The following is a 61361-nucleotide window of genomic DNA, read 5'->3' as shown; positions in this document are numbered from 1 at the left end:
ATGGTATAGCAGACAAGCTCTTGAGTAATTCGGATTTTGCTTCTTCAGTGAAGCAAACTCTGTTCACCCTAGGCCATTGTCAGGCTGCAGAAATTTTGCAAGCAATGTTGAATCATTTTCATCCTATGTTGACAGTGCAAAAGCCTGGAGGAGATAACACCTACAGATTGCCTCTGTGAAAACAGGCTCAAGGGCAGATGCAAAGGCTCAGAATTGAAGTCTGCAACAACAAGAACTGAAACACTGACAAAAGAAAAGGAAATGACCTGTGCAGATGCAGTGGGTAACCACATTATTAAGCAAGAGTTTGCCCTCTGATGAACAGCAAAACTAATGCATCCAGTGCTCAAAATCACAACTAAGAAGGGATCTGAAACAAGATCCCCAAAAAACATGCCCTGGAGTTCAGAAATTTGGGATGTAGGCAAAGTATTACCAGATTCATGGTCTTAATTGTGGTTGCATTATTGCCCATAGATTGTCAAGTAATCTAGCAGGAAAATGCCAATAAGGAAGCAACAGAAAGTGGCAGTGCTGGCAAAGCAGGTCCCACTGTCTATGGGTTGTCATTACAGGAGTCTCATGATACCACTTTCCAAACATTTTTCCAGAAGATGTCAGTATCCACCAAAAGAAATTGAAGAACCAGGTTCATACAGGTCAGAACCTCAAAGGCAGAAGCCTGAAAATGACACATCCGGTGCTACATTAATAAAAATCTGGGGGTTAATAAACAAAAATAGAAAAAGCTTTTTTGTTTGCATGGTAGAAGGTCAGTCTGGAAATCCAGTGCTGATGAAACAAACCACAATAGTGACAAAACCACTAAGGGACATATTGACCTCTCAGATACTGAAGAATCTTGGGGTCTTACGGGGAACAAAAATCTCTCTTTTTAAACTAGTGCCTGCAGTGTGGTTGCAATATGGGCTATTACAAATCTACTATCTTGTTTCAAAATAGTAAACTAACAGGAATAAAGATGTATGGAAAAATACATACCTTTAACTCAGCACAAAGGTGGTGCAAAATTATCTTATATGCTGTATTCCCCCAAAATTCAGTTAGTCTAATCTTAAAGGTAACAAATACATTTGCTTTCAACATTTATTATATAAACTGTTTACATTCACAGATGTAAAGAAATATTTACATTATAAACATTATGTGTTGCTCACAAACATTTTTACCCATAATTCTGGATGGCTATGGATTTAACTATCAAATCATAAAATCATAGACACATAAAATCATAAAGACTGCTCCTTGAACAGTAAATCCAATCCTAGGAACAACTCTAACAGAAATACTGAAGTAATGGAGCAGATTTAGAAGACAGAAAATTGACAGAGGTCTCCAAGATGTCATTTTTTGAGTAAATAAATATATCTATGTGGGCTATAAGATTTCACGTGAATGGACATTGTCATAGGTTTACTTGTTCCAAAAATCCAAGCAGAAATTTGCCTTTCCCCTGACCCACTGTAAGAGAAGGAGGTTGAACCAGGAGGAGGAAGGGGTAATTAACCATACAAAAGAACTAACTGGCAGACCTGCATTCCCGGCTAATAGCCCTTCTAAAAAACTGCAGGGAGGGGGGAGGAGTTTTTCTCCTCCTCTCCTTAAAAACGGGGGACACTTCACTTTTTGCCTTAATGGAGGTAAGAGGAGTGTGTGTGTGTTGGAAAAGCTTTGAGGCCGTTTTGCTCTCGACCTGATCATGTGGCTGCTCTCTGACCTCTTGTCTGTGCGCTGCCCTGTCTCCAGCTCGAACCTGCTTAGAATTCATCAGAGACTCGAGGAAAGAGGGCAGTCCTGACCGCAGCCAGCTGCAGACAACGTGAGTTTCATGGGAAAGAAACCGCCCTTCTTTACCCTTCTCCCCTTCCCCTTCTTGGTGGGGGAGAAATCTCCATTTCGGCTTCTCCTGCCATCCGGGGCCGTACACTGAAGCCAGGCAAGGCCTAGAAAGCAAATGTAATATAGCAATACGAAAAGTAGAGAGTAAAATTCGGAATATAGATTTTAAGCAAAAGCACAGATAACTTGGTCTTAGAAACAGCGGAGGCAATAATTCATTAAAGTATGCAGAACACAGTGACACAGGAGAACAGAAGCATATGTACTCAGGAAAACAGAAAGAACTAAGAGGCTAAATTAAGTGTATATAGAAGGAAAACAAGGACTGATAAAGAAGGAAAGTGAGTCAAAACATAGGTACACCTTGCCAAGATATCAGGAACTTCTGCCAAATACGCTAGAAAGGTAGCCAAAGTAGGAAAGTTCACAAAGTTCATGAAGATGATGATAGGAGGGCCGGGGGCCTATGAGGCTGAAGAACAGGAATGACCCTCCTAGATTCTCCCCAAATTGAAGACCACACCTCTAACTCCGCCTAAACTCCACCTGTTATGAATATTAAAAATGTATGTTGCAATATCATGAATATTCATATTGTATTGTGCAATTACTTGCCAAAAATTGTATAAAAAGACCAGCTGTGAGTTACTGGATCAAAGCAGTTGCCCAGGGCGACCTGGCTTCCCGGTGCCGTGAATAAAACATACCTCCTGCTTAAAGGCTACAAACTTTGAGCAGTTTCTCTGTTCCTGCCTTGTTGGGGGCATAAAATTGGCATCAAATTGGCGAGCCAGGCAACCACCAGAGCCCAACAGTGTCCCCTGCCAACTGTGATTAGAATCGCTCTAGAGGACAGAGGAGTATCAGACTGTTTCCTTTTTGAAGGGGACTTTTGGGTACAGGGTTATTGCTTAGTTGTTTTTGTGTTCTGTTACTGTTTTTGCCAATATACATATATCCTTTAATAAAGGGTTGTTATTTCTTCCTTTTTCCATACTCCTTTATTGGAGCCTCTTAATTTCGGATTTACAATTGCTGAGAGAGAGGAGTTTGGTCTACCTCATAACTCATCCTCCTTAGCAAAACACTCCAGTCTCTTTAAACTGCAACAGGCATATAACATGATGGCTGCTTGGGCAAAAGATCTTTAAATATTAAAGCAAGAATAGAAGTTATTTAGAAATGTATTAGAAGGCATAGCTAAAATAATAGAGATAAAGTGAATGCCAGTGGGTGATCACTACCTTCATCAGGATTTATATCTGTGTACTTTGTAGCTGTTGCTGGCCAGTAATTTGTGTTGCTTTATGAACATTTACACAGCCCAGTAGATGTATATTAAGGTTACAAAGAATGTCAGTGAATGGAGAGTTCACACCTTTCTGTTCCTCACAGCCTATGGGATGTGTATTTACCCAGTTTGATCATGTTTATGCTAGTGTTCAACCCGGAATCACTCACCACCCTCATATGGAAGAATTTCTTCCTAATATCCAGTCTAACTCTAGTCTCTGTCAATTTGAAGCCATTCCTCCTTGTCCTGTCATCCAGGCCCTTTGAAATAGTCTCTCTCCATCTTCCTTGTGGGCTCCCTTCAGGCACTGGAAGGCCACCATTAGGTCACCCCAAAGCTTCTCTTCTCCAGGCTGAACAATCCCAATCCCAATTCTCTCAGTCTTTCCTCAGAGCAGAGCTGCTCCATCCCTCTGATCATCTTGATGAGGCCCTGGCACAGGTTGTCCAGAGAAACTGTGGCTGCCCCATCCCTGGAAGGGTTCCAGGCCAGGTTGGATGGGGCTCTGAGGAACCTGGGCTAGTGGAAGGTGTCCCTGCCCACGGTAGGGAGCTGGAACTGGATGGTCTTTAAGGTTCCTTCCAAACTAAACCATTCCATCATTCTATGACCCTGCTGAGTTCGGTAAACAATTGACCTTCTGTACCCTAAAGGGCTCCTGAGACAGACCTGAGACCACAGTGGGGATGCAGCAGGAGTCTTGAGTGGCCTGGGCTGTATCTTCCTGGATGGCTGAGCTCCCTGCATGGGCAGATTTTACCAGTCCAGTATTTTTCAGCAGGAGCAGGAGGTTGACATGGCTTTTGCCAGAGGTCGTGCTGTATTTTCCACCACCAAAGGCCCTCAGAGAGGATCGTCCACAATGAATTCAATAAATGGTTTTGTCCAACACAGCTTCTCTGTTCTTCATGTGGTGAAGCCCAACATCAAACTCTTTCAATGTTTTCTTAAGATACAGGAATAGAAAGAAAAAATATCAGATAACAAAATTCCTCTCACAGTGAACAGGAAAAGTTTCATGGAGAAAAGCACTCTGCACAGCTGGAGGACCACACAGATCACCCTCATTTGCCAGAGTATAGCAATGATCTCATTTCGGTGCATGATGTAGTTAGAACAGGGAGGTCTAATTAAAGCTTGCTTTAGATGGAGGAACAGTATCAAGAGCAGGGAGAAGGGGAAGGATTGTTTTACTCCATGGCTGTCATGTTAACAGGGCTAGGAGGCAGACTTCTCAGATTGTAGGTTAGTTCCTTTGGAAGCATTACTTTCTGTTTCCTCCCAAATGGACAGGTAAGAGCTGGGAACATCCATTTGAAGTGGTTAGAAAAGGGCACAACAAGCACAAAGTGAGTGTTGGAGGCAGAGGGAACCAAGCTTATTTTTATATCTGGTGACAGGACATCTGACTCTTGCATGTAAGCACAAACAGGTTCCCTGTGGGAGTCCATGGATCCCACATGGAGCAAACATAGACTTTCCCATTGCTGCCACCAGCTGACGTAAGGTCTTTCATGAGGGTTGAACTTGTGCTTATGGCAGGAGCTGCTGAGTGTGCCACTGACTGAATGGAAAACTGTGTGTTAAAGAAAACATCTGAAACAAAATTACTGTTCCTGGACTCTGTGGTAATAGGTCCCTGAAATGAGTGTGTTGTTTTTCTCTGTAACAAGGTAAAAAGGTGCTGCCACCCATATACCAGGCAGGGTGTAGTATTTCTGTCATCTCTGTCTAGCCACATTTTAAGGCTCCTTGCAAAGGTCTAGAGTTGGAATTGATTGCTCTTGTCGAGTGGAGATGGAATTTTCCTCAATGGCTTTGGATTTCCTTGTGAACAGAAAGGTATGGAGCAGAGTTAGTAGCCAAGGCAGGTAAAAGAGACTATGTCTAATAACTTGTGAGAACTGAAAAACTAAGAGATTGTCATAATCTGCGTTTGTGGGTTTTTTAGCAGTTCTTGGTGCTGCTTTCCATGATTTACCTGATCACCTGAATTCTTCCCCACCTGCTTGCCTAGTTTTTTTCTTCCAACAAATCTCAAAAAATTTTTAGTATCCAGTATGGGTACAATTCTGTGTCCACAGAAGCCAGCAAGAGGAATTTTAATGTTTACTAATGTCAGTGATTCAAGACTGCCTTACTAGACATAAACTGGGGAGGGGTGGAAGGGTGGCTGTTCCCCGTGTTCAGCCAGACTGTCTTCAGGACACATCTCCAGAGACAGATGATGGTCTCCAGGTGAAGCTTCAGGGACTCAAATTTTCAATCAAGGTATAAATCAGCTGGTAGACTGTTACCATGAGTGCTGGGAGATTTATCTGTGTGCCTCAAATTGCAGCAGCAAATGTGAATTTGGAGGTCCCAGCTGAGCTCCAGCCCTCACAGTGGTACTTTAAACACATCTATCTGATCCACTGTCCTCAATCAGTCAGAAGACTCCTTTGTAAAATAAATGATTTCCAGGTTTCACCTTCCCACTGAGGATATTATTTCAGATTATATTTCCCCAAGTATGTTAGCATGCATTTTCCAGGCTGAATCCTGTTTTATTTTCGGCCCACATTTCAGATGCCTGTGTGTTATTTCTCTGTCATCTTTCATTTGCAGTTCTTCGTCTCTTATGTATATTTTCTTAAACTTTAGTTTGTATATAAATGAATTTAAAACATTACTGCACACCTTTCCAAGTTTAGCATGTTCTTGGCTGACACTCCTGTTTGTAGGCACAAAATTAAAGAAGATAAATTTACAGGAGACCCAAAGAGGTCTCCTGGTCTATTCCCCTGTTACAGCATCAGCACTAACTAAATTGTTCCTACCAAACATGTGACTAGTCTTTGCTTAAAAGTCTCCAAAATTAAAAATTCCATTATTTCTCCAGACAATGTATTCTGAAAAAGTGGTGCAGTGTTTAGTTTAGGTTTCTCCTGATAGAGTTGCAATGGCTGATCCTTCCTCTTAACCAGTTTTCATTTCAGTATGTTCCTTGAGGTTGCCCTGAAATCTCTGTTCCCTTAAAGACATGTCTAGTTATCAGTTAGGGTCAAAGCAAGGAATATTACCCATTCCTTAACAGTTTCATTACTACTTTTCTGTTGTTTTGTTTTCCAGGTTTACCTTGAGAGTTGTCCACAACAGAAGAGTTCCCAAGGACACACTTTGACTTGCCATTTAAAATGTTTACCAGCACAGCCACTGCAATAGCCCCACAAAGACATCTTGGGAAACATTTTACACAAGACTCCCAGTGAGAGCAGATTCTAAGAAATCTCAGTTATATTTGGCAGTGCAGTGATTGTAGGTCAATTCTTGGATTTTTTATTTTAAAGCAGCAGTTCAGTGCTGGTAAAGGGAGTCATCCTGACCAGCACAGTGACTCCAGCCTGCAGCTCCCTGGACTTTTTGGGAAACAGAGTGGGATTTACATCCATCTCACTGTTCCTCCAGATCCCTCAGGGATGTGGACTGATAAATTCATTATTATTGCCTTCATGCCCTTTCCTTTCCAGTCTTCTGACTCCAGACCACTATGAAGAATGAAAAATATTTTGTGTCTACAGCCACTGGTCACCGAGCACGTTACTGCAACCATCTTTTTGCTTAATGTGACTCTCTGAATAGTCATTGGTTGGTAGCAACTTCTGGTAACTATGGGCCTCAATTGGATCTCATCCAGTCCCTCACAGACCAATTCAACACTCAGAGAGACACAGAAATCTTTCCATAGACTTGAAAATGTATTACCTTGGGCCATCTCTCCAGACTTCACCTTCTATCACAATTATTCTGAGACACTCAGCTGTTACTTTGGAGTCTCACTTAGCCACAAGTAAAACTAAAGGCTTTCTCCTCCAGATGCCTGAAAATTGTATTTTGGTTCTATTTTAATCCATGAATATTTCACACTGGTGTGTTGTTGGGGACAACCAGGCCCCAGACACACCAGAAGGTTTTAGCAGGATCACATTGGCACAGATCAATGACCCCTGGAGGACTAATAACTGCTGGCAGAAGGGTGTGCTGGGGATACGGTTGTGCTGGGTCTTTAAGGAGAGATTCCAGTGCCTTTAACCAATTGTCTGACAGGTTCAGATCACTGAGTGCTTTTTAGGAGTTCACCAGCTGGGAACCAGAACTGGCAGAGAGCCGGTGAAGGGCGGGATGATGTTAGCAAGGGTTCTCTTGCTGGGATCAAGGGAAAGCTTTGCTCAGCCTGTTCACCTCTTTCTCTGACCCACTTCCAAATCTCTCTCTGGACAGTGGAAAACTGCAGGCATCAGCTCATCTTGGAATGACCATGATCTGCCTGTGCTCCATATCTCTTCTGTCATTTTTTTACTCCCTTTTCCTCACTTTTTTTTTTCATTTCTGGCCATTCTTTCCCCCTGTCTTTTCTGCTCCTTTACATTCTTTCACTCATATCTCTCCTCACACCCATCTGTGCTTGATTTCGTTGGTTTTTGTGCAGTTTAAATGTATAGCAAGAGACAGTCATCACCCTGAAGAGTTTATACTATGAGCGGCAAGAAAATAGAAGCAAAATGGGTTTCCCAAGGTCCTACAGCAGGTCAGTGGCAGAGCAGGAATTAGTGCTGAAGTATCTCAGCTTGGTCTCCTGAGTCTCAGCCTAGTCTCTGTCTGTGTGTTACCTTTCTTCCTCTTTCTGTGTGTTAAAGTACATATTTTGTTCCTGGCAGATCATCTGTCCCTGCAGGACCAACCTGGAGAGTGTCAGACAGTTTTTGCGCCATTATTTTCTGGTGGTGTCTTCCCACACCTTTTCCCAGAGCTTTGCCCCCGAAGTTGAGGCATCTCCTGGGATCTGCAAATAACAATTCTATGCCGTGTCTACTCCAAAGCTTTATAAGCTTTTAACGCTCTTTCTGCTCCTCAAGGTGTGTCATAGCTCCTTGGTACAAGGCTTGGGACACAGGGATAAGCAGAAACAACACAACCAATGCTATTTACACCCCCTGGGTTTAGCTTGCTTAACCACAGAGTGGACACAGCTCTTGTTACAACTAGTTTTGTGGATAGAAACCCACTGAGCCTGCCCTGCTGAATCCGCTTCTCACCTACGATACAGCTTTAGCACCAGCCACTCCTTTACTTTTTACAGCAACTGGGAAAACTTGGGAATTAACACATTTCTAGAATAAATTTTCTAGATGAAATTATCTTGTTAACCTCTTTCACCTTGCCTTTGCCACATTTGCCACCTCAGCTTTTGGTGGAAACTCTGCAGACGTACTTCCAAGAGCTCATATGTGGAATAGCCAGGGAAGTCCATGCAAAAAAGTACCTCTAGAAGGCTAATCCTGAGAGATTTTCCCCTCTCCCCCTTCCTTCTTCCTTAATATCCTCCTCACTTGCTCCGAACATGGGGTATTATCACTTCAACAGTCACCAGGTAAAGAAAAGCCTGTACTTTCAGTCACTTGAACAAGTGCTTGTTTAAGTGGTTTGTTTTTTTTTTTCCCCAGTCCTGTGGAAAGAAAGCTGAATTTCTAATCACTAACTTTGTCAAAGTCAGTCTGAGCCATATTAGCATCTAAGAAAGCAAAACAAACTTGAACCCAGTACACGAGCTTAGTTGAGAGGCAAACAGGAGGCATAAAATTAAGAATCTCTGTGGATGGTTTCCTCTCCACAGAAAATCCTGAGCCTGGAGACATTTTGACAAGCCAAATGCTGGAGCTGTATGACTAGAGGTGCTGCTGTCAGTAGATTTATTTTGTGGGTCTCTCCCGAGGTTATCCCCAGTTCTGTGGTTCTGCATCCCGGTGCAGGGCGTTTTGTGCTTTGATTGCGTATGTGTCGGAGATATTCATTAGGCTTCCAGGAGGATATTCCATAGCTGTAAGCCTTTTAAATGGCATACAATGTGTTTCTTATTTCCCTATGGCATTCTGCTTGCATCTGCTTGGTATGTGGGACGTCCAGGCCAGCCGCGTTTCAGTGGAGCATTTGTCTCCCAGTGATGGAGCACGTGGCTGATAATGCAGGGACATGTAAGCATTCATGGTGCTTTTCTTTTGAAAGCACGTGCCTGGTGTTTAATACAGTCAATACTTTTGGGGACAAAAACAAGACAAGGATTGTTCTCTGCACCCAAGAATGGCGGCAAAAAGTAGCAGAGCGTTTGCGCTCGTGGAAACTTTGCATTTAAGGTTCGTAGAAAATAGTCTTGAAATTCCTCCTCCTCCTAAGGCAACGATGAGGATTCATACAGAATGTTGATTATGTTTGCTGGTTTATTTGCTAGCAAAAGCCCTGGATCTGTCTAAGAGGCTACAGAATCAGTGCATTCCTGCTTCACAATGAAATAGTTTACTGAGGGCTGCAGCAGACAAGTAGGGTGAAGCCTGAGGAATGCTGCAAGAATATCTTAGAGGCAAATCCTCCTGTTCCTCCTTTTTTTTTTTCCTTTCTTTTCTGCACTCATCAAAGAGGAGAAAGGAGAAAAGCCTAAGACAGGGGCTGGGATTCCTTGAATTCCTCAAACACCATGCAGCTGCCTAAGTGCCCTTGCCTCTCCCAAGTGTTTTCCCACAGGTCACTAAGCATCTGAACATCTGCTGCTGGATAGATGTACTTCACTCCTCTCCCTGACCAGGGGGAGTGCACTGAACCCTGGTTAAGCTCCATTAGTCTCCACAGGAGCTCTCCGTGTAGTTCAGCTGCAGAGTTGAGTCTAATCAATGTTTTCAGAGCACACTTCCTAGGTGAGGCTCCACACACAGGAGGAGTTTCTTTCCTTGCCTCATGCTGGGCACTTGGATAAAGTAGTAAACATCCAGAGTCAGATGTCTCCTCAGCCCAAGCACATGTGTATTTCTATCTCCAAAGTAGACTGTGAATACTTAGAACAACAACTTCAGAAGAAAAGACTTCCTGGGTGCCTTCCTCAATAAAGGACTCTGAATTCCATTGAATGATTTGGATGCCTAAAAGCTAAGAAGCCTTTCATGGATCCAGCAAGGAAAGCTTCCTCACAGGGACTGGGTAGATGTACTAGAAGAAATCCATAGTTATTGGGACAGCTGTTTTCCCTGCCTTCCCTTTTCAGCCGTTCCAAGTTTTATGTGAAAGGGACACTGGGTGTATATTCTGCTGTTTCCAACAGGAAGACATTTAGGGCGGCAGAGACTTAGCTTCATTAGACCATAATACTTCATAAAAAATTGCGAATATCATTTCATATTCACTAAGGAACTGCCATGGGTTTTAGTCCTTTAGCTCACTCAAAGGTCTGAAAATCTCCATATCATGCTTTTTAAGGGGGAGAACTGCAGCATTTTAGTAACTCAGAATCTTAAGAAGACATAACTGTACACATTTTGTTTCCCCACTTAAAATTTTGCATGGCATGACAGAGCAGAAGGCGCCATCAAATGGGCTCAGTATCCCCTTTCACAAATAAAGCATGTACAAAGTGTGTCAGCATTTCAACTGGGGCCCTTCTCCTGAAGGCCTTTAATTAGTGCAGAATGCAGACTTCAGTTCTTTTGCCAGGGTAGATGAAAATGATTTTGGAAGACAGCCCAGACAGAGGAATTTGTCATAGGTTAGAACTGTTCCAGCTCTAAGAACCAAGTGTATAGCTTATGCAAATCACTTTGCTAAACACAGATTCTGTGTTAATTTTTTTAAGGCTTTTTCTTTGACTGGCAGCAAGAGCTCACTTGCCAGATCTTGTCTGAAATCAAAAAGAAGGGATTCCTTCTCTACACCCAGAAAAGAAAAATGTTTCTAGTCTAAAACATGTCGAGAAAGAGCCGGCATGTAAGAATAAGGCAAATGTTCCTAGGAAGTAGAAATGGAAAAGTCCGATGACATCACTGCTCCATCTGCCCAGGGCCGTCGGATTCCTCAGTACAATGTGCTCCACAGTAACTGAGGATGAGGCTGGAAGAAGCACTGAGCAGTGTCTCAGGCTGCACTGAGGAAATGGCCCTACAAAGTGAATGTCGGACGATTTTCCTGATAACTGGGAGGTGCTGCAGCTTTTCTTTCCCTCCCAAAGCCCTGTTCATGGTGCACAGTGCAGGCGGGTCTGGCATCTGTTTCAAACTATTAATGCTGAGTTTTGCCAACCGTTCTCAAGTTCTTTGGTGCTTTAAATTTTGCCAGACCAACATTTGAAATACTGACAAAATCCGCAAGAAAGCAAAGCTTGAGTGAGAACTGCCCAGTCTCCCATTTTAAGTTTTCCAAATGTAGGTGCATACTTATATCGGAGATGAAATTCAGCTCAAAAACAAGACTTCATATACCTTGTTCTGCCACACCACCATTATGTCCCCATTTAGAAGTTCCTGAAAATGCCTCAAAATGGCAATACTCTGCAGGGATTGGCCACCACCAGTGTTCAGGTTAGTACAGGGCATCAGAAAGACTTGAAACACGATCATCTGCCGTAGAAAGTCTCTGCTCGTTTTGTTTATGTGATGTGTTGAATCAGAGCTGAATGACTTTGTCATCCCAAAGTACAAAACCTCATTAGATTAATTTTGGTTTGCTGTTTTCATTGTATCACCTTAAAAATTCTTTTTGAACTGTACAGGAGTGTAATTTCATTTTGAGGCCATTAAAAAAAAATAAATCCCCCTGTCCATGATAAATCTGGAGATTCAAATGAGAAATTCTTAAAATAGAACAGGTGTTTCTATTTAAGGTTTAGGGTCTGAACCACCCATCATAAGGACTTATGTATCTCCTAATTTGTTACAAGGCATAAAATACAGAATAAACATTGCTAGTAAAATACTTTAAAATTGTTAAAGTATCTATATTATGATCTTTGGGAGTCAAAGCTTTGACAATTTCATATGATTATATTATGCGCATATATATCCCCATATTATACATTACACATATTATTGTATGCATTCTTTTAAAATAAATAGTATATGCATTGATATATAATACATCCATACTATACATATTCTTGAATTCATTTTATTTAAATAAATATTTAAAAATTATGAGGGATATGACATAAACATAGATGGTGATTAACAGATACTTCTAGTTTTATGTTCTCTACAAGCTTGTGAATCTAATTTCTATAATAATTCCCAGATATAATGACTACAGTAATTTCCAGTTACAAAGTCATATTTAAGATTGAAAATCTTTTAAAAAAGACCTTTAATTGTCACTTTGATTCCCTGTTCCTGTGGTTCTCAACTTATTATAATCTTGCTCTGAGACCTACAGGAGAAGAATTTGATTATATTGTCACAGACTGATACTCGTTTCCTGCTCTGAATCTCACACAAACTTAAGGAATTGCTTCCATCTTTCATTGCTGCTATTTTTCATTCCAGTCTTCTCTGGGCAGGACCCAGGACTGTGGGCAATTGCTGAGGCCTGGTAAATGCAGTTTAAAGTCAACCCAGGTGTATCTGGAAAAAAAAAAAAAAACAAACAAAAAACCCATAGGGGTCAAAATGGGAATATTTGGTACGTTTATAGGTGCAAGAACTGAAATCCTAACACAGGAGGAAAGGCTGAGAGAGTTGGGATTGTTCAGCCCGGAGAAGAGAAGGCTTTGGGGGGACCTAATGGTGGCCTTCCCAGACCTGAAGGGAGCCCACAAGAAAGATGGGGAGAGACTATTTCCAAGGGCCTGGAGTGACAGGACAAGGGGAATGGTTTCAAACTGACAGAGAGAAGGTTTAGATTGGATATTAGGAAGGAATTCTTCCCTGTGAGGGTGGGGAGGCCCTGGCACAGGTTGTCCAGAGAAGCTGTGGCTGCCCCATCCCTGGAAGTGTTCCAGGCCAGGTTGGATGGGGCTCTGAGCAACCTGGTCTAGTGGAAGGTGTCCCTGCCTATGGCAGGGAGTTGGAAGGGGATGATCTTTAAAGTCCTTTCCGACCCAGGCCATTCTATGATTCTGCGTTTAGTGGTTGCAGTGACAAAAGTCCCAGCAGATGGTGCCAGCACTTCCCTCAGAGAAAGAAATTAAACAAAATTCCAAAACAAGACACTGAGTGCTCATCAAAGAGAAACTGGATAAAGGCTTTAGGCTTTGCATCCTGTCTGGTTCAGTAGAGGCCATGCAGTGATGAAACTGGTGTATATAGTGGCAGAGTAAATGCAAGAAAGATCCATTCTTTTTAAGAATTCAAATAGTTTCAGAAATATGTTTGGTTTTAGCTGGTTTTAAAGTAGCTTTTTTATTTTTTTTAATACACAGAAGTTTTTTCACAAAACTGCAGAGTTCAGTGACAGGAGATGACAGACCTGGCTTGGAAGCAGAGGTACTGCTACTGAAAGTAGGATTGTCACCACAAGCAGTGTGCCATAAACGCTTCAAGGCTTAGGCAAAAAAAAAAAATCACTGGTCGAGGTTAAACCGTAGACTTCACCATGGCCAGCACCTCCACAGTTTTAAAGTGGATACTTTTGCATTAGAGGCTTGTTAGCATTTAAAGCTCTATTAAGTAACAGTGCTTAACTGTTTTTTTCGTTTGTTTGTTTTTATCAAGTCCAAAACAGCAAAATTTCAGAAATACCACTTTTATACTCCAGTGGGAGGATAAGAACTTTATTCAAATTTAACCACAACTCTACAGTGGGCCTTTAGAGGTGTGCTGCATTAGTTTCTCTGCTTCCCATGGTGTTTTCTACCAGAAGGCTTAAGTATTTCCCTTTTTCCCGCTTCATCCTTCACAGAGCAGCAGAGATCTGAAACAGAACCTCCAGTCACAACAGTAAGACCTCAGTTTGTCTCAAGGTCCTCTTAGAGTGACATGTGAACTTGCCTCGTCCTACATTTAATCCACTTCAGCTGATTGAACTTACAGGCATGTCAGTGGAAGAAAACATAGGTACTGCCCGCTGCTGGAGACTGAAAAACATCCCAAAATACGTCAGTCTCTGCCTTTTGCAAAGGAAACATGTTGGTCAGAGAATAAGCTGCATTCCCAGTAGGATCTTTGAAGCTGACACAAAGCATTTCTAGGAATTATGCATGTTTCTTTCGATGGCAATTCAATGCATTTCTCCCTCTCTCTCCCCCACCTGCCCAAATCTTTAGCTCCAGTCCAACAGAGTGGCTGAGAACGGCCACTGACATCCTTCCCCAGACACATAAACGTAAAAAAAAACCCCTGGGGCCCGATTGTATCTGTCATTTGTACCCACACTCGTGGGCTGCGAAGGCTGGAAACAATCCTCCCCCCTCCTGTGCCAGGACTGCACAGTTATTGTTGTTCCCGCTGTTTTGTCCCGCGGTGGTGACCCCGGGATCCCCTGCATGGAGCACAGACACACAGGGAGCAAAACCCAGCACTCAAAAACCGCTCCTAAAGTGCCTGAGGAGATAAACAAGAGGGGGGTGACATTTGCTGTCTCCATTTTGCAGCCAGGGGCAGTGAGACCAATGGCACACAGAAAGCCTCTGGCAGAGTCAGGGACTGAGCCTCTGGAGCTTGTAGGATTTGTTGGTCAAAGTTATTGTCGGTCGGTCCCAAAACAGCTCCTGCCTCTCCAGTGTGTGGCTGTTACTCCCTGTTGGCACTTCCCAGGGCCCCAGGCCTGGTGGATAGACAGGTCTGAGGGAGCTCAGCTGTGGCACAAGGCTCTCCTGGCAACCACCAGCTCCCTGAGGTTCCCTCAGTGGGATCTCAGTTCCCAACCAGGTCAAGTCAGCTGCGTTTGCCGCCAGTGTGCAAAGTGTGAGCAGGTGGCTCCACTCCTGCCTCTCCAGCCCCAGCTTGGCAAAGGTCTCTACAAACTGCTGTTCACAGAGAACACTCCTCCTTTTCCCGTTCCCAGCTCCAGCACCTTCCTCAACATTATCCCTCCTCTCTGCATCACCAGTCCTCCTGTTCTCTTGCCCTTTCATGTAGCACACCCTGGCATTTTGGGCACTGTGGTGGTTCCTTTGCATGTACTGTGGAGAAAGTGCAGAATCATAGAGTCATAGAATCATAGAGTCATGGAATCACAGAATGGTTTGGGTTGGAAGGACTGTAAAGATCATTTCATTCCAACCTCCCTGTGGTGGGCAGGGACACCTTCCACTAGCCCAGGTTGCTCCGAGCCCCATCCAACCTGGCCTTGGACACTTCCAGGGATGGGGCAGCCACAGCTTCTCTGGGCAACCTGTGCCAGGGCCTCCCCACCCTCCCAGGGAAGAATTTCTTCCTAATATCCAATCTAAACCTCCTCTCTGTCAGTTTGAAGCCATTGCCTCTTGTCCTGTTACTCCAGGCCCTTGGAAATAGTCTCTCCCCATCTTTTTTGTGGGCTCCCTTCAGGTCCTGGAAGGCCACAATTAGGTCCCCCTAAAGCCTTCTCTTCTCCAGGCTGGACAATCCCAATTCTCTCAGCATTCCCTCATAAGGAGAGGTGCTCCATCCCTCTGATCACCTCTGGGCTTGCCCCCAAATCCCTCCCTTGCACTCCTTGCCTTGTCCATGACTGCAGCTCACCATGGCTGGGGTGGGAGCATTTCTGCACTGCACCACTACAGCTCACATCTGTGCCTCCATCTCTACTCTGGTCTCACTTTTCAACATATAAGCTGTATGTTCCCCCTTTATTTCATTTTCTTCTCTGCTCTTTTCAACTTTCTGCCTTGTGCATATCTGATACTTGAATTAGTCTCTTGTATTTTCTGTTTATGATCTTTGTACAGTTGAATTCCTATTATGTCTATTTGGTTCCTATGTTAAGCAAAGTTTATTGCTGGGGCTGATCCAAATCTGGAAGGCAAATGTCATCGCTTTTTTTCCTTCCCATCAAAACTTGAGGTTTCACGTTCAGCTCTCTGTGTGGGTGCGAGTTTTGCTATTTTTGGAAACATTTTAGTCAAAATCTCCAACTCTGTTGTCCAACAAAATCTGAAATTCTGCTGAAAGTTTTCACTGCAGCTCTGACTTCCAGCCAGCTCTACACTACTGCTGCAGTTCTAAAATAATGTCATTTTGTGGCCATTTCTTAATAAATAGCTGCGAGCTTGGGGGGGGTGGGATGGGACAGTCCTTTCTCTTTAAAAGGATTGGTTGCCCTTCAGAGTCCATCTCACACAATAAAAACAAGATGCCTAAAAGAAACCAGAAAGATGTCCCAGCTTCAAGAGAACTAAATTCTGAAGGGAATTTCAAGACTGTTAAACTTTGTCAACAGACAGAGCAAGGCTCTTTGCAAGCAATGTGTATTCTATTTCCTGTCATGGCCAGCTATGCACATTTAGCACAGGAAAAACACTCTGAAATGTCAACTCAAAAGATGAAGGAGAACTCAGAAGATGCCAACAGAAAAGTATCACAAGTTCAGAGGGGGTTTACAGCTTACATCATGGGTAAACCCTGTATTTTCTGCTGTATTTGTAACCTTGGATTCATTACAGGGTGGCTGAGGTGCCCAGAAAGTGGGTTGGGAAGACAGCTCCCTGCACATGGCAGGATCACTTGATGGTGTTCCACAGCAGGCTCAGGAGGCTTTTGTTACGTCATGGCTTTGAACTTCACCCCCACACCTCCTTGGACTGTGTCACAGCTCCTCACTTCCATTGTTCAGAACTGTATATCCCACAGAATTTTATTACAGGTAGACACAAACACAGAGACATTGCACAGCTGACTATTTTAAGAAGCGTGTGTTGCTGTGCACCCTGTTTCCAAGAGGTACAGAAAACGTGAGGACCTTAAATCAGATCATAACTCTTCCAGGTATTAAGGTAACGAACAACAGGCCTGTAAAGATGCTTTCACTACTTTTTCTGATTGTGGAAAAAAATATGTGTGTGACACTGCTCACCTGCATAATGCTAAGAAGATCTGGCCATGACAGCAACGAAAGACACAACCTGACACTTAAGCACACACCAAATTTCATGGAGGTGCTTAATGACCAGTTTTCTGTGGGCTGGATTATTTTTTTAAACCTCTAGAGTGCTCTGCCAAACTGAGGGACACAAACCACACCACTGAGGTGTCCAAAAGATAGAGAGCAATGTAACCTAGCAGGAGTCCTAGTGAAGCCACTATTCCTGCATGTAGGAAAATGACTGGGAGGGATATAAACCCAGTCTCAAGCTCTTGCTGGGCACAGCGACGTCTCAGCTCTGCATTCTCCACGCAGCTCTTGTGGCAGCTGCTCACAACAATGGGGGCTCTATTCCTCCTTGTCCAGGCAGGAAAACACAAGCATGGTGAAAACACAAGCTACTCAGACAAGATTAAATGCAACTCGTGTAGTGATGAATGCAACCAGAAGCACTGAGGTTTCCATTCTCAGGGCTGTTCCCCACTACCTAGAGTAGGTGCCACTCTGGGACTCCTGAGCTCACCTCTACCACTATGTCCATTTGTGTGTTCCTTGTTCCCAGCATGGACATGAAAGTGTGCAGGAGTCCTATGTGAGCTCAGCTAGAAGGAGTTTCTGAGTAAATCTGTGAGCAGACCTGCAGCTGAATGCAAGGACAACAGCATTTCTACCACTGCTATCATAAAAAAGTGCCTAAGACAGACCCCAGTGTGGATCACAGAGCTCTGCCAGTTCATGCTAGCCCTTGATCCAACTGACTGTGCCTTCCTCTACATTAGAAAACAAAGACATTTGCATGAAATAGCAGAAGGGTCAGGAGGAAAAGTTTCCATTAGTGGAAATTTTCAGACTATTTCAGATGACAGCTTTTATGCAGAAAAAATTAACAAGAAAATACACCTTATACTGTTATACTTTGGAAAATTCTGTCCCAAATCAGCACAGCACTGTGATTAACTGAATGAATGGGTTGCACTGCATAGTCTGTCTTGTAACAGTTGGGAGAACAGTCTTTTCCCTTGATAACCCCTGAGTGTCAGGTTCAGGGAGCCTGTGCAGATTTGGTGGCCGTGCCTTCTCCCCTGACTCAGATTAGCTACCATCTGGTAATGCTCCAGAGAAGAACCTTTCCCCATTGTCACTTCCTTTGTCTGATGGTCTGTAACATCTGACCTCTGCTTGGCAGGTCGTGGCCTTCACCTCCTTTCTTTCCAACAGGAATAATGACAGCAGGGTTAAGTTTATATGATACCTCTGGTAAGTGCTACTTGTGAGCTCTGGGCTTTCCCAGCACTGCTCCTCTCTTTGATGCTAAAGTTTCTGTTTTGACCTCCGTGCAGTATTAAATCAGTCTACCCTTTCTGCCACCAATCTGGCTCCTTGGTTTGCAGGGATCTGCACTCCTATTTCTCTCCCCTGGCTCATGGTCTGTGAAAAACCTGAGCTTAAGGTGTGCACCAGTCATTGTTGCACAACAATCTTTTCCCATAATCAGAGCCTTAAATTCTCTGTCATTCAATTATATAGCTCTTATTCCTTTTTCCATGTGTAACTGATGGACTAAAGGTCTACCAACCATCAAAGCAAGAGGCAGTCTTGGCCCCAAAGCACTTCCTCTCTGATGTCAAACAGGGGACATTTTACATTTTTGTTTATTAAAAGGCTGAATTCCATGGCAAGACTCCCATGAACTACTGTGAGAACAAGATTTCATGTTAAGTGACTTCCTTAAATTCATGGCAGAATGTTCTGGCAAGACACGTGTGGAGCTCTAAATTCCTGGATGTCTATCCTGCCTTGGAACAGCTTGAGTGCATCCCTCTTTATGTGCATCCTTTGTCAGCACCACTGACAAGAAGAACATTTTCACTAGAGAGCTTCAGTGGTCGAAGAGCACACCGTGGTCTTCCAGTGTCACTCTTCCTACTGTGTGCAGTGTCTTCCCATTCTCATTCCCTAGACTGAGAGGTTGAAGCTGACAAAGAAGTCTTTTGCAGTGAATTTAGTTTCTATATAAATGACAACCTTGACAACCCTGGAAAAAAACCCACTTAAGCCACATATAAGAGGTTTAGACATGAAAACAGAAATACAAATGTTATTTCTTGGGGTGGAAGTTTCCCTGGACATCCAGGCACGTGTTTTTGGAGAATTCAGACAAACGCTGGTTCTCTGCTCCTCTGGAAATCAGTTCAGGTCAGACATTTGATCACTTTTAGGTCCCTTAACTGCCCTGAGAGTGTCAAGAAGAGATGCTGAGTGCACGGGCAAGTTAGTGATGTACCTGCTAGAATCCTGGGAACCAGGACCTGCCTCAGTCCATGATGGAGCAGAAAGCCTCAGATATCCCTTCTGTACCTCTGTGTCTGATTTCATCCCTGGCTCTCCAAGGTGTGGTTTGCTGTCACGCTGCTTTCAGTCACACGCAGATTTTGGTGCACAGTTCCTGGCTGGGGAAGGTTGGAAACTCCTGAGGTACAATTCACCACAAAGATGCATTTCAGAAGCACTGCCAGACAGTGCCATCACTGTCATCAGGGGCTGCTTTGGATGTAATTTCATTTCCAGGTGCTTTTCAGCCTGGATTCTCTGACACAGCCACGCAGGCCATTTGGAAAGGTGCTCTCACCACTGCTATTCACAAGGGCCTGGAGTGACAGGACAAGGGGCAATGGCTTCAAACCGACAGAGAGTAGGTTTAGATTGGATATTAGGAAGAAATTCTTCCCTGTGAGGGTGGGGAGGCCCTGGCACAGGTTGCCCAGAGAAGCTGTGGCTGCCCCATCCCTGGAAGGGTTCCAGGCCAGGTTGGATGGGGCTTTGAGCAACCTGGTCTAGTGGAAGGTGTCCCTGCCCATGTAAGGGGCTGTAACGGGGTGATCGTTAAGGTCCCTTCCAACCCAGGCTATCCCGTGATTCCATGATTTTCCCGGCGGTGCCGGCAGGGGGCGCGCGCGGCCCGCGGGAGCTGGATCCCGTTCCCAGCATCCCAGAGCACCGGCACCGCTGGAGCAACAAAAAGTAACAGCCCATGGCTGAGGCTTTTAAAAAGGCAAGTTTTCTCCGTTCTCTTTCCCGTCTGGTTTTTCTCTTTCTCTGCTTTCGCTTACCTGCAGAAACCCGAGCTCACCAGGGTGGATTCTCCTCTGCAACCAGCCTCCCTTCAGCAGATGTCAGGATAAAATGCCTGTCTTTCCTGAAGGGCTCCTCTCTGCTGCCAGCGGGACCAGTGGCATCTCAGCTGAGAATGAAAGCCACTGTTTTATGGCTGCTTTAGCCTGATATCTCGGAGTATTGGCCAACACAGACACACAGAACTGCTGGAGTTGCATACGAGTAACACAAGGAATGCAAAGATTTTCTTGGCATCACTGCTAGGGAATGCCCACTTAAGAATACTTATGTACTTTGTACACCAGATCCCTTTTTCTTTGACAGAATGGATAATGAGACATTTTCTCTACACACCCAAGAAGGCACATGGTGTGATTCCTGCACAGGGCCAGAGTTGGACTCGATTATCCTGATGGGTCCCTTACAACTCAGTACATTCTATGATTTTATCATTCTAAGAACCTAGAAAACCCGGGAAGATATCCCAGGGCATCTCTCTTGGGATTTAGCATTTACTGTAGCATTCAGAAGTCTACCACGCAGCCAATAAAAGAATGCACACTAATTAATTTTTAATGATCCTTTCCTGGGTGTGGCCAGTGGTTTTGTCACTTTAAATTCTTATGCAAATAAAATCAGGCTAATCTTCTTAAATAGGTAGTTGTAGCTGTGTCAGCCTATTCCAAGCTGTCAGGAGAGCTGCATAATACTTGGAATTCTCTAAATTGTTCATGTCAGTGGGATATCAACTATCAGCACAATAATAATGATAATAGGCATGTGTTTGCTTGCAAAGAAGTTATTGCATAATTAAAGGCCTCATTAAGGGTTTTCAGTACCTCACAAGAATGCCCCTAACTTTCTGATTGTTTTCATCCTATTTAATACTAACATCACACAAGCCACTCCCCAAGTGACTTCTTGTTTTAATCACTTAGTTGAGAAAGTCAGATGCAACAACATATCTGAAATGAATTAACAGCTTGATTATGCCTGAAGTGCTTTCATTAACAGGGAAGAGTGCCTGCTTATGAGACTGCCATCTCTCCAAAGTAATGCTCTCTCATTCGGGCTTTCCTACATCACGCAACACTGCACCTACTGTGATTCCAGTCATCCCACATAAGTGGTAGGGGAACAGAAAGGGTTAAATTTAAACCTTCTAGTATTTTGTACCAGATTCCACTAAAAAAAAAGCGAAGGGTACCAACACAGCCCCTCCCTAGCAACACAGGAAACCAAGTGACAGCGCTGTTGCACTCAGGCAAGATCACCCACATCCACAAGTCCAGGGCATCACAGGCCACAAGCATCCTGCAGTCTGTCAGGTTCCGGGGAATATCCATGCCCTGTCCTCATCACAAGATGCTCCATCATCCAAAACCTTCTGAAAACCTTCTCCACTACAGTGAAAGAACCAGAGAGAGGAGCAGCATGACCAGATTTCCAAATCACACACTTAGAGGGATTTTATCAGGTGCACAGATGACAGGGCAGTCTGAATGATGCTGACAGCCCTGAGGAGCCTTGTGCTGGAGTCCCTGCACAGGGACACAAAGAGGCTTTGGCATATGGGGCAGGCCTGAGACCTGCAGAGTTGGATCTACTATTCCACCTGTGGACCTAAAGCCTGGGTCATTAGCATTTCTTAAGATGGCAGCAGATAATCTAGGAAGGCAACCACAACCCACACTGTAAAGCAAGGGAAACAAAAACAACACAATAGTCCCTGCCAATGTGACCTAGGGCAAAATTCCTTCCTGACCCTAGATCTGGAGATTGGTTTAACCCAAGTATGTGAGCCACACCTGCCCACAGGTACTTGAGAAATTTTCCAATACCACTGCAAGCATAAGCATGCTTGTCCAACCTCCTTTTTTTCAGCCAGGGCAAAGCCGGTACTTCAAAAGTGAAATTAAATTTTGCAGTGTGGGTAATAAATCGTAGGAGTTGTGAAGACTGTTTCTTCCTAGTCCTCAGGCAGCCAGCATGAAGTCTGTGACTGGCACAAGATAAATACAGTAGAAAAAGTGGCATCCGAGTCACCTTCAAACTCCTTTTCCCCCATCCTCATTACAACTTTGAGAACAACAACACATCAGCCCCCTCATCCCCCAGCCGTGCTCTGATGTGCTTCCTACACACACAGGCAAAGCAAAGGGATGAAACAGAACTCCCTGACAGAGAAAGTAAAGCAGCAGCCTGGGAAGAGTTGAATGAAGTAGAGTCACCATCCCTGGAGGATTTTAAGGAAAGACCGGATGGGTCACTCGATGTCATGATCTGGTTGACAAGCTGGTGTTTGGTCACAGGCTGGGCTTAATGATCTCAGAGGTCTTTTCCAACCTGATTGATTCTGTGATTAGGCACACCTTTTCTGTCCATTGATATGCAGTCTGAATAGCAGCACTGTGCTCACTCCAACTTCATATCCCAGCACAAGTGTGTGAAAAAGTGCCATAACCACATGCAGATGAAGTTTGTCCCACCCAGTCAGTTCCTCACTCGTGTAAGCAGGAGCCAACAGGCAGCTCCCACCACAGAGGGCACAGAGCTGTGCTTTGTCTTCTTCCAAGTCCTTCTGCTCCACCACCATCTTTGAACTGATTGCAGACAGGACCAGATTCTCTTCCCTTTGAAGTGAAGACCAAAACTGCTTTTGTCCTTTGCTTCTGAACAGGCTCAATCCCCGTGAAGTCTATGGGATGTAGGCTCCTAAAAGCCAAGTCACATGTGAAATTGGTACTTCAGCTCCAAGGTCAGGTGGCTGAATTTGAAAATTTCTGTCCTCTGCTCCTCACTTTAGGCTCTGTGACTGCAGGCAGCTCACGGGGCAGACAAGGTGTATCTCATTTACGCCTTTGTTCCTTGTCCTTCTCCTCACCCTGAACTTGTCAGGGGCTCATGTAACACCTGTCACAACCATCACCATGTAGTAATTACTACAGGTGTTGTACCACCAGCTGTGAACTTGCAATTCAGCCATTACTATCAATGATAACGACAAGAAGCATGTTAATGTTTTATCATTCTCTCAGCTTTGGTTACCTCTGTCTGAAATCTACACATAAATATCAACCTACTTGTGCTGTTACCACTCCTGCTCTAGAATGAAAGGCAGCCCCGTTTTCCCTCTGAAATTGAAATGGATGTGTGGATTTTAGCATAAAACGAGGCAAAGCAGGTAGACAATCACAGCAGTTTGTGAAAATTGGAAGGTCTGTGTTCTGTATTTTAAGCCTATTGAGCTGCATTTAAAAAAAAGATGAAAAAGAAAGGAAACCGGCTGCATATTTGTTTTTAAACTTCTATTCTGACAGCCAAGGATAAGGTCAGGGCTGGGAGTAGGAGCAAGGCTAGGGAAAGAATTATGGCTAAGGATAAACACATGCAGGACTTAAGAAGTGAGGCAAAATGAGGATGTGCAGTGTTCCTTAGGTTATCTTGAATCCTAGTAATTCTGAATAGGCAAAAGAGATCAGGTGGCCAGTAAATAGCAACTGGATCATATTATTAATGAGGGCATAATTTTAATATTATCTTACAAACCAGGTTGTGTGTTATAGCAACAGGCAGGAAAATCATAACCTCCTGATCAGTGCAAGGTGGGTTGGGAAGCAGCCTCCCCCTGAGCAGGGTGGTAGGTGTATGGACTCAATTCCACCTTGGAGATGGACTTGCTACAGGAACTCCACCAAGTCCCTCATCCAGGCTTCTGCTTCAGTCTGGTGTTATTCAATCTGAAAACCTGGGAACAGGCACTTTCTTTCAACATGTACCTTCTTCAGTACCTGGCATGAGAGTCTGATTTCACAAGATTTTACATCCTACAGAAAACATAGACAAAAAATGCACTAAAAGAACACGGTTTACACCATGTGCATTATTACTGTGTCCAGCTGTAAATAAAATTGGGCAAAGTCATCTGCTAGGCAGAAAAGAGGATGGACTCTGCCTCATTTAGGAACAGATTAACTCCCCTACCCTTCCCATTATCCCCATTTCCACTGCTTGGACAATCAGGATGAGTCACTTTCTCACTTTTAGGCACATGGCTGTGCCACTTCACTAAGCCTGGTTTTTTACCTGTTTCCCTGGGATTTGTTTAGAGGTAAAATCCTACAAGAACTGCTGCATCAGAATCCTACCAATCAACCACATCAGGGCAGAGTTTTACACCCAGAATACCCAGGACTGCCTCACACATCCCTAGGGCTTTGTCTTCAGGATCACCTGTGTTCAGCCTCAGCAGAAATCCTGGGAGCTCAGGAATAGTTTCTGCATGCTGTGTCAGCTGGCCTGGGATTAAAAATCAAGGCCAGTTGCCTCTGTAAGGAGCTACCACCAGATATTCCCAAAGGAACACCTCTCTGAAGTGGGAGCTCAAGGGTCCATATTCATTGGTATCATGGAGATTCTAGTGTTTTCCTGACAATCACAAGGAAAGAGCAAAAATATTTTTAAAGCCATTTCTTTACTAGCTAAGCCTATCTGGAGTTTCTGAGTAGACAACAGGGTTTCCCATGTCAAAACTTCCCTTGAGTATATTTGAAAGGTCCACCATAACAAGGAAAACACAGATGCAGATCATCATTGCTTCATCCTGGAACCTCAGCAATAACACCAGCAATGTTGAGCTCTAAGACATACCCAGCAAGGGCAACAGACCCGATTTGGAGCTGATAGCATCACTGTGTCAAAAGTAGTGGAGTTATTTCTGTGGAATTGAGAGCAGAAACCAGCCAGTATTTTGTCCTGTGGAGCTGAGGCACCACCAACACCACTGCTGTCTCCTGCTTTCCCTGCAGAACCATGGGTGGCATTGCAGCAGCGACAGCAGCCACGCTGAAACTGAACCCAGATACTTAGATTTGTCAGCAGAATAAGCCAGCACATCTAAGAAGTCTTCAGCACCTCAGCCTTTCAGGCACTGCACCAGTTACAAGCTCTCTAGGCAGTGCCTTACACACAGAGATGTTTCTGAGATAGTGTCTTCTTAGAAAGAGATCAAATGTGGATCTGTTTTGCACTGGTGTGTTTTGCACCACTGCCTCCAGAACTGTGCAGCTCTCTCTGCTTTGTTTTGTTCCAGATTGTACAACGAGTGTCTCTCATCAGGTGCTTCTTAGAAGCCCTTTTAACAGGAGCAGGATATTTGAGGCATCAAATTGCATCCCGTGGGAGTTGCAGGATTAGGCTATGGAGCAGTTCATGTTGTATGTTCTAAAGGACAAATAGCACTTTATGTTTTGTCTGTTCACTTAGCTCTGAAATGGTGAATTTTGGCTTGAATTAGCTATCATTTGCCTTGATCTTGTTCTCCTAGACTGTCACACACCAAGTGGTTTGTGCTTGGGTGCTGTCATCTCCTGATGCAACAAATAGAATCACAGAATCACAAAATGGTGTGTGTTGGAAAGGACCTTAAAGATCATCTCATTTCAACCCCCTGCCATGGGCAGGAACAACTTCCACTAAACTGAGTTGCTCAGACTCCCATCCACCCTGACCTCGAATGTTGCCAGGTTACATGGGAGCAAGAACTTGGCACGAGAAACTAAACATCAAGGATTCAGTATCTGGCCTTTTCAAACAGTAGGCCTGACTAGTCAGTGGGTTGGCTTTGAACTTCACTCTTTGCACACAGTTCAATGCAGGAAAACCACAATCTCTTTAGACCACTAAAGGACTGCCCTGGAGAACTTCTCTTTTCCTCTTATGGAGCATGTTAAGCTTCTGGCTTTTGCCCTGCCAGACCAGAGGGTGGTGGATAGTTATGGTAATTTTTGTGGCTGATGAATTATTTCTGTGGAAGAATTCTTGTACTGTTACTATTATTTATTATTTGCTAAGTGCTGACAACAAACTTCCATCCCAAAAGAGGGACTTTATGTGAGGAAACTTCTTTATTTACATGTGCACATGTATATATGTACATGAATATGTCCTCACTTTTGCCTCAAATCCCAGTGGATCATCATTTCTCTGTGAGTTTCTGCATGAAGTGTCCCTACAGGAGCAGAGCCCAGATGGGTAGACAGCCTTAGATGGTTCATATGGACTCGATCAAGAACGTCAGGGTCTGTCTTCTGGAATGAGAGGTCTCCTGTCGGAGAAATTCAGCAGATCCGCCTCCTACAGCTGTGCAGAGAGCACCAAACAGGACCCACATTCTGGGCAGTCACTGGGTACCAGATTTAGCCACTCTGCCCATTCCAGGCTCATGCCAGGAACAACAGCCTTCCCATCTCCCTCAACGGAGATGCAATGCTCCCAGGGCACTGGAGACCAATATGAGGAATGGTGGGAAGTGGAACAGCTCTTAGCAGCACAGGCTTCAGATTTCAGCTGAATTTGGGAGTGCTGTGCTCTAAACCATTTGTGCCCCGTGGACACGATCAGATGTTATTCACCACAGAGCTCCCTTGATCCTTCTGGACTTGGGAACGACAGCCTAAAAGCTCTGGGGCAGCTCCCTTTAAACTCAAACTGGAATCCAGTATGAACATGAATAATACAAGCTGCACATTAGCCTCTATTGTTTATTTTGATATTGAGGAACATTTATCTTAGCCTTTCCCTAAACATCCTCAGCAGTCTTCTGCTGAAGTGGGAAGAGCAGCACAAGGAATACCACAAATACCAAGGTAATGTTATCTATTTTTTCTAAAGCGAACTTGGCAGATTTTGAAAGGATACCCACTGTGGCAAATTCAAGGTTCAGTAAAACCTTTTGATAGTGAAAATAAGGAATGTCAGATATCAATAATGGAGGCCTTTTCAGACTGGGGCAGGATAGGATCCAAGCAGCCTTGCAGCAATGGAGCTGTGAGAGAGAAGCTCAGGGATGTGCTCTCCCAAACATCTCCTGAAGCAAGGGCCTCACCAGGGAAGCACAGAGATGTGTTGGGAATGTGTAATTTCAGCTGGTGAAGCAGCTCATGAAGGACTGGTACAAACTGGCTGGGAAGGCATCAATGAGTGTTCAAGGCCAGGCTGGATGGAGCTCTGAGCAACCTGGTCTAGTGGAAAGTGTCCCTGTCCATGGCAGGGGGGTTGGAACTGGGTGTTCTTTAAGGTCTTTAAGGTCCCTTCCAACCCAAACCAGTCTATGATTCTATGAGTATTATTTTCTCTTTGCATCTCTCTGCACTGCAGCCAACCCAATAATTTCCAACCGGACCATACCTGGCCATTGAACTGAATGGAAAATCTGGCCACTGAACTGCTAATTAAACATTTCAGAAAACTTTCAGCTTTGTTCATTCTACCATTTACTGTCATGATAGGGATGCTTGTGAATACTTGCTCCATCCTTTTCAGGCAAACAGATGCATGTGCAGGACGTTATCTAAATGGAGACAACTTAGGCCAGAAGACTGGGAGAAAACCTGATGATGATGAGACATATTTGTCTGCTGAGCAGCATCAGGGTGTGAAGACACTGCATTTGAATCAACGAGGACTTCAACATGTAAAGCCCCAGAGCCCACGCTGGGACAAAACAGCCCTGCCTCAACTGGAAGGGGATGGTTGTGCCACGTGCCCTAGCAAATTCTTCTCTCCCAGGATGTACCATGTAGGGAGCTCTGAGGAAGAAACTTCTGTCTCTGTTCCCTTTTGTAGGAGGGCTGTTGTATGCATGCTGGAAGCAGGCTGTGTTTGTGTTGGCCAAGATAAACGAGTCACTTTGCCTCCATTGGGGTGTTTTCAACCTCCACCTATCCACGGATACCACAGCGAGTGTTTCTAAACAGCAGATTATAAGAAAGCACGAGGTGAGGTTGCAGCCAGACTGTGGTTTCTTCTCTCTCTCTCTCTCTCTTTGAGGCAGAGAGCATTTGTAACCACTTTCCTGTCTTCACAGAGCTGCTGATGATTGCATCTTCTTGGAATTTGCTGCTTGTGCTGGCGCACAGCGGCAGAACCACGGCAGCCGCCGGGGCGCACTGATTGTCTCTCTTCTCCCGTGGCTAGGCCGGGGTCACTCCAGTTTCTGCTTCCAGGGAAGGGGACTCCAGCGGTGTGTGTGATCTAGCTCCAACTAAACTCACTGCGGACAGCAGAGCCCGAGGAGGGGTGGAAGGAAATGGGAGTGAAGAGGGATTAACTCCTCTTGAAGCCCTGCGAGGTGCTGAAACACAACAGCGGCAGCTGATGGGCAACAGAGAGGGTGTGGGACATTTGGTCGTTACCTCTCCACATCAAAGCTCTTGAGAAAAAGAAAACAACCAGCATCCTGTGAATAAGGGAGGATAATTCAAGAGTGTCACAGTGCCTCTCCCACGGAGAGCTAGCGCTGCTAACAAAAGCGCAGGGGAGGCTGAATGCAGCTTAGGGGAGATGTCTTGGGGTTGAACTTCCGATGAGATCATTGTGTGGCCTCAAAGGTGCATGGCTCCACTGACCTCTCCCTGAGTAGGGGGTGGTCATGGACTCAGACAGGAGCAGAGGCAGCGGAAAACACGTGGGAAGTTTGTCTGTTGTCATCAGCACACCGGGTCAGGTCTCAGCTGGGATGAGCCCTTAGTCCCACTGGCAGGAGGGCTTTCCCGTTTCACTCCAGGTGAGGATTTGGCTCACCTCCTGCACTATCCATTCAGTAAAGCCACATACCCTCTGTTTGGAAAAACATGTCCTGAAGACTTTCCCCTTTTTGGATAAAATCTCTGTCTGCCCCTAATGTGTCTATCTGTCTCACTAATCTTGCCTGCTGGGATACAGCTCCCTCTATCACTCCATCTAAAGCTGGAAGCTGGTCATCCTTTTTTTTTTTTTCTTCTTTTTTTTTCTTAAAGTAGTTATATCCAGTTAGGAACTCTACTGCTGCTCCCTGATGGGAAGCTGCTGGGGGGTGCAGAATGTTGATGCCCAGAGCAGAAATGAGGAGGTTGGACCCTCTGGATCACCTGTTGCAGCTCCTTCTGACCAGGCTGTCCTGTGTGACCTCCTTGTGGGCTCTGCCACGACTTGTGCAGCCCATAACCTTTGAAGAGCAGCAGCCTGTGGGAGGTAAATGACTGCTCAGTTTTGCCCAGGCCTGCTCAGCTTAAAGTATGTTTTGCTTGTTCACAGTCTCTTTGAGCACATGCAGCCAACTTCCATCAGCTGCTTTGGCATGATGTTTTCAGGGAGGGAGAGTTTGAAATGATGTGGATCTCTCTGGCTGAAGACATCTCCTCCCCTGTGCCATCATCCTTGCTTGAAGAGTTGTGGGGGAGCTAGATCTGGGACCCAATCCATCGACAGATAAATCTGGGATAGTAAACAATTTGTTTTCAGCCATATTTGTTCCCCTCTTCAGCTGACTCTGTGAGATCTCACAGAGCAAGAGCATTGGCAGTGGGAACAACCAAAGAATGCCAAGGGAAAGAAGGAGAGGACCACCATTTTTAATGGCTTCTCAGGTAAAAACCATTTTATCTCAGCTGGAAAAACCATGTCCTTCCTGTTGCCTTCATTCTTAATACCCTGAGTCTTGAAAACTGGTTCCATTTTCCATGCAGTCCTATCCATCCTGCACATCCAGCTGTGACAGACTGATCACTCTCCCCCAAGTTTGGATCTTCTGCTTCCTCACTTCAGACCCTGGTTTCTGACGTGCAGTCCTTCTCAACCTTTTTCCAGTGAATTGCTCCCTGATGGTTGAATATCACCATGGCTGACATAAATAATTGAAGCTGCACAGGCCAAATCTTCTTCTGTTCTCTACCAAAAACATTCCCATGCTTTTAGAACAGGAGAATACTTGACCCTACTGTACCAAGCTAGAGGACAGCATGAGCGATTAATGCCAAGAAATTATAGAGGAGGACAAGATTTGAAAAATAAAACCAAACCCCAGGATATTGGGCTGAACACAGGTCTGCTGCAAAAAGATAGTGTCTGTGTTTCCATCAATATGCAGTGATTACATATGTTGCTGATAAGGGCAATGGGGAAACCAAGATGTATCCCTAAACAGCATGCGGGAATTCCCTTCTGGAGGAGAAAGGGAGGCAGAGCTGGCAGGGGAAAAATGATTCTCATGCTTCAAGAATTTTTTCTGGATTCCTTGGGGTGTGTCAGGCTCATAGCATGCCAGCAGCTGAAAAAGGGCACACTCTGAGTGCTGTCCTTTGCCATAACCTCCCATTGCTAATTGGATGAATAAAGGACATTCGCTTCCTCTATCTTTCTCCATAATGCTACTGGTGCAAGCCTGGAATATCCCTCTTGAATTGAAAAGTCATTGCCCAAAGTGCTCTCAGCCTGAGGAAAAAGGGTGTTGTCCACTAGGTAAACACACTGGGATCTCTTTTAGAGAAGTACCTTTAGGTCTTGAGAACAGGAATGAGTGAAGGAGGCAAGACATCTGCTGCACTTCCTCTTCTTACTCCATTTCAGCCTTAATGCAGAATGATGGAAATATGTCTGCCTGTTTTAGGGGCAGAGCCCAAGCCTGGATCATCAAAGACAATCCTCAAATTAGCTACCTGCTGGCACTAGAAAACTCTTGAGATTTTTGTTAGCGCACATGATTTCCACTAACACAGGCAGCAAGAGCAAGCTGAGAAAAAAACCCCACACCACATTTCTAAGCATTCGAGAACAAAACAGCAAAGAAAAGAGCAGGTTAAATGTAAAAAATGTGCCAGATCGAAATGTCAGACAGATACAAGTCCTTTGCACATCAAAGACTGCAATACCCTGAAAGGCAACAGGCACCAAAATTCTATTTAACCTCTGGTAGGTTAAGGAGAGGAATTCAAGTGTGACTCATGCAGGTGAGTTAAACCACAAGCCAAGAGTTGTTCCACACTTGGAGTCAAGTGATCAGTAAAGGCAAAAGTGCTGGAGGAGGGGCACACAGTCTCCACTGGGTTTTCAGAGGTGGGTGCTGGTTCTCTGTGAAGTCCAGGATCATTTGGAGCAGTGGCAAGAGGCTGGGAACACTGTTTTGGTCACTGCAATATCAGAAAGACATTTAACTGTTAGAGAGCATCCAAAGGAGGACAACAAAGATGGTGAAGGGCCTTGATTTGAAGCCATGTGAGGAGCAGCTGAGGGCACTTAGTGTGTTCAGCTGGAGGAGACTGAGGGGAGACTTCATTGCAGCTACAACTTCCTCAAGAGGGGAACAGGAGAGGCCAGCACTGATCTCTGCTCTCTGGTAACCAGTGACAGAATATGAGGGAACAGCCGGAGCGGTGTCAGGGCAGGGTTAGGTTACATCTCAGGAAAAGGTTCTTCCCCCAGAGGGTGATTGGGCACTGAACAGGCTCCCCAGGGCAGTGGTCACAGCACCAAGGCTGACAGAGCTCAAGGAGAGTTTGCACGATACTCTCAGGCACATGGTGTGACTCTTGGGAATGGTCCTATGCAGGACGAGGAGTTGGACTGGATAATCCTTCTGAGTCCTTTCCAACTCAGCATATCTTGTGATTTCCTTGAACAGCTTCCTAATTGTATTTTCGGCTCCTCCTAGAAGGATTTGCCTCCTCAGGATTGCTCTAATCTACAGCCAGGGCACAGGAGGTATAGCTAAAGGATGCTATAAAGGATGCTCAGGACAGATAGAGGGAGGAATTCCAGTGCAGGAATTTGTAAACAGATAGCTGAGAACCGGAGTTAAGGTAAAGCCTCCTCGGGTCACACTGAACTCCTGCAGCTGCACATGTGTGAGCAGGAGGCTCACCTGCTTACTGCTCTCTTTAGGGGGTGCTTGGCACTCTCTGTGATGGTTCTTGCTTCTGTCCCTCCACACATACCTTCCAGTTTAAGGAGAGACAACGTGACTGTGCTAACACAGGCTAAATCCCACCAGACCATGCCACTCCTACCAATACCAGCAGCAACACAGCGAGCAGGACCAACCTGCCAGAGAGAAATGGCCAACCCACAGAGAGGGGCTGTGCTGTGCCAAGGGGACACTGCTGGTGTGTGCAGTGAGCTGTGTGTGTGAGTGGGCATGAGACACGTCTCGGCCTTCATCACTTTGAAGGACTTTTTTTCTGCTTTTGCCAGCATGGGAAGGCTGCCTCCCACTGCTCACCACAGCCTCTCCCCCACTTCTCCCTACAAACCTTTCAGCTGCATCTCACCCCGATGCGAATATTTAGAGCTGTTAAATTGATGGGCTGAGTAAATAGGATTAGCTCCGTGTGCCCAAGGGGGGAGGCCACAGCTTGCACAGACTGATAGAAAGACAAGGGGGAAGGCTGAGGAGGAGAGGGTTGCTTTCAAGCCGACAAGAATATGCTATATGGGAGGTACACAGATAGCTTCCAATCTGCCCGTGATTGGATTAGACATGCTCTTAAATGTGAAGTGCCTATACAAGTCTGGGGCTTAGCTGGTGCCGGGCTGCTGAGAACCTGCCGAGGTGCTCCCCAAGGATTGCTGCCACCCCAGCAGGCCCTGGAGACGTCTGACTGTCAGGGGGCAGAAAGCCCCTGCTGCTGGGCCCTGTCTCGCCCACCGTCCCAGGCGTCGGATCTTTAACCCGCTCCAGTGAAAGCTGAGATCCTTTGCCTCCATCTGTTCACATGGGATGGCTTTACAATTCCCCTCTAACCTACCAAAGGGAAGCGTGAAGTGATCTCTCCCTGCCTGGTGGAAGGAAATCTCTCCCTCCCTCCATCTTCCCCCAACCCCCCCCTCCCCTTTTTTCCCTCTTCCAGATGAAGAATTTGAATGTCTTCATGGTCTGTTTAAAATATAAAGTGAGTTCTTGATGCATTTTTTGAAGCTGTGCTTGTCTGGGCATTGATTATTGTTGCTAACAGTGATGTGAGCCAAATGCTTTCCTTTTTCCAGAAGCTTTGATAATATTTCCAAGAACTTTGGCTGCTCTTTTTACCAATCCAGTTTCAGAACCAAAACACTAAAACAAAGGTTACGCCTGGCCTGTTTTGTAGGATAGTAGTGAATGGCAATGGCTTAGTAGATATTTCTTAGGTTTATACAAAAAGAGCTCCAAATATTTTTAATTGGAGTAGAAAAAAATCTGAGTAAAAATATTGTAGTTGGTGAACAAAGGAAAACCATACAACTGTGATAACTGGGGTTTATTCCATGGATATTATCCTTTACTTATTTTCTAGTCACAGAGAAAATATTGGTGAGGAAAATCTTTGTTTAACACCTATTTTGACACAGTTAGGCAGCATTCTGATATCTACTCTTAATTAAACACTATCCCTGTTTTCGAAACAGATGCTTGCCCTGATGTTCTACAGAGGTAAAAGTTATACATCTTTATTTTCTTTTTTCCTTATTTTTGTTTATTCTGGCTGGAGATAACAATAACTCACCTGTGAGGCCTAAGCTGCAGCAATAATATTGATGAATAGAAATAGCTGAAAAAAATACAGGAAGGACCATGAGCTCTGTAGCGTGTTGAAAAAAATTATCACTGCTTTAGGGGAATAATCCCTGCTTTTAGGGGAGATAAAAAGGAACAAAAAAGTGATTTCACCTCAAGAAGTGAATTATGGAGCCAGAAACCAGGTCCTGGTGTTGGTTCTGACTCCTAACTTGCAGGTCTTGTTATTAATCCTGGGTTATAGGCAGGTAAAAGCATGAGGCAGGAGCAGAGCAATGCCTTATGGGCACAACCAAAATTGAAATGCAGTAAAGGCTTCCTCATCATTGCCCAAAAGGTGACTGAGAATTACATCTAGACTTTTGGGAGACATTTGTGTCAAAATAATACCTATCATTTACTATCAGTAAATGATATCATAAATAGAATGCGAGGACTTTCAAACATGATTAAGTTTCTGCACCACATCATGGTGATAAAATAAGGTACAGAGGGGGGAAAAAAGCTGCCAGAGAGCAGAAGGGCGGGGACTTCCAATCCATGAATCAATCCACGAGGACTTGCTTCCCACCAGGGATCAGCTTCAGAGCAACAGAGGCAAGTTCAGCTCATCCTTGTTCCTGCTTCGTGGTTGTATATCTAACAGCTGAATCACCCTACCTTTTTTTTTTAATTTTTCAGATATTGGCATCTCCTGATACAATACTTGAGGCTCTTTGCTCACTGTAATAGCAGGTTGGATGCAAGTGCCCCATGGCCACTGGTAAACTGATTGTAACACTGCTTGGAAGAGTTGGCTCCCCAGTGGCTTCTCCACTGGTCAGTTCTCTGCTTCTGAGAACAGGAATTATCTCCCCATTAATTTAGGAGCTGTGGTGACATTTTGGTTGTGCTGTTTTCCCATTAGGCCTGCGGGTCTCTTGAGTGGGCCTGATTGTATTATCTTGTGTTGGAAATTCAATTGCTGTGCCCAGTGCCCTTGAACTACTGTGTACATCAGGCTTTTTCAAAATTTCTGTCTAGAAGGCAATGACGTCCTCCACCTTCCTCTGAAGAATAACTGGATATTAACGTACACTCTTTGTATGAGATTAATTTCCCCTTTTCCCCCATCTTTCTATCAAGTTTAATTTTAACTGATAAGCTAACAGAACTGAATGCAGAAAATGGATGCTTTCTGTGCAAAATGTGTGTTTCTAAGCGTTCCCTGGTCAGCATCAGTCTTTGCCAGACCTCTGTGTGGATGTGTGGACCTGGCCCTTCTTCTGTGGCCATCCATCCCTCCTTCTCTGTCTCACTCCGCTCAATCCCACCCCACTGAACAGACACATCAGTCTACAGCAGGCAGAGTTCATGCCTGCACAGCAGACCTGCTTCTCCAAATTCCTCTTTGTGCTTCCTAACACTGTCTAACCTGAAAACTACCTACATCTTTCTGGAGACTAAAACTACTGAATGCTCTACTAGTTCCAAATCAACCTTCTGACTCTACACAGCTTCTCCTGTCTTAGCAATGTTTCCATTTCTTTTCATGAACAACACCAAAAGGACCTTGAAGGTCCCCTGAATTGACTCAACTTTTCTTCCTTTTCTGGCCTCATTAAAGCTGTTCTTGATTTTATCAATTCTTCCTGCACTTGTGCACTTGAATGTTATGCAATTATATCAGATAACCTACTCAAACAGAGGAAGAGGAAATTACAGATGGAAAGGCTTCTTTAGATGGATGAGACAAGCCCCACTCCCCTGGGAAGAAGGCAGGAAAGGAACATACACACCTTACTCATCCAGGTAGTATGGTGTTCATTTCTCCCTTGAGAACCAGCTCCAGCTCCAGACCTCACTACTGGGAAGCATTCCCTGATCCTTTCCCTGACAGTTCCATTGCTTAATTCCTTGGCCCACACCTAGTCTTGCTCTTCACCATTCAAAACAGTTTCTAAAGGTTCATTTACTCTCTAAAAATACTTGTTCACACCTACACTCATCATTATCCAGCTGAGCTTTACATTCTCTAACAATTAAATTATCCCACTGGCTTCCATGGCCTTTTTCTTGGTTTCTTATCCTTTCCTCACAAACAGAGGGTTGTTATCATATCTTTCCAATTCACCTCCCTCTCAAAGGTATGCATGCAATTTACTCCAAAGAGATTCAGATTCCCGAATCCACCTCAACTATTTATATCTACAAGATTCTCCATGAAGCGAAAGGTCTTTGGTTCTTCCTGATATGGAGGAATACTTGGGAAACCCCAGGAACTCATCTCCAAAATGTTCATCTTCATGGATGCCTGTGAAACTACCTACTTCAACAGCAGATGATCTTTCTGGAAAGGAAACCAAGGTTGGTGGGGAAAGGGTTGGTCAGTGGAGTCATTCTCTTAATTTTCCCCCTGGCTGGGGCAGACCAGGGAGTGGCTTGTATTAAACCCGTGTGTACATCTGGCAGCAATCCTATGGATTTGCAGGATTCCCTCTAGATTTCTGCTTGCTGTTCAAACACCCTCCAGGGCACGTCACTGTGGGACACTTTGGCTCTTTAAGGCTGTTTAGAGTGATGGGAATTGATAGCAAAACTACTCCATCTTTGGAAATTAAGACAACTTACAGATATACAGAAGTCAGAGAGCAGAGACAGGAGACATCTAGGATGGCCTTTACTTCACAGACACTGGCTTTGATGAGAAGCTCTTCTGGCCGTTGGCTTTAAAGAACAGCAGTTCTTCAGCATTAAATGAATTTAGCATATTGGAGAGCTGAGAACAAAGAATTTTGGGTTAATACAAACTTTTACATTGACTCCTGTCATCTTGGCCCTCGTTACATTTTTTTTGGCCTACATTTACTTATCTGTGTAATAACATGATATTTATCGACCTTATCCCATCACTGTGATGTTTCATTGGCCACTGTCTGCACAGTGTTATGTGGTTGCTAAGTATTGTACAAGGGATGTGGGAGATGATAAAATGCCACCAAGATTAAAGGGAAGAACAAGTGACTGGGCACAGCAGAAGTCAACTGGCATCAGGTTGAAAATCTGACTTCAATGAAGAAAAGGTGACGAGTAACAGAGAAGAAATAAGGGAAAGTAGGACTCCTTCAGGAGGAAGAGATGGACAAATTCAAGTGATTTAAATGTGAAAGAATGAGAATAAATGACATGTTAACTTACCAGCAAAAAGAAGTAAGCATATGGAGAGGAAGAAGAAAACCCTCAAGCTTCAGAAAACTAGCAGGAGGTAGCATGAAGAGCTTAGAAACAGGAGACACATGAGAAATGAGGAAATGGTGAAAAGCGATGAGCTACAAAAGACAGTTCAGGTTACTGGTGCTTCAGAACAGGGATTATTTTGTATTGCCTTTGTACAGTGTCTTATAGAGCAGGGTCATGTTCTGAGGTGCCTCTCCAGCACTGCCACAATGCAACTGAAATAATAATCAGCTACAGACGTTCAGTAGTTCCACCACCTGATTATAACACCTGTCCGAATAACACTTCAGGTAATTTATCTGATTTATACATGGTATTTTCAGCCCCTAATGGCTGACTAGTTGTCAGAGATGCTGAAAATCACATTGAATGACTGTTTCAATTTCTGTTAAACATTTGCTAAGGAGACACACTAAATTAGAGAAAAAGAGCTGAAATTCCTTCAGAACGTGCACATGACCCAGTTAACAGAAACCAAATTGACTCCCAGATTCAAAGCACATTTAGTGCCATTACCCCTTCAAATCTCTGCATTTCTTGCAGTGACAGAGGTAACACTACATAGTGAATTTTTACAATATTTACTGGGGGGGAGGGGGGGAGGGAAGTAATACATTTTGGGAAGCTGTATCACTCTGGAGGTGCTTGCTTTCAGTGAGCATTCCAGAGACCATATTTCATTTCTCCAGTGTTACCCAGTTTCGAGGACATGACTCTGTGTTAACCAATTTCAAAGGCACAACTCTCTTTTCAAAGACAAGACTCTGGAGTTATGGAAGGGCACACATAGTAAGAATTCACAAGTTTTTGCCCAATTTCATAAAGCCTCTTAGGAGCCTAAATTCCATGGATGCCACCAGTGCGATTCTAATGCAGCTCCCACTTGACCTTGTGCTAACACTGGAAGAAAGAAGAGCAATATTGAGCATTTTTTGAAGATCCAGAAGAAGAACGTGACTTGCTGAGATACCTACACCTACCCACCCACAGATATTCCAGGTGTTAACAAAAGCCACGGGGGCAAATTTGCGAAGGTACTTAACCCAATTAGTTTCAATAGAAATCAATCACTGCTGCTGCTAAAAGTCTGTAATATTCAGATTTATTCAGTTGTTCAGATTTTACTCAGGTAGTTGTTCTTTAACAGCAATTCAAATCCATCAGCAGAACAAGCTGTTTTCTCTTTTCCTTAGGCTTTGACCTACCAAGCAATTATTCATGATTTACCACTAAGAAGGAATATATTCGCCTTACTTACAAGAGTAACAGCCACAGAACGTGTTTTTATGGCATATTCCTTCTAAAGAGCTGTGGCAACAGCACCTGAAGAATGAACATTTTTCACATTTTGTAGTTAAGAAAACTAACACCTTTAAGTGTTAAATGACTGCTGTAGGACCTGCAGTACTTAAGACAGACAAGTATCTGTTGGACACATTAATTTGCTCATTGAAATCCCAGCAAATACATGCTAAAATTCCTTCCTAAAGCTCATCAAGCACCACCTTAACTAAACATGTTAGCTAGACCTTTCTGCCCCCATGACTCTAGCGTGGCTGAGCCCCAAACTGCAGTTTATATGCATTTATATAGGGCTTGGCTTATACATAAAATTAAACTGAACTGCGTTTCAGATTTCCTGCCACGTATTTGTGGAGGGTTAGCCCTGAAGCAGTAGTGTCTCTGCTTTGCTCAGCTTCCTGGAGGTGACCTCAGGACATGGCACTGCTCTCCACCAGCTGGTTGGAAGGCAGGAGGCACCGCACAGCCTCGCTGAGTCCCCCCCTGGCGCGGCTGAGTCACCCTTGGATCCCTGTATGGGTCGTTCCCAGAGGCCACCTGAGCTGCTCCGTGCTCTCCTAGCCCGGCCCTGCTACCTCCTGCACCTCAGCCTTTGCATTCCACACTGCCTGCAAGCACGTGAATAATGCATGGCATTCCTCGGGCTGTTCCCACCCGGCCTCCCCGCTTTACGGGAAATCAAAGCTTTTGCCGTAGGAGGAAATCCTTTGAGATCCAAGGAGAGGTTCCCTTGGCTGGCTGCTGTTAAGAATAAAAGATCCGAGAGCTATTTCCATTCCATTCCAGGGCCCCCGAGTTGCACAACACAAAGCAAGTCGCTTAACCTTTCCATGCCTTATTTTCCCTTTGGATGAAGCGAGATGTAGCATCTCACATTTGTTTGGGGATTGCTGTGGTGTAATACCAGGGCAGGGCTTCAGATACCTCTGGAGGCTGCCACTGATACATACATAGGCTGATTACCATCATATGGGCTATGAAGGACATGCATTTTTCATGAATAAAGCACCACCTTCCCAGGTATAATTTCCCAGGACTTCTGGGAAATGAGTTTTGCTGCAAAAACTGAAAAAAACCCGTGAGGCGAGAACTTGACCCATATAGTTTCCTCTTCATTCTCCTGAGTTCATGTTGAACAGAGCGTTCTGTCTTCCTGTCACTGCTGGAGTCCTAGTGGTATTTATATTAAAGAACAGATACACCCCTATCTCCCATCAGCAATGAAACTCCCACAGAAAAGGTATTCCAGTTACCTACGTATTCCTAAATGTCTTCAAAATCCTCTGCTTTTCATATGTGCCCCAAGTACCCTTGAAGTGTTCCAGTTTATGACACACTTGACTCTGGCTAAATAAGGAACCTGTGGCTGCTCTCAAGCCCTGCCACAATGCAGGACTGGAGTGCCTTCCACAGGTCTACTCATGTCCTCCTCCTCCTCCTCCATCTCCTCCTCCTCTTCCTCCTCCTCACCTCCTCATGTGTCTCTTCTTGTAAAGCCCCACATTGCATTTATTTCCTTCCTATCACAGTAGAAGTTCATACATCCAAAGCAGAGCAGGCAGCAAGGGAGAGGGGGATTCTGCCCCTCTGCTCTGGTGAGACCCCCCTGCAGTGCTGCCTTCAGCTCTGGGGGCCCAGCACAGCAAGGACATGGAGCTGTTGGAGTGAGTCCACAGGAGGGACACCAAGGTGATCAGGAGGATGGAGCAGCTCTGCTGTGAGGAAAGGCTGAGAGAGTTGGGATTGTTCAGCCTGGAGAAGAGAGGCTCCAGGATGACCTAATTGTGGCCTTCCAGGACCTGAAGGGAGCCCACAAGGTAGATGGAGAGAGACTGTTTCCGAGGGCCTGGAGTGACAGGAGAAGGGGGAATGGCTTCAAACTGACAGAGAGGAGGTTTAGATTGGATATTAGGAAGAAATTCTTTCCTGTGAGGGTGGGGAGGCCCTGGCACAGGTTGCCCAGAGAAGCTGTGGCTGCCCCATCCCTGGAAGTGTTGAAGGCCAGGTTGGATGGGGCTCTGAGCAACGTGGGCTAGTGGAAGGTGTCCCTGCCCATGGCAGGGGGGCTTGGAACAAGAAGACCATTAACGTCCCTTCCAACCCAAACCATTCCATGATTCTATGACTCCACATCTATTTTGCCCTTATCACTCTGGAGTCCCTCAGCATTGATTGCTTTCCAAGTTCCACTCCCCTACTGAGTAGTTAGATTTCTGAGTGTTTTCTCCCAGATGTTTGAGAAACTTATTTTTGCCTAACAGTATTTCCAGTTCCCTCTGTACTGTCTGTCCATCCCCACCACTGTGCAGTTGTATAATCTGCCAACATTTTGATCTTCTTACTCATTTCAGCCAGCAATTACTTGCAGAAGTTTCAGCAGCTCAAGCTGTCCCTCTATATCCATCCTGTACTGTAAGAGCCTGTAGTACTGTTTATCCCCACACACACCTCTTTACAGATACAGATAAGACCAATTTTAACAGCAGTCCTACTCTGACACCATCAGACTCCCCTACAGTCTAAGTAACAGCCTTTGCACAGCAACTTTCAGTTCCCCCTATGTATCTGAATACTCAACTAGGCTGAATTTGGTTTTCACATTTCATTTCAAGGCTCTGCCACTCCTGCATCTTTGTTCATTAATTAATTGAACAGGCTTGGACAGGCTGAGGCTTTGAAAATTGACTTTCAATTTGGAGTTTCGAATGACTTGAAAACTCTCAGTTGGGTGAGACTTTCTTTGGGATTTGTCAAAGGAGAAATAAGCCAATAGAGAGTTTCCTATGGCTAGTCAAAGTGCAGAGGGGCTGGTTTTATGGGTAGATATTCTCACTGATTGCGGAAGGAACCCAGCAGGGACTACCAGGAGTGAACTTCTGCATACCAAGCACCTTGACACCTATCCTCATCCCCTTCATGGTCACTCTGCAGGCACCAAGGCAAAGTCCCTTGCAGTCCTGCATTTGCAAGGCCTGCTGTTTAATAAGAGTATCCTTTCTTGAACACCTCCAGGGATGGTGACTCCACCACTTTCCTGGGCACCCCCTTCCAATGCCTGACAACCCTTTATGTGAAGAAATTCTTCCTAATGTCCAACCTGAACATCCACTGGCACAGCTTGAGGCCATTTCCTCTTATCCTATCACTTGTTACCTGGGAGCAGAGCCTGACCCCCACCTGGCCACAGCCTCCTGTCAGGCAGCTGTAGAGAGGAATAAGATCCCTTCTGAGCCTCCTTTTCTCCAGACTAAACACCCCCAGCTCCCTCAGCTGCTCCTCATCACACTTGTGCTCCAGACCCTTCCCCTGTTGCCCTTCTCTGGACATGCTCCAGCCCCTCAATGTCCTTCCTCAACTGAGGGACTCAGAACTGGACACAGGATTTGAGGTGTGGCCTCACCAGTGCCCAGCACAGAGGGACAATCCCTGCCCTGGTCCTGCTGCCACACTATTGCTGATCCAAGCCAGGTGCCATTGGCCTCTTGCCCCCCTGGGCACACCTGGGCTCACGTCCAGCTGCTGTCACCAGCACCCCCAGGTCCATTTCATCTGAGACAGACTTCTAAGATATGAATACCATGGGCTGGAGAAGTTTGCAGCACTCTCCCAGCAAATACATGCTTTCTTCAGTCAGTGAGGAAGCAGCAAAGTTGTGTTGCCATTCCAGAGGGTACTCTGGGATAACCGCAGGACACAGATGTGATGGAAGCTCAAGCTCAGCCCTCTCAGTAAGTGTTTCCATCCCTGCAGAAGCCTTGACTTCCCTGCTCTGTCCCTGGACTAGAGGCACACAGAGCAGTGTCCAGATACGACAGAGCCCAGGGAGCAGCGAAGGTGTGTCTGTTCTTGCCGTTCCTGCGGATTGCTGGAATAGGCGAGTGCCCGGGCAGGACGCCCTTTCGGGCGGCAGCTCCCAGCAGAGGGCAGCGGTGCCCACACTAACGCACCCCCGTGGCCCTTCGCGCCCCCTAAACCCTCCCAAAATACACCCTGCATTGCCTCTAGTCTGGCAAGCAGCCTACACGTGTAAACCTGCTCTCCTTCCCTGAGCGACTGTAAGGGCGACCACCCAAGCACCAACATCTGCCAGCACTGGCCGACCACGAACTGGGGTCATGGCTCGTGGTTGTACAGTCATAGAATGGGAGGGACCTTAAAGATCATGTCATTCCACCCCCCTGCCATGGGCAGGGACATATTCCTCTAGACCAGGTTGCTCAGAGCCCCGTCCAACCTGGTGTTAGTCCTCCAGCCACTTGAATAGCCGTGGGTAAGAAAGATTCGAGATGGAGGAAAATGTGGTGGGAGTGCTTCTAAATGCCATTCCCATTCTGGGAAAATTGGTTTTCTCAGGGAAAAAAATAAAATGGTGACCCAGTGGTTAATGTACACGCAGAGGAGTCAGAAGCCAATTTTTATGTGGTTTGAACTGGTTCATTCGTATCTAATTAAAACCAAAAGGGGAGGGTGGCTCATTTTCTGCTCAGTTAATCAAAAGACTGCAGAAGCTACTTCTTTTCCTCTGGGGATATTGTTAACTGCTAGAGTCAGCCCTATGGAACAAGATTGGTTATACTGTTTTTCTTAAAAATCTCTGAATCTTAAATCCATTTGAAATCTGATTCCAACCCTGAAACACATCTCATTCCAGACCTCAAGCCCATCTCTAATAGTTTAGCCTGTTATAGATGACTGGTCCTGTGCCTACCGGTGTGTTACAGAATCACACAATGGCCTGAGTTGGAAGGGACCTTAAAGATCATTCAGTTCCAACCCCCTGTCATGAGCAGGGACACCTTCCACTAGACTGGGTTACTCAGAGCCCCATCCAACCTGGCCTTGAACCCTTCCAGGGATGGGGCAGCCACAGCTTCTCTGGATAACCTGTGCTAGGGCCTCCCCACCCTCCCAGGGAAGAATTTCTTCCTAATATCCAATCTAAACCTACTCTCTGTCAGTTTGAAAGACACTCATCAATACTTATCAATACTGGCATATTCAGGAAAATCATTGCATATCGATATTAGGATGTTCAGAAGGTGGCTAGAGAAGATCTGTAAAAAACTAATTTTAGAACTGAAATTAGCTGTGCTCTTAGTGGGGCTTTGGACTTCACACATGTCCATCAACCTAAATTAATCTGTTGCTTCCTGAATTTATGGCCCAGATCCTACTATTCATGTGTGTGCTGGACATACCATGCAGGAAGGAGGCAGTGAGAAAGAGCTTCAGCCCTTCCAACCCTCTCTGCCCAGTTTCCTCACGCTCACAGTGTAGCCAAGTAAGCATTGAAGACCATTCCTCTGCTGAGCAGCTCTGCTAATACAACATTTAAGGAGATCCTTCAGTGATAAAGCTTAGGATCTTATAAAGACAATCCATCCTTTCTTATAAGCTATAACATAGAACAATAAATGCTTAATTACCAGAAAAAATTTTTCTTCAGAAAGATTAGAAAAAAAATCTCTGGGCGCGCAACCTGTCTGTTTCTTCTAATGACAACATCTGGGTTTATAAAGCATATTTTCTTTCCTTGTAAAGCTGACCTCACTTATAAGGACAATCACATGCAGAGCAGCAGAAGTGATCAGTAGACCAAAGTAAACTGATTAACTGAACTGATGAAAAATGGGCTCTAAATTCCACTATATTTTCTTAAAAGCTGCTTCTCCCAGGCATATGTGAACAGCTTAGTAGAAATAGTTATAGAATCACAGGACCTCATTCTGATTTCCCATCAGAGTAATTCTGAAGTAATTCCATTAAAGTGAGCAGAGTTACACTGATGTGAGATCACAATCAGTCAGAAATGGAAAATTCCTAATAGCTTATCCAGTTCGTAACCCTAGGGCTAGTGTACAGTTATTCCTTGCACTAAAACCACATTTAATTCTTTCAAATATGAATAGTGGAAAATGGTGCTTGGGAGGTGTTTTGGGTCATTTGGTGGGATTTCTTTAATTCCTCATCCAATTTCTCCTTTTGGGAAAATCCTTGCTTTTGTCTGAAAGCCAAAACCTCAGCTACATTGCCCAATAAATGAAATATGAGATAGATATGCCACATTATGAGAGTGTAATTCTGGGTGCCTCATGTGCCCACTCTCCACCCTGTGCTGGTTGTGGATCAACATCAGGCTTTAGAGAACTTATTGTAAAGACAAAGCAACAAGGCAATGCCAGACAGGTTGTGGTATCACCTTCAGGGCTCTATGGCAGAATTTCTTGTGTGTTTTGTTGGGATAACACATGGCAGCATGTATCCCTCCATCAGAGACATTTCTTCTTTACAGTGAAATGTCTAAACAGTCTGTAGCATGGAGACCTTCCCCAGTGAATCCACTCTTCTGTTAGATCTACTCTGTCCAAAATACCCTTTCCTGCTGAAGGACAATTTTAATAGAAATGTTTTTATCAGGCCTCATGGTAAAGAGAGTTCAAACAAAAGAGAAACTGTCTTTTTTATCTTAGTAATAGTTAAAGACGGCTATTTGTTTATTTTCAGGCCGAAGGGTTTTGCCGATGGTTTTGACACAAGAGCTTTGTGGTAGTGGAGCATCACTTCACTCTCTCCTTGCTTGCTTTGCACCAGAGATGTTTGCTAAGACCCATTTCTGGGGAGGGGCCTGAGGCATCCCATTGTCGGTGTGAGCTGCTTCCTGCATCCAAAGGGGTCTGTACCAGCTGCTTCAGAAGGAGCTACCAATCTCAGTCCCTGAGAACGGCAGTTTTACTGCAGAAATTAACCCTGACTGCTCAGGGCTAATAGACAGACAAGTACCAAGTCACCAGCATTACTTGATGCTGTTTGAAAAATACTTTACCTGACTGTCTGACTCTTCCCGTGACAGCAGAAGGATTCCAGCCCTTTCACGCATACCTCCAAACACCAATTCCAGTGTTTTAGGAGAAATACACAGTCATCAAAGCCAGGAGATTCTGGCACAGCCTTCTGAACAGAGTCACAAGGATAAAAACTCTGCCTACCTTTCAGATGAGCTTGACGCTGTTATGAAGAGTTATATTGTTATATAGACCTTGTTATTGTTACAAATAATGCAGTTGCCTCTGACACAAGGGGAGTGAAATCGTTTATCCATTCATCCCTTATCCTCTATGCCCATAAACTCCAAAGCTATGAAGTCATATGATTTCTAGGAAAAAAACCTCATCACCGGGAAGACTGACATGGATTGAAAAATAAAAATATTCCCACAGAGCAAACTGCTTAGCAGTTCTTACAAATTAGGACACCTGCTTAGGTGAGAAACAAGGTTTCACAAATAAGTTTTTTATGGATGAACCATTTGTCTTCCACCTTTAAAAGCTGGGGTCTAAAATCAATCTGCTTGTGAAAGTCCTTGCTGAAGCATGTGAGATAAATGCGACAGTAAATCTCATAAGCCACTAAGCAGAATCTGAAACCATTTCCCTGTGAACAAAAAGCAGTAGGAAATCTCACAGGTGCCGTTCCTGCCCTTCAGCAACTTTTAATTTTTATTGATTGACACAACACCTACGCGCCACATCATCCACAAGAGGCATCGAGTCTGTTTCAGGAAAAGCAAATTATGTGGTATTGTCAACAGCTGGCAGAGGCCACCAGGAACTGCTTCAGCCTTCATTTGTTTTTCTCAGACACCTATAAAGAGCTGTCAGCACACATCAAACAGAGCAAGTATTGGGCAGCATGTGTGTTTCTATGCTGGCATAGAGCCTCTGTTACAGGGAGGCACGTCCTGAGGCTTGTCAACCATGAGAAATGAGCAAAGCAGGTACAAAGTGAGTCCTGGGGGCAGTTTTGGGCACCACAATGTAAGAAAGATCTAAAGCTCTTAAAGAGCATCCAAAGGAGGCTACAAAGATGGTGAAGGGCCTTGAGGGGAAGTCATATGAGAAGCAGCTGAGGGCACTTGGGTTTTTCAGGCTGGAGAAGAGGAGACTGAGGGGAGACCTCATCAGGGTCTGCAGCTTCCTCATGAGGGGCAAAGGAGGGGCAGGCACTGATCTCTGCTCTGTTGTGACCACGGACAGGACCCAAAGGAAGGACATGAAGCTGTGTCAGGGGAGGATTAGATAGAATATTAGGAAAAGGTTCTTCCCCCAGCGGGTGGTTGGGCACTGAACAGGCTCCCCAGGGCAGTGGTCACAGCACCAAGGCTGACAGAGCTCAAAGAGTATTTGAGCAACACTCTAAGGAACATGGTGGGATTTTTGGGGCTGTCTTTGGCAGGGCCAGGAGTTAGATTTGATGATCCTTGTGAGTCCGTTCCAACTCAGGATATTCTATGATTATAGGTGAGCTCAAGCACAAAATTTTCGGAGGTGGTTGTCTTCAAAAACCACTTTTGCTGTGGATAATAATGGCAACAGGACACAGAAAGGAATTTGGACTTATTCAGACCAGACACACTGCCTCAGGAGAAGCCACGTGTATTGAAGGCTGTTGCCTCCCTGACACTAATACTTGCACTTCACCATGAATTTATGTGGCAAAAGGATTTTGCATGATGAAATCAAGAGCTTTCCCTTGATATTATTGTCCCTGAGATAAACTGGGCTTTGAGGAGTGTGATGTTCTTTTTACCTGTGCAGATTTCTGGTTAACATTTGTGGAAGCACTGTGCATGTATGAGCAGGATGACTATGCTATCCCTCAATATGTACGAAAAATGACATATAAAAAAAGAGGTTTGTAATGTGTGTGCAAGCCATTTTGGCCAATATTAAAGCCAAAAGACAACATGAAATAGTGTATACATATTTATATGGGATACTAATGCATCATACTGCGTTAATGAAGAATAAACGGTTTCACTGAATCAACAGAGGGAACTGGAAGTGAGTGAAATGCATTTTCCATGCTGGAATGTGATCAAGATACTGGGTAAATGCCACTGCTGCTGAGGAAGGACCACAGACGTTTCAAAAGCCACAAGTGGTGGAGAGTTTGGTTTCTCAGTTGTGTCCAAAACTCAGCAGCTTTAGCAGAACAGCCCCCTCAGTACCACATATGAGGTGCTTGAGTCAGTCCTGACTCAGAGGGAAGAATGCTGCCCACTGAGTCACCAGCCCCACTTCCTCCAGCCCTGCTGGTGATCTACTCAAGCCCAAACACGTGGAGGAGACAAGAGCTGACAGGACTACAGCCCTGGAAAGGGTGGGTGGCACAGAAAACCTTGTCAGAGCCAACAGGTAACCCACACAAGAGTGATGTTTATGAGGTCTCTGCTGTGTGATTTATGGGATGAACACCACGCTAACCTCAAGGAGGCACAGCACACTGTAGATGTTCACCTCCACAAACATGGCCTGCGTGAGGGTTGTGTTGGAGATTGCTCAGCCCAAGCTCATGCCATGCAGAGGGAAGACTGAATTGCCTGAGGAATGCAGCTGTCTCTCACCCATCTCCTCTGGAAATGTCTGAGCTTCCCAGAAAAGATGAGGAAAAGCACAAACCCCATGCTGTGTTTGGTCTGAACTGTGCTTAGCCTGTCTCTGTCCTCTGAAACTATACTGAAGTCATTTGGGGTGGTGAAAAGAGAGCTTGCACTAGAAATAGAAGATCTATAATTAACACATGGCCCTAACACAAAATAGAATCTCAGTGGCCCCTCAAAGTTAGGGAACTTTGCTTGGAAATGCATTCCAAGTTTTATCAGATTTCTCTCATCTGCAGAAACAACTTCCTAGATATGGTGTACTTGCACGCCCAACAGACTGGACCCAGATACATTCTTTCGTTTTATGATTAAAAAAATCCCCCACTGACACACATCATGCACATGTAAGTAATTTGAAGCCTTGAAGTACTAACCCTTCCCAGCCCAAAGCAGGGGCAAGTTCCTGCTGTCTTCTCACAGGCCTGTTATCATTGTGCAAGCTTTCATTTTGAAACCCAAACTCATGTGAAAAACACCAAGGCTAGTGAAAAGGAAACTCAGCCTAAGCAACCCAGATGAAAATGCTGTGTGTCTGTTAACCCCATTCTTTATTTCTCCTCTCAGGGAGAGACCATTTGTTCTCCCAGCAGGCCAGCTCATCCTACCATATATGAAGTTTTCTGCAGGTATGATGTCCTGCACACTTGAACCTGTATCCTTCCATGCCTCCAAGGAGGGATGTGTCCGAAATTCAACAAAGGCAAATGCAGGATCCTGTACCTGGGGAGGAATAACCCCAGGCACCAGCACAGGCTGGGGGTGACCTGCCGGGAAGCAGCTCTGGGGGGGAAGGACCTGGGGGTCCTGGTGGACAACAATCTGTCCCTGAGCCAGCAGTTTGTCCTGGGGCCAAGAAGGCCAATGGGATCCTGGGGGCATTGGAAAGAGCATTGCTAACAGGACGAGGGGGGTGATCCTGCCCCTCTACTCAGACCTGGTGAGGAACATCTGGAGTGCTGTGTCCAGTCCTGGGCTCCTCAGGACAGGAGGGACATGGAACGACTGGAGTGGCTCCAGCAGAGGCTGCGGAGATGATTCGGGGACTGGAGCATCTCCCTGAGGAGGAAAGGCTGAGGGAGCTGGGGCTGTTCAGCCTCCAGAGGAGACACTGAGAGGGGACCTCATCCATGTGTGTCAGTGTCTGCAGGGAGGGGACAGAGGATGGACCAGGCTCTGCTCGGGGGTACCCAGCAATGGCACAAGAGGCCACAGGCAGGAACTAATGCCCAGGAAGTTCCAGCTGGACATGAGGAAGAACTTCTTTGCTGTGCAGTGACCGAGCACTGAACAGATTGCCCAGAGAGGGTGTGAAGTCTCCCTCACTGGAAATATTCCAGAGCTGTCTAGACGCAATCCTGTGCCATGTGCTCTGGGATGACTCTGTTGGAGTAGGGAGGAGGGACCAGATGACCCACTGTGGTCCCTTCCAACATTATCCATTCTGTGATTCTGGCATTCCGTGGAATGAAGATTCCCGGATCTTCACTATTTTTTCTGTACTTCTCATAGTATGGTCACAAGGAATGACCTCGGATGCTTTCATACCCAGCCTTCCTCAGGAAAGCTGCTTCTGCTGCTGTTGCCTGGTGATCCAGATATGAGAAAGTTTATAGGGCAAGTTTTAAGTGATGGAAGATGAAGAATAAAGTAGAGTTGAAGCTTGCAGAAGTCCAGTGTCTAAGTGCTTCCAGGAAGATTTGAAATACAGTGTCACAGCAGTGGAAGGATCATGGCAGCAGAAAGAGCAAGAGTCCAGTAGACTGACCACGGGATGGGATGGGATGGATGAAGGAGACATCAGATTTAATGGAGAATTGCTTCTTGACTTTGGCCAAAGTAATCAATATTCCTGCCTGTAGTTTTTCCACACATAAAATGGACACAATAATATTTACTTCTGTGCTTTTGTAGTGTTATGATTAAAAATTACTTAACCTTTTAAAATCCCTATGGAATATGTGTTATCCAAAGATACAGATAGGAAAGACTGCCAATAGGCATTAATATCTAGGGAGAAGACAAGGAAATGAAAGCAAGGGTATTAAAGGTGCCAGAAAGAATAAAAGATGAAACCAGGAAGGAACAAAGATTATTAGAGACATATAACTGCTGGACAAAAAAGGGAGCAGAGGAATATGATAAGGAAAAGGTAAAGGAAAGATAACTATTCATAAAGATAAATAGAAGAAAAAGAAGAGTAACAAATATGAACAAAGAGAAAAAACAGTGAGGGAAGAACTGAGGAAGGTGTGCTAGTTTCACTTAGTAGGACTTATTACCATGGAAGTACCACCAAATGGGCTGCACATGAGAAGGAGAGGGCAGAAAATAGAAAGAGCAAGAAAGCAGATTAGCAGGGGGGAAAAAAAGTGTAAACTGAGCCTAACATTTTAATGATTTTTTTAAAATTATTTTGTCAGTAGCTGTGGTTTTCTTTGGAAAACTAATGTTTTTTGTTAAAAATAGTTTTCAACAAAAATCTTCAGTGTTGGTCAAAAAGAAGAACATAAAATCTAAGCTTGGTAACCAAAAACCTTTCTACATTATGCTTAAAACTCCCATTTTTTCAGAGTTTTTTATGAAAACCTGATGTTTCTGTGGGAAAATCATCACTTCCCAGACACGTCTATTTTTAGGCCTGTGTTCTCAATTAGCCTGGTACTCATTTGCAGAGGGGCTCTTTGCAGCACTGCAGCAATGTGGTGTGTCAAAGGGTTACAAAGGGGCCTGCCTGGTACTAAAAAGCCACACTGGTGACTTTACAGCAGCTGCCAGCCAACCTTTCTCCTTCTCTCTGCGTCTGGAAAGAGAGGCAAGAGGTGTCAGATGTTCTGGTGAGTACTTCTTGTAGCAGAGGATCATGATGTGAAAGAAAGTGAGTGGTAAAAGCAAAATGTACAAGAATCACAGAATCACAGAATGGTTTGAGTTGGAAGGGACCTTAAATATCATCTTGTTCCAACTCCCTACCATGGGGGGGGACACCTTCCACTAGCCCAGGTTGCTCAGAGCCCCATCCAACCTGGCCTTGGACACTGCCAGGGATGGGGCAGCCACAGCTTCTCTGGGCAACCTGTGCCAGGGCCTCCCCACCCTCACAGGGAAGAATTTCTTCCTAATATCCAATCTAAACCCACTCTCTGTCAGTTTGAAGCCATTGCCCCTTGTCCTGTCACTCCAGGCCCTTGGAAATAATCTCTCCTCATCTTCTTCGTAGGCTCCCTTCAGGTCCTGGAAGGCCACAATTAGGTCACCCCAAAGCCTTCTCTTCTCCAGGCTGGACAATCCCAATTCTCTCAGCCTTTCCTCTATCCCTCTGATCATCTTGGTGTCCCTCCTCTGGATGTGCTACTTAGCAAAGCTGAATCCTGAACTGTGCTTTCAATATGTGATTGATCCCGGCATCAGCCACAAGTAGTCGTTTTGCTTCTGCTGTTACACGTCTGAATCATCAGCTAAACTCTGCACTCCGGGAGAGAACCTGTGGTGGCTCTGTCAGAACACACAACCACAGTACTAAATGCAAGTAAGTCACTCAAGCATATCTGTTGCTTTCTGCCCACAGAAATTTGTCTTGGTGGCTCTGTTCCCACTTACAAGCTTTGTGCTTGAGGGGATGAGAAAAACTGTCAAGATGATCATGGGAAAGTTTATACATCCAGCGACTCAGCCAGCAAAGCTCTGGGCGTAACACACTGCGAGTGCATTAGCTGCCCACGGATGGGCGTTCAGCCTTGGAGCAGGTTAGCTCTCTGGAGCCATGGATCTGCTCCAGCACCTGCCTCACATTGACAACCAGAGCAAAGCAGCAGTCTGAGGGGCAGGAGGGCATCATGCAAAAAATTAGCTGCCAGAGGACTCTGAAATATTTTGATGGACACTTGTGTCTCCCTCTGCTGCAAAGCTGAATATTAAGATTTCTGATAGGTCTGGCATCTCTCTTACCTCACTCACTGCACCGAAGCTCTTCACTGGGCAGCCCCCAAGCTTTCTGGCACTACTGCCAGAAAGATCACATCCCCAGTAGCAGCAGTTCCTTGCTGCAATGGAAACCTAGAGACCTGCCCCTGTGGGCTTCACCGACCTGGCACAAGCGAGCTCTTGTATTTGTCATCAGCGGTGTTGCTATGGCCACGGCACACAGGTATAAACCTTGCCCAGGGGACATTGTTACAGGAGAGGAGGGTGCAGCCCAGGAACAGGTACTGCTTTACTCACATGATTTATTGTCATGACTGTCGGAGTCTCTGGAGTTTATCCATTCAGTTGCTTTTGCAGGAAATCTCCTTACAACAGAGCACTAGTGCATTTAGTAATAATATTTTACATCTATATCGGGCTCTGTGCATTCCAAGTGCAATACACATTCATTCATCTTATCTTTTTATCTCATGACAGTTGCCTGCAGTGCTGAGTTGGTTTGATCCCAGCCTCACAGACTTTTCAACAGTGGAATTGTTACCTGACTAATTATCCATCTAAGTCACGACGACGGACTGGTGGCTGGGCCCCACTCTCAGTTTTAACCAGCAGCTCCTGTCACTCCAGTGAGAGGGCTCTGAGATTTTCTGCTGTTGAAGACAGGGAAAAGAAAGGGTTAGGGTTAGGATTAGGGTTAGGATTAGGGTTAGATCTTGGAGGCAATTTTCATTTAGTTTGTTTTCACCATGAGGGTGTTCACTAGGGGCAAAGTTGTTTCTGGAAATACAGATGCACTTGCTGTTGATTCACAGGAAATGCAGTCAAGCACCTCTGTATTAATTTTACCCACAAGTAATAGGGAGATGAGGAGACTTATATCCCTTCTCCATTTGCTGGCTCCAAAATGATGCACTAATTCAGTGTGAAGTCTATAGCCATGCTTTTAGAGAATATTTATATTAAACTGGTAGGTCACTGGTTGCAAATAGTAATATTTTCCATATTAGAGGTCCTCTTGCATGCTGCAGGCAGCTCAGGTCACTAAAGTCCAATACTGATGAACTCAGACTGGAAGAGCTGCAACAAGGATTTCAATGAAGGTGTATGTGAAGTTGCTGCAAAGGATGGGGGTAAATTGTCAAAATTATCAAAAACTATGAGGTCCTAAGAGTTGGAACCATTATAAGGTGACAATTTTCAAAAAGCTGAACTGATTTAGCTCTATCAAAGGAAATTAAAACAAATGGAACAAATGATCTCACACTAAAAACCACAAGAGAAGTGGCTTATTTAGCTCTTTTTTAGCCTAGGGAAAAAGAATCTCAGCAGGTATATGACTTTTCTTTCTGAAAATATGTGAAAGAGAATAGCTATTTAGATTAAAGACCATGTTTGCACATATAAGCTACACTTAGAGAACTGTAAGCAAGAAATCAGAAGAATGTTTCAAACCATCAGAGGAAGGGGGTTTTGGAGGAGCTTCCAAGAGCAGCAGGAGGAGAAAACTTTTTACCCAATTTAAAAATAAAAAATTGGAAGAACCTACACCCTGTGTTTTCACATGGTGTCAGGGAACAGGACTCAGCTACTTCAGATGCCATTTCCAGGCCCATTTCCCATGTCCCTCCTCTTTCCCTGCCATCCCAGATATTTTTTCAGGTTAAATGTGTGTTTTGGGACTTCGGTGTTTAATATTAATGCTGACCACTAGGACAGATATAAGTGGGGAAAAAATGCTCCAAGCTCAAGTTTTCAAAACTTAGTTTATTCTTAGGAATTAGAAAACACCTGGGAAGGCACCCTCACTACCCATCACCTCTCCCATCACGTTGGCTGCCTTCGGGACCCTCCCTCGTAGCAGCAAAATGAAACGAATCAGCACCATAGTTACTGTTTTTCAAGCGACTTCCAAGAATTTTCTTATCAGGGTTGAAATGAAGCAAACCACGTTACATAACGCTGTGTAGCCTGGATCCAGCAGCTCTTGGGGTTGCCAGGAACATCAGCTGTGTGACACAGACAGGGTTCTGGGTAAGACTGATGCACTTTTAGAAAATGTGTTAGAAGTCTTTTTTTCCTGAGAGGTTTTTTTGCAACCTGCTACCCCCGGTTTTTGCTACCTCAAGCTTCACTTGTAAACCTGGAAAATTGTTCAAAAGGAATTTTATGTTCAACTAATGTTTTAAAAACTCCTTAAAACTTACCAAGCTACTTTCAACATAGAATCACAGAATGATTTGGGTGGGAAGGGACCTTGAAGATCATCCAGTACCACCCCCCATCCATGGGCAGGGACACCTTCCACTATCCCAGGTTGCTCAGACCCCCATCCAACCTGGTCTTGGACACTTCCAGGGAGGGGGCAGCCACAGCTTCTCTGGGCAACCTGTGCCAGGGCCTCCCCACCCTCACAGGGAAGAATTATAGTATTATAATAATATCCAATCTAAACCTCCTCTCTGTCAGTTTGAAGCCATTCCCCCTTGTCTTGTCACTACAGCTCCTGAGAAACAGTTCCTCCCAGGCTTCCCTGTAGCCCCTTCAGATACTGGAAGGTGCTCTGAGGTCTCCACACAACACGTCTTCTCCAGGCTGAACATTCCCAACTTTCTCAGCCTGGCTTCATAGAGGGGGTGCTCCAGTCCCCTTATCAACTTCATGGCCTCCTCTGGACTTGCTTCAACGGTTCCATGCCCTTCTTATATAGGTTCACCCAGCACATCACCATTATTCTGTAGTGAAAAAGTAAGTTTGCTGTGGAATTTGGTATTTAAGACAGTGTTGGATCTTGTGTCATCTCCTGATGAAGTCCTTGTGACCCAAGACAAACATATTTTTATGCCACTCTTTCCAGTTCAATATCCACTGCTGTGTATGTTGTGTCTTCTGCATCTCCTTTGTGGCTCTTTTCTGCTTTCTTCCTCTAACTGAAAAACTGATCTGTAGAGAGGAACTCCAGCACTAACACTGCACTCTCAACTCCAAAGATTTGGTTGGCTTACCTACCAAAAAAAAATTGTCTTTCTGACCTTCACTTAGTAATTTCATGATAGAGAGCATGATCAGAAGCCACATTTGTTGACTGTGTTATGTAAGACAATTTGTCAGGTACATCAAGCCCTAGTGCATTCGAGACACAAATGGACAAATTTAGGGAGCTGAAAAAAAAAATCATTTTATGAAGCCAACAAAAGCTGCCGTGATTGACTCAGTATTTCAGTTTATTTTTTTCTTGAGAGGGGCATTATCTTTTTTGCTCAGGTTATTGATTCAAGGCAAGGCTGAGTGCAATTCTCCACTAGGATCAGCTAGGATCAGCTAGAACTCTTCTGGCTTCAACATGGTGCTTGAGGAAGCTCGAAGTTTAAAACTCTAGCAGTCTCCTCTCAAAGGATGATCCACTGCCCCTAAAAACTCTTCCCATGTCCCACCCTTCTATCAGCATTTGAGATGACTCTTTTAACATCTGTGAAGAAGGCTGATCTCACTGCCATTTGATTTTGGCCTGAGTAGGGGCTGGTCTGTGGGACTCTCAGCCAAGAAAGCCTGTGCTTTCCCAGCCTGGCAGAGCCAGGTCGGTGACAGCTGAGCTTCCTCTGCTGGTCTGAGGGGTGGCTTCTGCCTGGGAGCCTTCACCACCTAGTTACCAGCAAGGTTTCCCCAGCTGGGGAGGCACTTGCCCTGGTGCCTGTGATGGAGAAGGAGGAGGCTGGTACTACAGCTGGGCACCATCTGCTGCAGCCTCCCTTCAGCTGCCAACCGTGTTTGGGTGCCCGCGGGGATGTGAAACTGCTGTTTGCTCACAAGGTGTAACTGTTTGACAGCCCAGCCTTCCACGTCCTTGTTGCTCCATCTAGTACAGTTATTGCTGTCCCAGCCTTTGATAAGGAGAGGGCCTGAGATAGCTACTGTACTTTCAAGTCTGCCTCCACATCAGCGGCTACCTTTCATCTTTGTTTTATTGCCAAGGACAGAGACAGACAGGCCAGACCCACTGGCTGGCTAATAAGTAATAGGGAGCTTTGCTGAGCACCACAGTCCTCCTCATCAGGTGGTATATTTTTTATGCATATAGATGAATACTTTTTTTTTTTTTGTATCTGTAGCTCCCATAGCACGAGGAGCACCAGCCCATGGTGCATATGTACATCAGTGGAAACGCATGTCTGCAAAGGGACTCAGCTGCAACTGAGTAACTTGACAGGTAGAAAAAACTCTTTCGGCCCTTTGTTCTTTCCAGTCCTCAAATATGACAGCTTAATAATTTTCTAGACACAAAATGCCACAGAGATAAAGTAAAGTTTATAAAGGACAGCTGGTCACATCACAGAAAAATCTGGTAGTATATAAAAGCAAAGAAACTCAAAGTTCAGGAAACATTTGTTCTCCTCTGAACTTCCCTATTTCCTCTCTCCGAGCACTCACAAAACTGGAATTTGAGCCTGAAGGTTCCTTAAACAAATATAACTCTGTCCTGACATCACCATACAGTTCACCATCAATGCCACATTCGGTAAATTGTGAAAGTCAAAACCCAGTTGCTTTGTTCCAGCTCTTCAGATGTACAGAGGCACTGAAATTTTGCTGAAATAACCAAAAGAGGAGTTTCCTGTAATAATTAGCTTATAGCTTTGTACAGCTTATAGTGTCATCGAACACATTCAAATTTAGACCTGATTTATTCCCCACTAAAGTGAGAACATCTCAGCACTTTCAAAGCCCCATTTCAGCTGACAGAAGCACTGCCTCACCAGGAGGGATGGGGTCGTAGCATTTCACCTCCCATCACTTAAATTCTGTGGAGGCTCATCAGCCTCTTTGCTTGGATTTCCACCCCACTAATCCAGGTTGTATCACTAAATTTCATCTGGGAAGACAGGGTCAGGTCTTGCCTTTGTGTGTGTAACACAGTTGAAATCCCCCGCATGAAATGCCACCACACAAAATTCAGCATTGGCAGGGGGCAATTCTGATCTGCCACATTTTGGTCTGGGCTATTTGGGTTTTTTTGTTGCCTGGGCAGCTGTTGTGCCAGGTGCTGTGCAGAGAATACATGACCAAGAAAAGGAGCCCAAGAGGGGGAGTTCCAAGCAGTTCATAGCCTTCTCTCAATAACAGCACATTATTTACCTTGAGGACAAGGGTTGGTTTTTGTAAAGTGTATAATTACGTGTGTCAACTGCACAGAACTGTCCCTGACCTCCAGCATAATTAGTCATGTGGTTTCTTGTAAGTGCTTCTTGGGTGCCTGGATGAATCACCCAATTCTGAGGTTTGTCATCAGTAATTTTTGGTAACACATCTTAGCCAGTGGCATGATTATCCGTATTTGTTTGCTTTTTACTTTGCATTCCTTTACCAGAAGACCTTTGGGGAGATTGGTGGCCTTGTGCAGCTCACAGTCTGAATGTTAAGACGGGGCACACTAACCATGTTTGTTTGTGATGTTTTAGCAACCATACGAAAGCCCTGGGGCCTTCACAGACGTGTTGGAGGATGCGGTCAGAACTACATGGAACTTTCATTCTCAATCAAGTGCCACAAGGTGTGGAAAAGTCCATGAGTAAAGCTATGAGAACAAGGGTAAATTTAACTCCATTAGCTTTCCGGAAGGATGTAGATATCGTAGAATCATAGAATGGTTTGGGTTGGAAGGGATCTTAAAGATCATCTCATTCCAACCCCCTGCCATGGGCAGGGACACCTTCCACTATCCCAGGTTGCTCAGAGCCCCATCCAACCTGGCCTTGAACACTGCCAGGGATGGGACAGCCACAGCTTCTCTGGACAACCTGTGCTAGGACCTCCCCACCCTCCCAGGGAAGAATTTCTTCCTAATATCCAATCTAAACCTGCTGTTCGTCAGTTTGAAACCATTCCCCCTTGTCCTGTCACTCCAGGCCCTTGGAAATAGTCTCTCCCCATCTTTTTTGTGGGCTTTCTTCAGGCACTGGAAAGGCACAATTAGATCACCCCAAAGCTTCTCTTCTCCAGGCTGAACAATCCCCACTGTCTCAGCCTTTCCTCACAGCAGAGCTGCTCCATCCCTCTGATCACCATGGTGGCCTCCTCTGGACTTGCTCTAATAGGTCTGTCCCTCAGAGTTACAGAATCACAAAATACGTTGAGTTGGAAAGGACCCACAGGTCCAGTCTAGCTCCTGGCTCTGCACAGGGCCATACCCAGGAATCCCACCATGTGCCTGAGAGCATTGTCCAAATGCTTCTGGAGCTCTGTCAGCCTTGGTACTGTGCCCACTGCCCTGGGGAGCCTGTTCAGTGCCCAACCACCCTCTGGGGGAAGAACCTTTTCCTGATATCCAACCTAACCCTCCCCTGACACAACTTCAGGCCATTCCCTGGGGTCCTGTCCCTGATCCCCACAGAGCAGAGCTCAGTGCCTACCCCTCCTCTTCCCCTCTCAAGGAAGTTGTAACTGCAGTGAGGTCTCCCCGTTACCTCAAAGATGTGAATGACACCATGTCTCTCAAGCAGAAGTCTTGAGTTTGCTGTCTTGGAGAAGATATTTGGGATGGGGCAAGGGGGAGTGAAGGGTGCAACCAAGCTGTTCCAAGCAGGCCCTCACAAAGTCCTTGCCTGTAACAAGGCTTTTAAGCCATGCCACTGGAGGCCCGTAACTCCACAAGGGCTTAACCCCTCAGCAGGCTCAGGAAAGGTGTTGGAACTGGGACTGACAGGTGGGAAATGGCAGGAGGGCTCCACATGTGGAGATCTGAGGCTATGCAGGCCTGAGATATGGAAATACTTTGCTTAGCACGTATTCATGCTGGAAAACCTGCTACAGTATGTCTGTGGCCTCAGTGATTACAAAAGAAGGACGGATCCCACCACCTCATGCGTAACCAGACTCTTTCTCTCTGTAACATTCTGGTTTAGTTCAGACAGACCTCAGTATTGGCTTAACAGAGCAGATTACTTGGTGACACAGAAGAATGAAAATTTTTCTCCTGGGAAAGGAGAAGAAAACTTCGCCTGCAGAGTTAAGTTGTGAAAATCCAGGTTTTTACTCCAAACCTCCACCTAGATTGGGTGGTCCAGACTGTCCTTGAAACAAGTCCAAGTGTTGGAGAGTAAGTATCCTCATATCAAGCACTATAAGGCCAATAAAGTGCAGACAATGCTTAAAAACTGTTCTTTCTGGTACTTTGAGAAGAGAAATGGAGAAGCTACACAGCTAATTATAGCAGGAGCTATAATTGCTCCTGCTGTGGTCCTTGTCCTTGTCCGTTTAAATTGGTCCATTTAAAATGGACCACATCAGGACAAGCAGCAAGATGTCACTAGAGGTTGAAACACTGTACTTTTGGATTTGAAATTTCTATAAAAATTAAATACCTTCGTTTTGGAGAAGTTCAGATCACAAAGTAAGTACTTCAGCCACAGAGGCAGTCCCCTCCTTTAAAATCCCAATTTGAAGCAATGAAACTTGCTGTCCACTCAGTTTATTCTGAAGAGAGCCTTGGCAGGATGCAGGACTTGGCCATCCAGCCACTGGCTTTCAGCTCTGGATGCATTCTTGGTCTCTTATAATTCAGTGCTGACCGTATTATTTTGCCTTTCTTTTTTCTTTTAAGTGGGTGCATATGAACTGTTAAAAATACCTTGCCTACACTCAGCCACGAAGCAGCCGCAGAACCCAACTCAATAAATCACAACAAGGGGAAAAAAAGAGGAGGCAATGAGGAGGTGCAGAGTGAGGGCAGCAGGGCACTCACTGCCTTGGCCAGAGCTGCCAGCCACCCTCAGACTCCAGGAGGATGTGTCCACCAGCAAGGGTAGCTACCTCAGCCCTGTTTGAGCATGGCAAAGGGTTTCAGCCCAAAGGAAAGGGAGGTGGGAGTTTCCAGAAGTTTCTAACAAACAGTACTCACTTATTCAAACTCTGCCGAGTTCTGCTCCAGTGTGGTCTCGCTATCTGGCCAGCTCCCATCAGTAATTTCTTCAGGACCCATGAAAATCAGGGACATAAAAGAAAATACCTTTCTGACATAGGAGCAGGATCTTTGCAGAAAAACAGAAAAGAGGAAGAAAGAAATTGCTTTTTTGGAGCATGTTTGCCAACAAGTCCCCTCGTCCATTGTTCATTTCATGTTGGTTCTTGGTCTCCCTTATCATGGATTCAGTGATAAAATCATAGAATGGTTTGGGTTGGAAGGGACCTGAAAGATTATCTCATCCCAACACCTCTGCTATGAGTAGGGACACCTTTAAGTATCCCAGGTTGCTCAGACCCCCATCCAACCTGGCCTTGAACACTTCCAGGGATGGGGCAGCCACAGCTTCTTTGGGCAACCTGTGCCAGGGCCTCACCACACTCACAGGAAAGAATTTATTCAGTATATCTAACCTAAATTTCCTCTCTTTCAGTTTAAACTCAACTGAAAGCACCACTGAAAAAAGGTGTACCAAAGGTTGGAGAAGAAGTAGGGTGAGCCTGGCCACAAGTTCACACATTTGCCACCATATGGGGAAGCGTGTCTTTCCATGGGAAAAGCCACAAAGGACTTTTTATCCAGTGTCTACCCTAGGATATAAGAAAAGGTGATTGGAAAGCTTTCCTGTTTCACCAGTGGTATCAGCAAAAGAGACTGTCATCTCATACTCACCTCTTTAGCATCCTTCTTCCTGCACACCAGGACAGTGGTCTGGGTGAGACATTCCAGGTGCCATCCACCTTCCTGAAGAGTATCAGAGTGCTTCTGTGATTGGTCTGTTCCAGTCAATCTGCCAGAAAGCAAAGGGCAAGACAGTCAACACAACAAAATGCAACATTCTTGGCTTCTGTGTTAAAAAATAAAAGGCACAGAACATGTACTCATGCCTTAAAATAAAAAAAACCAAACAAATATTTAAGATCTATGGAGACCCAAAAAGAAGTGTACTATATAGTGGTCTTTATGTAGATTTGCTGATCTCATGAGTTTGACGGTGACCAAAGCCTTGAACTTTGGCCTTGATTTTAAAAACCTTCTGATGCTCAGGCTGTTTTTCAGTGATGCAACAAATCAGCTCTGGGGCTCCTGGCATTGGATCAAAAACTCCAAAAGAAATGAGGCATGAAGCTGTGACCTTATACAAAATTCACTCTGCCAATGCATTTTTGGCAAGAAAACCTGATAGTTAAGCATTCCAGGAACAGGCTTTGTGCTTGACCAGGGCAGGCCTGGGGAGCAATGACGTTGGCATATCAGATACTCTGTCTCCTTTGGTAGGAAAGGCACTAGACATCCACGCCTAATTTCCATCTCTCAAGGGGGGCTATGAGCAGGGGATGCACACACCTAGTATTAATAGTGGTGGAAAGATGGTCTTGTTGTGATGGGCAGGTAAAGATGGCCTTGTTGTGATGGGCAAGTGATTAGAGGCAGAGCCGTGGTCCCTGTGGTCTGCTGTTGCATGAATGTTTTCCAGTTAGAAAAACCAACATAAGGCAGTTTGACCCTAACCTTTTGTCACCCAGCCCATTCAACCCTTGTGCTGCAGGTCACCCCACCAATTCTGCCAGTACAAGATTGAAATGAGGTACCTGGAGTAGGGCACCTCTAACAGAAGTGATCATTTATTCATGTATTCATAAAAAACTAAACCAACTTAATTAAAAAATGCTGTTAAAATACTTACTTTTAGTTAAAAAATCTCAGATCTACAGCACCTCAAGGCACTATATAGGGGAAGGTAGTTGCTGTCACATGTCATTCCTGCCCCTCTCCCCACATTGACCAACCTCTTGTGCTCCAGCACTTCCCTCTTCCACCTTTGTGAGCCATGGTGACTAACTCAACAAAAAGCAACCCAGCCGGGCCCCAGAACATCCCAGCAGCTCAGAGAGCCAGAGAGATGGGCAGTCCCTGCTCAATATCCCAGAGACCTCTGCCTTTAGCGTACAGACACCTCCTTTAGCCGAGACAGATTGAGAGTAAGCTGCTGTAAGTTCCCCCTAGCCCATCTACTCCCGTTTCTCCCACTTGTGTTTAATGTAAAAAGTCTACGTAAAAAGTAATTTTGGTTCCCTGGTGGGAAGGAACTCTCTTATTTGGTCTTGCCTGATGGGTTTCCAGTCAGATAAATCACTTACAGTGACTCACACAGCAGCCACTC

At 45.0% G+C, this 61361-nt stretch overlaps 1 long non-coding RNA gene across 1 annotated transcript; it reads right to left on the bottom strand.

Moving 5' to 3' along the window:
• Window positions 1-51719: 51719 nt before the first annotated feature.
• LOC116787432 lies at window positions 51720-60143 on the bottom strand. Its single transcript, XR_004357289.1, has 3 exons — window positions 59870-60143; window positions 59135-59264; window positions 51720-51893 (listed from the first exon to the last, which is right to left on the bottom strand). It is a non-coding gene; the product is annotated as an uncharacterized LOC116787432 (long non-coding RNA).
• Window positions 60144-61361: the final 1218 nt, after the last annotated feature.

Source organism: Chiroxiphia lanceolata, chromosome 5, assembly GCF_009829145.1.
Source record: "Chiroxiphia lanceolata isolate bChiLan1 chromosome 5, bChiLan1.pri, whole genome shotgun sequence".
NCBI lineage: Eukaryota > Metazoa > Chordata > Aves > Passeriformes > Pipridae > Chiroxiphia > Chiroxiphia lanceolata.
This window is presented reverse-complemented; position numbering and strand designations above follow the sequence as displayed.